This window comes from Raphanus sativus, chromosome 6, assembly GCF_000801105.2.
Source record: "Raphanus sativus cultivar WK10039 chromosome 6, ASM80110v3, whole genome shotgun sequence".
Lineage (NCBI taxonomy): Eukaryota > Viridiplantae > Streptophyta > Magnoliopsida > Brassicales > Brassicaceae > Raphanus > Raphanus sativus.
In genome coordinates, this window is record NC_079516.1 from 18,528,137 (window position 1) to 18,600,225 (window position 72,089).

Consider the following 72,089-nt stretch of genomic DNA (forward strand, 5'->3'; position numbering starts at 1 on the left):
AGAATAATAATCTAATAATAATCTGTAGACTTAATATTATAAATGACAATATATATATATATATATACATCCTAAATCTGTAGGAAGACTTTTCTGAATTTAATATCTAAATTGTTTTAAAATATTATATATGTTTAAATATGTATATAATCCAAGTTCACGAAGATGTCATACATATTTAATAAAACGTTTACGAATATACAAGTTACATTCAAGAAGTTGATTTACACATTTATGAAAGTATTCTTGAATTCGAGATTTTTTTGAAAAAATCAAGAAGATATCATACATATCTTCATATTTTCTAAAGAAATTTTTTTTCTGAATTTTTCAAAAAAAAAATTCAATTTTAGTATTTATTTTATATATTTAAAAATAATTAAATAAATTTAATTGCCACTTATACATTTAATAAACCTAATTTTTCAATTCGATCTTTAGAGATTACATGTGTAACAGAAGCGTCTCGGCCTTACACGCTTAGATGGAAGGATTACTATGGGCAGTTTTATGCTCAGATCTAGTGGATATAATTACTGATTTTGATGCGATTCAGAGTTTGTTGAATAATTTTTAGAGAAATTATTTTGATATCCTCCTTGAAGATATGTGACTCTTCTTTTTTTTTAACGTCTGGATCGATCATTATCGATTAATTATGCTATTACAATGATGAGAATATTACAAAGACGATTATACAGCCGACAATTCTACCATCTTGTGAGAATACACGTCTGACTGCACCTCTCCGAGCCGTCCTATGAGATCCATGTTCGATGGTACGCCATGCACCAAGCTGAAGATCTCCTGTAATCCGTTTCTCCATAAACTGCATAATTTGGTATTTTCTGGGGTTTGAACCCCAGACCTCCGGGTGTAGAAGCATTACATGAACCTTTAGTCAAACCATTGGACCAAGGATGCTTCTACGGATATGTGACTCTTCACATATGTCATTTGGTTGTCTATAAATAAGACACATTGTAAAGAAAAGAGATCAATTGAAATAATAACAAGAATAAATTAAAGAGAGAGTAAAACGTTTTAAAGAGAGAAATCTATAAGGAATCAACTAAAAAGACACTTGAATTGTGACAGGTGGTTGATTTTCGTCTGTGATTTCATCCTCAACTTTTACATCTAATCCCAAATTGTATCAAGTGGTGTTCATCACTAAACCGGGCTAAGTATGTTTTTGATTTAAGTCGTTTCCGCATGTAAATCACTAACAGTTTGAGCACAATTACACAAAGGAGAACACATACTTGATACTTCATGATTGAAGTTTACATGTTTAAAATAGCTAAACGATACTCAAAATACCAAACATATTTAATTTTTTTATAAATTTTCTATCTAAATATCTAAGCTAAACCAATTTTTATGTTCATTTTAAGTATTTTTACATACAATATTAAAATTTATATGTTATATATTATTTTTATTTTTAGATTTTTAGAAATTAAAAGTATATATGAACTTTAATTTTTTTTAAAAAAATAAATGGTTTATCATAACCCAAACCGAACCCGCAAAGATCCAAACTGAACCGAACCGAATCCGCAAAAATCTGAACTAAACATAACCAAACCGAACCAAATGAAACTCGAATGCCTATCTTTAATAAAATGTAAAAAAGTTATCGATAACAAAATGAGTATTATTTATAATATTTAAGTATTATACATTTTATAATAGAATTGAATTGAAGATATGAATAAGAGCTTTAAAGGTATTCTAAAGGATTTGATAAGAATTGTTTTGATTTATATCAATTCCTCTAAATTTATGATCTGATATTTTTACATGTAGAAAAAAAGTTTATAAAATTTTGACAGACAAAAAATTTAATTATTTTTATTTTACATAAAAAGAAAAAATCATTTTCAAAAAAACTGAATTAAAACTTAAGTAATGAAAGATAGTAATAACAGAACTAATCATTTATTACTACTAGATATGAGCCCGTTGCGTTGCAACGGGTTTTGTTTGATGTTTAATTTAATAAAAACATAAAATAATAATTATTTTATTATAATTTATGAATGATTTGCATATATTGTGTGAGATTTATTTTATAATTAAAAAATTATTTTATGTTTTAATAATTATATATTTTTCTTATATGTACAAACACATATTCATCATATTCACAAATACTCATGTACGACGACAACCTCATAATTAAAAAAAAAATTATGTTAGAGATGTAATAATGATAATAAAAAAGATTAGTTGTATCAAGAAATTTAAATAAAATACTCATGTAATATTTTTCACATAAATACTATTGTTTTGTAAAACTAATATATGAAAACTTAAACCTAAATATAGTGTGAAATATTTGTAGCTTCTTTTTCATGATTGCTTAACATACAATTATATATTAAAAAGGAAAGTTAGTTAATTATAAGAAATTAATAAGAATACTTTTCCAATTTTCTTTTGTTTAGGTTTTGAAAAAGGAATATTATTTATTTAGTTAGTTTTTATTAAATAATTTATTGTACTTGTTGGATTTTATAATTCGTTTTTGTTTAATATTTTTTCTTAAAAGATAATATTTATCTTTTATAATTATCTTACTTTAGTATCTTTAAAAACAAAATTATAAAAAAAAAAACTTTTTAAAAAGATAATTAATTTCAAATATCTTTTTACAATTGTTTTTGTTTAGACCTAAAAAAATTACTATCAATCTTTTTAACAATATGTAATTGTAAAAAACTATATGATAGTATTTTTTATAAAATCCTAAAGAGAACCATAAAAGACTATTTTGTAATAAAAATTTTCTTTTCTAAATCTCTTTTATATCATAAACAAAAGAGAATTGTATCATTTTTTACACATGTCACAACTTTTTTAGAAAACAAATTAACAAAGAAATAATTACTTTAAAATAGGATTTTACAATTATTTTCTTGTTTAGAATTAAAAAAAAATGAAAATTACTATCAAATATTTTAACAATATATAGTGTAAAATACTAAAAATGGTAATGTTTTAATTTTCCTTTTCATAAAATACTAAATCCTAAAATATAAATTTTAAAGACTATTTCGTAATTAAAATTTTCATTTTCTTAATCTCTTTTAAATCCTAAAAATGGAGAATTGTATCTTATTTTTAAAAACATGTCGCAATAAAAAAATTCAAATTACTATCAAATATTTTTAACAATATATAATGTAAAATACTAAAAATGTTAATTTGTGATTTTTCTTTTCTAAACATATTAAATCTAAATAGTACTTTAAGAGTATTTTTGTAATGAGAATTTTTATTTTTCTTAATCTATTTTAAATCTTAAAAAAGAGAATTGTATCATATTTTACATATATCACAATCTTAAAAATTTATGACACATGTCGCAAATCATGTTAATTATTATCTTTGAAGAACCAAGTTTTTATATAAACAAAAATTATTATCTAATAATAATATGTACATATTATTTGTGTTAAAACGAAATTAGTATTAAATAAATTATTTGATAAACCTTTTTTCTTTAGGATTATTAAAAAGGGAAAAATTCTCAAAATTCCCTGTTAAATAATTTTAGAAATTAATTTTTACTGATAAATTAATTTTAAAATTATTTATTCGAATTCTTTTTCTATTTTCTTAGTATTTATATATTTTAATATTGAAATATTCTAACACATGTCACAATATTAAAAAGAAAATTAATATTAAATAACCGTTTGTAATTATATTTTTAAGATTTAAAAAAGGAAAATTACTATTGAATAATATTTATAATTTTTTGAAAATACAATATTAAAATTATTATAATTGTCCTAATTTTCCATTTTAACAATTCTAAACAAAAGATTATTTGATTCTAATTTTCTTTTAAAATAATTATAATTATTGTCTAAAATCGAATTTTGAAAAATGTAAATTTAAAAATTTTAATAGTAAAAAGTAACTTTAAAAAGTTCTAATAGTAATTGGTTTAGAAATATTACTTTTTAAAAATCTTGAAAAAGGATTTGAAAAATAATTTGTAAAATATTTAAAAGATATTATTATATAAATTTGTTTTTTAATTAAGTAGATTTTAGTATCATGTTTATCATCAAATTCTTAAAATAAATATTAAATAAAATTTTATTATTCTCTTTCATCAGAATTGTTTTTAAAAAGGAAAAAAAATCTATGTATTTTAGGATTTTAGAAAGTAAAAATAAAAATTAAAAACCTATTTTATTAATTAAGAAAAATAAAATTATTATCACATATCGCTTAAAAGTTTATAATTAACATGATCGTGACACATGACAATTTTATTATATATTTTAAGATTGTGACATGTGCTTCTTCTTTTTTAAATACTGAGGAAAAATTAATTTCATAGTAATTTTTTTTAAAAAGAGTATTTGATGATGAACCTGATACTAAATATTATTTAATTAACAAAAACGAATTGTAAAAACAATAGTGATATGAACTTTAAAATAGTAATTATAAATATATTTAGGAGTAACTTGAAATAATTATTTGATATTAATATAATTTTCTTAAACTCTAAACAGAAAACTATTGTAATAGACTATATGATACAAAACATGATTATATTTCTTTGAAGATTCTGAGGTAATCTTCATATAGTTCAAATACAAATATTGGTATTATTAAAGGAATATTTTACATTATAAGTTATCTATGGAACTTAAGTTGTAAATGTTTTAAATTATTTTATGGCCTTATAACTACACACATAAACTCTGATGCTGGATCTTTTTAAGAGGTACTGACGTAAACAGTTTTCCATGTGCAATTGCAGTGGTTTACCTGGACAAAGATGTTGTTGGCATGCTGTCATCGAACAACACAGTTTCATTCATTGTTGGAATGAGAGGGATCATTCGCTGTTGAGTGCATGCGGATTAGAAGATGATGAGGAAGAAACTCCGGTTATTGAAGGAACAAGCTTTTCTTTTTCTACATCAACTTATCCTGACATATGTATTTTTATTTACTTTGGTTTTGATTGGATCTATGGCCCTTCTAGTAAAAATAGATGAGGCTGAGTGTGGAAATTAATTTTAATTTGACTTCAAATTTTGTATACAAAATAAATGTTTATAGCTCTTTGAATTATTTTAGAATTTAAACTGGATCAACAGAGAAAACTGATCTTTATATATTAAAATTTAAAGTTTTAAATTTGATCATAGAAAATAGTGATATCATTGTTAAGAGAAATTGATGATCTAAGGCTCGATGAACTCTTAGTAGAAATATATGAGGCTGAGTGTGAAAATTAATTTTAATTTAATATCATATTTTTTATACAAAATTAATTTTTACAGCTCTTTGAATGATCTCAGATTTTGATATGGGCGACGGAGAAAATGATCTTTATATAAGAAAATTCAAAGTTTAAAACTAGATAGGAGAAAATAGTGATATAATTATGAAAAGATGTTTATGATCTGAGGCTCAATGGACTCTTATAAAATAACTGCAAACATGATGCGACCATCCTCATGCGAGAGAGACATTGAAAAACAAATTTAGTTTTCAGATCTCTTAAACTGATTGAGCATAGTTTTGAGTATATACACGATAAAGGAAAAAATATTTCTCTGATGATTTTGTGGCATTTTATTTAAAGCATCATATTTATATATTTTTCTCTAAATTTGTTTTTTCTAAAATATGTCAACATTTTTGACTTGGGAGGGGAGGGGAAGGGGTGGAGGGAGAGTGAGAGAGAAATTAGATATTGAAAAACAAATTTGGTTTTATATCTTTGGTTTGAGTGATTTTAAAAATTAATGAATGTAGTTTATGTATATGTTCACAATAAAAAAATATTATTTAACGATTTTGTGTTATTTTATTAAGAGAGAGAGATTAGATTTTTTATTACTTAAAGAGTTGGGTCAAGTGTGCTTCTAATAATGGGCTGATATTGACTTGATCTGAGCTGATTCGGGGATTTTGGGTATACCCAAGGGTTTACAGTTTAGTGTTTACGATTTATCCAAGGGTTTATGGTATATCCAATGATTTACTGTTTAGTGTTTGGATTTTTACCCAAGGGTTTAAGTTTTGTCCAAGGGTTTAGGGTATATTGTTTAGTGTTTATGATTTACTCTTTTGTGACGGTTTTAAAATTGTTAAAAAAAATTCATCTTTTGGCAGCTACTAATGTTTTTCATTTATTTAAAAACTTAACACAAATTATTATTATTTTATTTATTATCTTTAAAAAACTGTATATTAATTGGCAAACTATGATTACTTGGTAATTCAGCCAAGAAAATATTCATGAAAAAATATTAAACTAGGAAATATTCCCATATAAATCAAAATTGTGGTAGTTAAAAGATAATCGGTGAATTAAAAGAATGTTTACATTTTTATATTTCTTAAAAAAAAGGTTTACGATGAGGGGGGAGAGAGAGAGAGAGAGAGAGAGAGAGAGAGAGAGAAAGAGAGAGAAAGAGAGAGAGAGAGAGAGAGAGAGAGAGAGAGAGAGAGAGAGAGAGGAGAGAGAGAGAGAGAGAGAGAGAGAGAGAGAGAGAGAGAGAGAGAGAGAGAGAGAGAGAGAGAGAGAGAGAGATTTAGTGTTTTGAGTATACCCAAGGATTTACAGTTTAGTGTTTATAATTTACCCAATGGTTTAGGGTATATCCAAGGATTTAGGGTTTAGTGTTTGGATTTTTATCCAAGGGTTTAGAGTATAGTATTTAGTGTTTATGATTTACTCTTTTGTAACAGTTTCAAAATTGTTAAAAATTCATCTTTTGGCAGCTACTAATATTTTTCATTTATTATAAAAACTTAATACAAATTTGCCTTTATTTTATATATTATCTTTAAAAAAAACTGTAAACTAATTGGCAAACTATGATTAATTGGTAATTCACCCAAGAAAAAATCATGATAAAATATTTAACTAGGAAACATTCCCATATAAATCAAAATTGTGGTAATTAAAAGATAATCGGTGAATTAAAAGAATGTTTACATTTTCATATTCTTTTAAAAAAAAGGTTCACGATGAGGGGGAGATTTACCCAATGGTTTAGGGTATATCCAAGGATTTAGTGTTTAGTGTTTGGATTTTTATCCAAGGGTTTAGAGTATAGTGTTTAGTGTTTATGATTTACTCTTTTGTGACGGTTTTAAAATTGTTAAAAATTCATCTTATGGCAGCTACTAATATTTTTCATTTATTATAAAAATTTAATACAAATTTGCCTTTATTTTATTTATTATCTTTAAAAAAACTGAAAACTAATTGGCAAACTATGATTAATTGGTAATTCACCCAAGAAAAAATCATGATAAAATATTTAACTAGGAAACATTCCCATTTAAATCAAAATTGTGGTAGTTAAAAGATAATCAGTGAATTAAAAGAATGTTTACATTTTCATATTTTTTTAAAAAAAAGGTTTACGATGAGAGAGAGAGAGAGAGAGAGAGAGAGAGAGAGAGAGAAATTTAGTGTTTTGGGTATACCCAAGGGTTTACAGTTTAGTGTTTAGGATTTATCCAAGGGTTTAGGGTATATTCAAGGATTTAGGGTTTAGTGTTTGGATTTTTACCCAAGGCTTTAAGCTTTGTCCAAGGGTTTAGCGTATAGTGTTTAGTGTTTATGATTTAATCTTTTGTGACAGTTTTTAAATTGTTAAAAAAAATTCATCTTTTGGCAAACTATGATTAGTTGGTAACTCACCTAAGAAAATATTCATGATAAAATATTAAACTAGGAAACATTCCCATATAAATCAAAATTGTCGTAGTTAAAAGATAATCGGTGAATTAAAAGAATGTTTACATTTTTATATTTAAAAAAAAAAGGGTTTACGATGAGGGGGAGAGAGAGAGAGAGAGAGAGAGAGAGATTTAGTGTTTTGGGTATACCCAAGGGTTTACAGTTTAGTGTTTAGGATTTACCCAATGGTTTAGGGTATATCCAAGGATTTAGGGTTTAGTGTTTGGTTTTTTACCCAAGGATTTAAGCTTTGTCCAATGGTTTAGGGTATAGTGTTTATGATTTACTCTTTTGTGACGGTTTTAAAATCGTTAAAAAAAATTTCTCTTTTGGCAGCTACTAATATTTTTCATTTATTTTAAAAACTTAACGCAAATTATTATTATTTTATTTATTATCTTTAAAAAAACTGTACATTAGTTGGCAAACTATGATTAGTTGGTAATTCACCCAAGAAAAATTTATGATAAATATTAAACTAGGCAACATTCCCATATAAATCAAAATTGTGTTAGTGAAAAGATAATCGATGAATTAAAAAATGTTCACATTTTTATATTTTTCAATAAAAAAAGGTTTACGATGAGGGGGAGAGAGAGAGAGAGAGAGAGAGAGAGAGAGAGAGAGAGAGAGAGAGAGAGAGAGAGAGAGAGAAAGAGAGTGAAAGATAACTACGATCCACTTATGCACTTATTTTAGGATGTTGCAATTATACATACAAACGATAACTACCTTACTGAAGTTACTTTGTTTCATCTCGTCCATGTATGTTTTTACCACTGTCAGTCCACCTGACACAAAGTTTCCCTTCAGAATGCGTCGAAGACAGTTTACCGTTACATTAGCTTTCGCGATGACCATCAACAAAAGTCAAGGTCAAACACTAGAAAGTGTTGGTTTGTTTCTGCCTATGCCAGTTTTCTCTCATGGTCAGCTATACGTTGCACTTTCAAAAGTTAAGTCGAGATCTAGATTAAAAATCCTAATAACTAGTAAAGAAAGGAAGCCAGAGACAAAACATTGAATGTTGTCTACAAACAAGTTTTTCAAAATATTCCGTAGGCAGGGTACGTAATTGTTATCTACCTTTTTCCAATGTTTTTTAAAAAATATATAAACTGTTGCAATTATTTATTTTTTGTATTTGCCAGATGGGTGGTGATTAGTATGAAGATCGATACTATTTCATTGTCAAACAGTTTTCTGACTATTTCGATCATGGTATGTCAATTTAATATTGTTTTATGTTTAATAAAATTTACAAATTTCTAAATCTTTCAAATTGTGTTAATCCGTCCAATTTCTTACAAAATGAAATTGATTTTTTTCAGGTATCTCATTGAAGTTGTTTTCTTTATCGAAAATTGTACTTCATACTTTATAGAATTTATGGATAATATTTTCAATTTTATTATCTTTTCTTTTAATATGTCTACATAAATTTTACGAATCAAATTTATGCATAAAATATTTTTCACCTAAAATAAATAATTACAACATATATACCATCCAATTCTAATTAGTGATAATGTAAAATATGTTACTTCTCTAACTATACACTATTAATTCCAGATTTGGAAAAAAAAATATCTTCTTAAACACATAAATTATTTTGGGACGTTGCAATTATACATACACACAATAACTACCTCTTGATACCGAAGTTACTTTGTTCCATCTCGTCTTTTTAAAATATTGACTACCATCATTTTTACTGTGCCTGATGCTTTATCCCAAAGACGGTGGTCTTATGATATAAAATCTGTTACTTCCAAACCTGAGCACTATTTTGTCCATAATTTGAAACTGTACAATGTCCGCACAGGGTGCGGACCGGTCACCTAGTATTTTATAATTATTTTGTCAAGATAATAATATATTGATAATGAAAATTGTGTTTTCAAATCTCTCATATTATAATGGTCATTAATTTTGACGTATATATATGGTATACTAGGTGTCTTCCTGCACCATGTGCAGTAAAAAAAATTTAAAATATATTATAACAGATAAATATAAATTATATTTAAATTTTTTATTAATATTTTAAATTTTCTTTTTTCTTATCAATATTTTAGTATAAATTTGATTTAACTAAATATAAAAGTAAATATAATTTTTTTGTTTTTTTAATTTATTTAAGAATATGTATATATATATATTTAAAATTCTAATCTTAGATAGATTTTTCTATATATTTATTTTAATTAAATATATTAAATAAATATGTAAAAAGTTGCATAATTTTCAAAAATTAAAATTAAACAATACTTATAAAATTTATAGATATATATAAGAAACTAATGATTTACGATTTAATTTTGTAAAAAAATGTTTACATTTTTCGAAAATTTATAATTTTAAAATAAATAATTAAATGATATTTCAAAATTTTAGATATTATTATTGAATATATTTATTTTAATGATGATTTATGTGTTATTACCATATTCTAAAAAAGTTTCCAAAATATAAACCGACAATAAATGTAATATATGAGTTGTTACCATATTTTAAAAAGTTTACAAAAAATATAAATTAACATTAAATGTAATTGTCCATGTCATATTAATTTATAAGTCTTGTCATCAATTTTAGTAGCCATGTCATATTATTAATCTGAAAATGATTTTAGAGATGACATGTAGAAAAATCACTTCTCAAATATAATCTAGGGGATAAACAATATAAAAAATCATCTTCAAATCCCAACCTAAATGCAGAGAATTGATTCTTCACAATTTTATGATATTTTCTATTAAATTTCATTTAAATATAATTACCACACAATCCACCTAAAATTGAATAACACAAACATTTAATGGAATTAGAAAATCACTATATAATAACAAAAAAAATTAAAAAATTGGTGAAATCCATGATTGAATAACATGAGAATTTAATGGAAAATCTGATTCCTTTCAATTCACTTCAATTTCTAAATTCAATACCCACCTTGGTATATTTCAATAAACGAAACATGTGAGTATCACTTATCAGAAGAAGTTACTGATTAATAATTCTTAATAATCCCTTTGTTGCGTGACGTATTTATCGCATGTCACATTACACGCCTTTCAAACAGATGCCACGAATTCTCTCATAATCTAATGCACATAAATTTTGTTACTACGTTGAAGGAGTTGAAATTTCGAGAAAGAAAAATTTAATAAATGAGTTCACTTGTGACACCAACCAAGCAAACATTTACTCAACCTATATACGTCACACTACAGGACTTGACTTACACTCACCAGGACAACCTTCAATTCTCCTACTAATAGAGATAATAATTTATTGCTTCCTTTCTTTTCCGTGCAATATTTTTGATCATGTGATGATTAACAGCGAACAATAAGAACAGTAAAACATTAACCACAAGGTACTCATATAAAGAAAACATATACAATAACAATCTCAACGTAAACTAATTAATTAAGAACTAGAAGCAAGATTTTCAGTAAGGACTTTATTGATGTCGTTGTTACCAGCAGAAGTCTCGACATTGTTATTAACGTTGTTACTCTTCTTGGATAGATTGTATTTGTTGTTATGAATCCAAACTTTAAGAACTCTTCTCCTAACTCCAATCTCTTCACAAAACTGCTGAACAACAGATTCCTCTTGTCTTTGCATCTTCCAACCAATCCTCTCCGCAAAACTCAGCATCTTCTCCTTCTGCTCTGAAGTAAACTTTGTCCTAAACCTCTTCTTTTGATTATGTCTACCGTAGATGTACGGTGGTGGCTGCCGGAATGGTAAGTTTCCTCCACCATCTTCCTCCATTTGATCTTCTGATTCTGAGTTTGATACAGCTGCGGCTGCAACGCCTATTGGCATTATCATTTGCTGTGGTAGTGGTGATTTGGTCATCTTGTGATGGTGATGGAACATGATTTTTCTCTGCGGTTGGTTGTGGAGGTAAGGGGAAAAGTAGGTCTTTTCTTCGCCTTCGATTTCTCTTCTATGGAAGTTTCTATGGCAGTTACAAGCTGAGCAGGTGAGAGCTTCGATGGAACCTTCTTCACCACTTGGCATAAACTCTCCACAACCGTCAATAGCATGGCCTCCCTTGGAAGCTGCATGGTTCTTCAAACATTCCTTGTACTTGTTAACCACAGGCTTCTCCTTGTTCTCCTTGTTGCTGCTGATCATGTTGTAATCCACATGATGATGAGGATGGTCATGGTTTTTGCCAAGACCATTAACATTTGAGGGGACTATTAGTGGGTTTGGATGAGTAGAATTGGCAGGATGATGATGGCGATGATCATGATGACGATGTATCATGTGTCCGTGCCCACCATTATAAGTAGTGCTTATTGGGATAGGCATGTCATGTTCTTCTTGGCTAGCAACTTCCATCCTTATTGATCTTTTCTGCAAAAGATAGCCACTACAGTTAATTAATACTCTTATTTGGGTTTGCAAAGTGTTTATTTGTTTGGGGACAGAGATACTAGTTAGGTAGAGTAAACCAAAGAGTAAAGATAATTAATGAGTAAGAATATCAAATGATTAAGCTACAAAAAGGTAAAAGCTTTCTTCACTACTCATTAAACCCATTTTAAAATAATTTAAAAACTACTAATTTGGAAGATTCAAAAAGATAGAGAACAAAACAAAAATACAAAAGAAAAAACCTTTATTGCAAGCATGCTTAAGCTAAAGCTGACAAACCCACTTGAAAAAAAAAAGTCTTAGTTCAAATTATGATGATAAATTGATAATCAAGAAGACAAATTAACCTAACAAACAATGTATTTTTCAAACACACATATATTCTCTTCAAATCTAACGTCAATTTGAGATAAAGAGACTGAAGAAAGAACACATACCCACACAACCAGCAAAAGCAGCGCAACTTTCTTTTAATTACTATGCTTCGGAGAAACAAAACTCGTCTTCAGGATAAAGTATCTAGACCACAGTGATCTGAGAGTTATATCGAGATTAAGAAGTATTAAAGTTTTATTAGGGTTTGTAAAGTGAAAGAAATCAAGAACGAAGAAGAAAATAAAAGAGAGAAAGAGAGCGAAAGAGATAATCTCAGGTGGGTTTGGGATGTGAAGGAACTGCTTAAACTAAGGGCTTTTAAAAGTTGCAAAAAAAAAAAACTAAGGGCTTTTAAGTATTAGTGAAAGCCTAAAGAGAGAGAGACAAATTCTCGTTTTCTACAGACAAAGAGGAAAAACATCGTTAGTTAATAATTACCTCGTTTTGACCTGGTTTTCGATTATTAAAGGGACTAGAGTCTTTGCCCGGGCTACGCCCGGGTAAATTTCTTCTTATAAATTTAATTTTATAAAAGCATGTATATAATTGATTAAATTGTTTCTTCACTGAACTCTTATTTTATGGGAACTGAGACCAAAATTCTACTACGCAGGATTGTTCAAGACTCATAGCGTAAGTGAACTTACAACATACACAGCATAAGAAAATATCTGCAATCTCTTCTCCTTTTATTTAAATCCAACGAACACTCCAGCTCCGTTGCAACTTCTAACGGCTAACCCTCTCACTCCCTCCGAAGGTTTCCTCTTCTTCATTAAATCTTTCGCGCCCCTACTTCCGGCCACGTCACTCTCCTTGACTTTCTCAACTTCACCTCTTATCTTCCTCACATGCACCTTATGGCATCTATCAATACCTCGTTGAGAGGTTCTTGATGAGAAGGAAGACCTTGGGGCGCCGCTCCTTCTGACTGCATATCTTCCTTCTTCACTGCGCCAAGAATCACCACCAGGTCGCTCACCTCCATTGCCACATTGGTCTCTTTCGACCAGAGGTGCAGCATATGTTGTTAAACTTCAGTGGCTTGGTGGCTAAGCCTGAACTTAGGAATGTATTTTGAAGAAGATTGTGAAGGACCTGCAGCATCTGAAGAATATACTTTAGTGTCACTTCTCAAACAGACGCATCAAACATATATATCTGCAAAATAAATGTAAAAGAGATAACACAGCTTGGTTAAATAATGTATTCCGTTAAAATTAACTTAAATGGCCAAACAGAGAAGAGAAGCAAAGAGCTAACCTCATTGAGCGAGTGACCACAGTGACGTTGTCACTGACAAAGAGCTTCCTCTCCCAAAGATGAAGAGATAGTAACCACAGTGACGTTGCACCTGAATCAACCCTGTAACACAATGAACCACTCTTCTCTCGTACCCGCAAAAACCTGTCGCTGTGGTTCTTGCACGAGATCTCGAAGAAAGATCTGGGAGAGTGGAGATGTCTTCCCAGTGAGAGCTGACGGGATCTCTGAACTGGTGGTTCCTGACGGTATGACATGGATCTCCACCGACGACATCGACAATCACGCCTCGTTTCTTATCTTTCTTAGCGTTACGGACCAAAAGGGTTAAAGCTAGAGGGACAATGACACCAGCAGCATAAGGAATCGTCTCCCACTTCCTGGAAGCAATAGTAAAAGTGTTTATTCACATAATCAATACGGAGAGGAGCTAAAAGAGTACACATTGGTTAAAAGCAGTATACAGTCTCGTCAAGTTAGAATCTTTTTAATATGATTTTGATTTGAGACAGAAAAGAGATAACTGAACAAAAGGAATAAATAAACACAGAGATGTGGATGCTGCACCTTAGATTAAACTATTGTTTTATCGTTCGCCACTATCGAATTCTTATTTTCATGTTTGGTTCTCATTCTGTACCTTGATCTTATATTAATTGAACATCCAATCAAAACTTATATTAATTACACAGAATGAGAACCAAAACTTATATAAAAAAAAACTTGCTTACCTCTCTGCTTGCGAGCTTCTTCCTCTTTCTTATTCTTTCCTCACATTTCAAATAATATATTTGCTTTTTTTTAACATCTCTCTCTTGTTTCCTGACTTGAACATGCTCCTCTTTCTCTCTCTTTTGTCTCTCAAACTCAGCTTCTCGAAGCCTTATCACTCTATTTTGGAATAGTTCCTGGAAATAAAATATTTTGATTTGAGTTACTTGACAATAAGAATAAAACATAAAAAATTAGCATAATGAAGACATCATCACTGACCATGTTCTCAACAAAAGATTCTGAAAACATTCTAGTTTTCTCCTTGAGATCACTCTCATGACGTTCCCTGCTGAGCCCGACCTCACGCTACACAAAACAGAAGAGACTTATAAGGACCTTTGTATGCCTCAAACTTAGAAACCACTGTTAAGAAAAAAAAGTTAACCTTTTGCTCCTGCTCATGAGATTCTATTTACTCTACGAGTCATTGCTGATATGCAGCTTCAATCAAAAGGATAGACTCTTCTCTCTTTGCTCGTTCCAGGTATCCATTCTTTTAGGAAGTTTAAGGAGCTTCCTCTCCATTTCTTCTACCTTTACCTGGTGATTCTCAGTCTTCTCTAGCAAAGCCTGAGCTTTCTCAACCTCCCTAAGGATTCTCTGTCTCCTCCTCTCTTCAACAACTAAGGCAAGTCTCTTTTGTTCCGCCTCTTCAGCTTTAAGCTTTCTATTCTCCTCTTCATGCTCCTTTAAAACAAAAAAAAACACAGCACAGTGAGACTTTGTCTCAAGTATGAATAAGGCCTTAACACGTACGTGAAAGAAACATTACCATCCTCTTTTCAATGATTGATTGCCGAGCAAGCAGTTTTTTATGCTCCTTTTCAACAGTCTCCCCTAGAGTTGGTACTACTACTATGTCACCAAGCTTACTTGAAGCAGGGAATAACATGGCTCTTACTTTGTTCATAGTCTCAGCAAATATGGTCAGAGGATCTCTCAACGCATCAGACTCAATACCCTGAAACATGACACAAGTCAAAATCAATCAATCAAAACTTTCAAAAGTTTTAGTTAAAAAAAAACTACTTAAATGCAGAATTGGCTAACCAGATTTCCAAAGTTACATAACCCTTCACATGATCAACTTTCATGGCCACAAAATTTTGTTTCGCAGCTTCAACTGATATCTTATCAACGTCTGAGAAGTCCAAGAAAGGGACCAGCTGAGCTAGAAACTCAATTCTTATCGTCTGATACATCTTAGACACCTGAAAAAAATTGTAACATTAGATTTGTGGTTAGATGGAGACATATATACACTACGTTTAAAAAAACATGAGTGCAATTTTTTCTTTTTCATGAGTGCAACTTACATGATGAAGTAGGCTCAGAGTAGCAAGCTTCTCCAAAGAAGGAACATATTGAGAGAGTTGTACTTCTGGTAAAGAAGGAGCTGTTATCAGCTTCCCACCTAGCTTCCAGTAGACTATAACACCATCAAGGAGCCCTCATTAGCTACACAAACAAACAACTTTAAGCAAATAAGCCATACTGTGAAAGAAAGAAACAGCTTTTATGATACAAACAGACCAAAAGCATCAAACTTGGCAATGTTTTCATCGTTCTACTGAAGAATCTTATAAACCTGTCCAAAAAGTCTTGTTCAGACAGATCCAAATCATCAGCAGTGATAGTGAAGGGATTGATACAACAAAGATTTAAGATTGAAACAATGTACATGCTGCAATCTCTTACCATAGACAGAATTTAATCATGAGGAAAGAGCACATGAGTGTTGATGATTATAACTTGGTAGTGAGCATCCTACTGGAAGGAAGAACTGATTTTACATATAGCAACTGTGCAGCTCAGTCACCACAATCATTGAAAAGCGAAAGTCTATATCTTCCATATCTAAAGTACTCCAACAGCCATGGGCAAACAAAATTGCCAATCAAAAGAAGAGAAGGAAACACACATTGATCTATCTTTTGATTGAAGAATGAAGCGAAATATAACATGAAGCAGATTCACAAAAATTGAAAGAAACTAATATACAAAATGAACAAAACTATCGGGGTAGAACATGATTTCATACATAAGAAGAATCTCCACACCAATTGAATTCACAGCCGATTGGCTCTGAAACGGAAGGAAGAGGAAGATGAACAGGAGTCGACTCGTCAATCGCACGCGGCGCTTAGGGTTAACGCAAGAGAAGTGATGTGTTTTACCAGAAAAAAAAATGATGTGAGATTGTTCTGGGCTAACGGGCTGTTAGACAGACCGCGAATTCGAAGCCCAGATACCGAGTTCGGTTCAGGCCCATCATAGAGAAAGAAGTGTTGACGTGGATGTATGCAAAGGCTCTCATTGGTTGGAATTAAAAGAGTGACGTGGACACTCTATCTATGAAGCTTATTTAGCTTTTAGTATAGTATTGATGAGGCGAACAATACATCGTTAATTTATACCAAGATTCAAAGCTAGTGCAGTATTCTTTTTTTTTTTGAGAATTAGTGCAGTATTTGTTTTGCTTTCTTTCTTGCAGTATTTGTTTTGCATTTTTGCCGGTGAATGTATACTTGTATAGTATTTAGAATCTCTATAGTTGACAAAAAAAAGAATCTCTATAAAATATAGCAATCACTTCTTTCTAAAGTTAACACTTCATACAATATTCGATAAAAATAATCTGTTGTCAACAATTTTTTTTGTCTGCTGTTGTCAAACATTAATATATATATATCTAAACTATTAAAACTGAAGTACAAATAAGATTTGACCCTTAGTTTTCCTAAATAATTACAATTTAATGCCACTAATTTAAACACATTGTCATTAACCCATTACTTAGCTAAACCATGTGTTTCCTATACCATCATAATAATTAAATTTGACAGCGTACACTTATATTATTCGAGACCAAACCAAGGAAACCAATGATGACAAATTGTTTCATATATTTCCTAGATTTTAGCATTTAAGGCCAGCAAAGATACCGTGATCTTTCTACCTAATTAATGATAAAGCATATATTTTCAAATATATTAGGTTTACATTTTGGTTCAAATAGATTAGGTTCAAAAATCCCCCAATATATTGATATTTTTATAAATCTATCTCAACACGAGTTATTAGTGGGTTTACATATATATTTAAATCCAAAATTTTGTTATGTTTTTTGATACTTTAACATTTTCAAATTATAAACCAAAATAACTAATACTATTAAAACCTGATTTATTAGTGTACATGACTATTTTAGTATTAATTTTTAACCTATATTTAAAACTAAAGTTTTGAAATTTAATATTATTTTTCAAAAAATTTAAACCTCACCTTTAAACTCCCTTAAAATATAAACTACAAGTATATAATATTTAGACTTAGGAGTATAAATGTCATTTTACATTTTTAATTAAAATATTTTGATTATTTTAGCTATATGTATGTTATAATATATAGGCATGAGACTTATTATCCGGGATTCAGATCTGATACTAAAATACTCACAGATATCTATAACCCGAATATCTAGAAGGCATATATCCAAATTAGAATACTAAAATCACTGATCCGTATACCTAAATTTTTTGGATATCTGAATTCGTCCTAGATCTAAAAATATATATCACTGATTAAAAGCTAAATATATTTATAGAAAAATTTAGGACTAACACCCGCTCGGGCGAGCGGGTCAAACTCTAGTATATAGTTAAAGATTAAAATAGTATAAATATATAGTTAATAAGACATCAATATATATATAGTTAAATATTGAAATAATATAAATATATAGTTAATAAATGAACCTTCAAATTCTTTCAAGGAAAAAATATCAAGATAGGGAGGAATAAAGATGAGAATTAAGATTATGGGAGATTGCTTGGCTTGCACTATCAGACATCAAATTTACAACAGTATAGAAACATGTCAGATACTTAGTGGGAAGATTTGAATCATATAGACAAACAGAAAGTCACAATAAATTACAATATCTAATATCGTTTCAAATTATATCTACTAAATGTTGCTATCATAATATGAAACTAGATCATGATCCGCCCGACCGGGCGGGTGTTTATTTAATTTTTTAATTTTTAATTTACACTAAATGATGTATTTGTTAATAGTTACTTGTGATATATTGAGCTTTTTGAATTTTTAAAAAACAATCAAATGTGTGAAAAATATTTTTTATTATAAAGAAAGCTTAAAGTGAACAACGATAGATTATATATGAAATATATAAATCAATTTAGTTAATTTAAAATACGTTGAAATAAATGACTTTGAGTCATATATAAATCAATTTAATCGGCTCATTGTTATTACATTTTTTGTTAGGGCCATAGTGTTTTATATCAAATTAAGTTGGTCTAGTGGCTCATGACTCCCCTCTCTTATTCTAACTGACAATTTTGTTCTGTAACCGTTCGGTGTTTAGAAAAAAATTGTGAAAAATGAAAAAAAGAAATATCTCGACTTTCGGTGTTCTCCCATAGCGATGACGATTTCAAAACTCATTAATCGAGGGTCTAATGTTTTATCTTTGTGAATCTGATGTTTTTTCTTTACGAATCAAGGTATGGAGTAATTAAATCTTTTTGAAATAATTGGTTTATTTTTCATTCTGTTTCAAAGTATATTCTTTGTATGTCTAGTTACACCTAGTTAATTAATAAATGTCCATCTCTATTATTAATATCCTAGATTTTTTTATGATAACAAATATATAATTTCGGAATTTATTTAATACAAGAAAAGTTAAATTTTGTTTACTAAATTGAAAAAGACAAACATTAAAATAGAGACTATCTATAAATAAACAAAGTGATAAAGACACATTTAATAAACTGATTAAGACAAACATTTTTATAGGAAGTTTAATTAATATTTTCAGTGACATGCCATTATAAATAACTTGAAAAATTAAGGGACATTTTTAAAGTGTATTTCTCTTTTAATAATATAGATAGATTATGAATACTAGTTAGTTACAACACTTTGTTGAATAGTTATAACTAATCATTTATTTGTTGTTGAAATCGTGGTAATTTGACAAATGCACATTTAATAGCCAACAAAGTGGCGTGAAAAATGCGTATTTTGGGGAGCTAAACGTTGGCATTATAACTTGAGACCACTCATTTCATAAAATGAATTTGTTAAGGTAGTGAAAACCTTTAAGCAAAAAAAAAAAAGGTTGTGTAGTTACAAAAAAAAAAAGGTTGTGAAAACCAATATTATTATATTGTTCCTTTCTTGTTTAAATATATATATTGTTCCTTTGCACAAATTCACAGCATAATTATATATGGACATTCTTCTCTATTACAAATTAAAATTGTATATTTGGACATTAAATACGTCACGTAGATATTATTAGCTTCCAGAGGTTGTCATGTCATGCATGTGAATTCATATTATTCACTTGAAGTTACTATTAATTATGGTCCTACAAAATATGTGATCTCATATAGTTTAATTATATATATTATGATCTTCTCCTTTTATGGAACATATTAATTTTTTTGGAACATATTAAATTTATAATGTAAAATAACCCCCAATCAATTGATTTGTAGTTACCTTATAGTCTTGTTGATCTTTTCTGTAGCAAGTATTCATGGATATGTGAAATCTCTTGGGTTTATAGGTTAACCAAAAGACTAGCTAGTAGCATGCTTTCATCAAATTGTGATTATATTTCTATTGAATTGGAGGACATTATTCTTATATAACACATAACCCTTATAGCTTATTCTATGGTAACCCACATTATTCTACATGACACACTTTATATGAAATATCTAATTCATCCTTAATGAATTTATTTTTTTTGTTTTATCTTTTTTTACTTCCAGGAATTATTTTTTTTTTAAAAACAAAAAACAGAAAAAGAAATTGGTCTTCTTCAACATTGACGTCGTATCTCCTCCGGTAGCACGCGGCGTCTCCGATCTTTAACTTCAACGACATCATGCGGTGTATCCAGTACTCTCTGTAATCGTGACCATCTTTTCCTCTTCAAACTTCAAACGCATGATGGTTAAATGCTCCAACCTCCAATCAAAGTTGTGTTCGATAACTCGTAGGCAACATTTGTCGACTCCACCAAGTCGCCATCATCGCCGTGATCTTAGATCCTCACCGCCGACTCCGCCAAGCTTTGATTTCAGTCAACCATGGATGACGATGGATTGAGAAAATCTCAATCAACCATGGATGAGCGATTGATTGAATCTGGTGGAAGAAGCAACTTTTCACTATTTGTGTTTTTGGTCCTCAGATTTTTTGTTTCTCTTCATTTTGATCCCAAACTTTCTAATTGACCAGATTTTTTTCTGATTTCAGCTTGAACTTTTCAATTACGCACTTTAACCCTTATTAACTCTACAAATAGACAAATAAATACAATATATACACCTAAAGACAATTTAGAAAGATTAAAATAACCTAAAACTAACTGCATAACAAGTAAAATCATGAAATTGCTAAAGGAGTGGATTATAGAAGATGGTACAAAAAGTAAAACTCATATAACTAGATATATAACTCATATACTATACATGTAATACTGATTTCATTAGTACAACTTCATATTATATATCAGACATGTAATACTGGTACTACTGGTAAAACTTCTTCATTGTAGAAATTTTAAAATTACATTTGATTTTTTCATATGAAGAAAACAATCAACTAACCAAATTGGTGTGTTTATAATGGTCTCTCCTAACTATTGTAATTTTTAAAATTTGTTTTTTTGAAATTATTACACTATCTCATAAGTATTTATGTTCCACCTTATACTTTAAAGATTTGTTTACTTGTTTGTCCACTATATTTTTGAAAAACATACACCGAATGCATTTTAAAGAAATTAATGATTCAATTATATGTGATATCAAATGGATAAACATATAGAAGTAATAAAACTGGGTTATATTTATTTTTTATCTAGTACAACTAATTTTTTCAATTTGACTGCCAAAATATAACTATGTACAAACTTGTACAACTCAAAAGTTGGTACAACTATGTGTTATTACAAGAACATAGTTGTACCAGTTAAACCGATATTACATATTCTTCTCGTAGTTACATTAGTTGTACTATTTATACTGATCATATTAAACTACTTTTCTCTTAATTTTGTGTTTTTAGGCTTTCATTTTCTTGATGGAAGTGTATTTCTATTCACAACATTAAAAATATTTTCCAAGTATGTGTAAGACCTATAGAAAATCATATATAAAATCATTGGTATAATAAAACAACACAAATTAAGTGTTGCCCGTACAATATTAATAATACTACTACCGTAGTCAAACCAGTTGTACTATTATTGTTGTAGTCCAAACATAAAACATAATGTTTATGTATTTTTTGTACTTGTGATGCCATGTGCATCATCTTTTGTTCTCTTGGTGAAGGTATATTGCTATTGATAACATTAACATCCCATAGAAAAACATATATATCATCATCATCACCATCATTCATTGCTATTTATGCAAATATATTTTCGTTAATCAAAGGTGTTATGATAATCTGAGATGGCTTTGCTAATTTGCAAAACATAAGAATAAAAAGCTATTTGAAGTCAAATACGAAACTACAACTAACATTGGTATGCCATTTTTAATATCGAAACATTGGTACTATTACCATAGTTAAAATAGGTGCACAAGTTGGACTATTATTGTCATAGTACAACTAGCATAACTACTTTATATATACCAGACATAAAATACTGGTGCAACTTGTACAACTTCTTCAATCAAAAAATTTTAAAATTTCAATCAGAAAATAACATAAGACTAAACAAGTCGAAAGACCCTTAGAATGGTCCATCCTAATTATTTGAAGTTTAACCAATTTTTTTCCGAAATTATTACACAATCACATAAGTTTCTATGATCTACCTTATACTTTAAAGGTTTGTTTACTTGTTTGATCACTATATTTTTGAAAAACATACAACGACTATTTTTTAACAAATATAACGATTTCATAGTATATGATTCTAGGTATGTAAATATATATACAAGTAGTACAACTGATGTATATTTATTTACTAATTGGTACAACTACATATTTTTATTTCTGGACAAAAATACAACTACGTACAAATTTGTACAACCCAAAACCTAGTACAACTATGTATGCGATTGTACAACTAAAATACTTGTACACCTACATGTTAATAACTAAATACTTTTACAACTACATATAATATATATATATATGTATATATATATATATATATGCAATATAAACATTTAGATTCACCATAAAATACTAAAACAAATGTTAAAACATATTTAATTAATTAGATATCAATATTTCTCGTTTTGAACATGATACTTGCATCATTCATTCGTTTATTGGTAAAATTGATATAAGTTTTCATTTTATTCAAAATTGTATAACCGGTACAATTTTATCATTTCAAAAATTGACAAAAAACAACTTTTTAATTAAGAAATTTAAAACTTCATTTGGCTTTCCTATATTTTTCATGTGGTACAACTAAGGATTTTAATTTTTATAACCAACTATATCAGTCATATAGCCTGTTCAGAAGGCACTAAAGGGGGCGGCGAGTCCGGGTCTAGCGAGTTACCGAAAAATCGGAGAGTAATCGGGGATTACGCAGGGCCTAGATGTAATATGCATGTGTTTTTTATTTGTCAAACATTTTGATTAGGGTGTATTTGATACGAAAAGATCCCTAAATGAAATATGCATGTGTTTGTTTGAGTTTGATAATTAATTGTAACTATTTAGTAATGAATACTTATACAAAATCTGTCACTAATGAGTAAAAATAGTCAATAATATTTCAACTTTACGCGAAGAAAAAAAACTTAGACAATCAACTCGGGAATTAGGCGGAAATTAGGTGGTCAACGTGGGAATTAGGCGGTCAAACGCGGATCAACGCGGGTCAACACCTGAATTCACCGATTTGATCAAACTCGCCGCGGTCAACCTCCAAACAGCAACTAGGCGATCACATTTTCGAACATGGGTCCTATATGATCCATTTTTTCTCTTTGTTCTACTAACTGTACCAATTATATTAGTCATATATGATCTATTTTATAATTTTATGTCTTATATGCCTCATTTCCTTGATGGAAATACAACAAACATATACAAGTTTCACCATATTTTTCTTGTATATGTGTTTACAATTGGTCTATCTTTTATTTTTATTTTCACATCTATATAATGAAATGGATATTGAGGCGAGAAGATTACAACTCAATGTTAACTAACACATTTTGTAAAAAATCATTATCAAAATCAAATATTATTGAAAATAAATTATTTATGTATTTTGACAAATGCAAACGGGAAAAGATTAGGCCAACATGTCTCATTGGTTATATATCATTTTATTGATAGCATCATTCATACAATGAAAACAAAAACCAAATATCACCATATTAATTGCAATGTTGTACTTGTTATACACGTTCTAGTTGTACTAGTTATATTCAACCTAGTTGGACTAGTTATACTGGTTAATGGTTATACTTAATCTAGTTGTACTAGTTAGAGTGGTACTAGTTGTACTAGTTTGCGTTGTACCAGTTGTACTAGTAATATTCTGTGTTCTTCAATGTCGTGATTTTTTCACAGTGAAGCTAAAGTTCGATCCAGATAAGAGGAAATCGATTAAGGACGATAATAAGTTGATCGATTTGGGATAAGAACAAAAAAAACAAGTATAAATCTGGGTTAAGAACAAGAACAACAAAACTGGATTATGTAAGGTGAAGGAGAGATTGTGCTTGATTTGGGGATTTAGGGTTACAAATAGGTTGGATTCTGGGTCAGAAAACGGGTCGGATCTTGGGTGGATATTAGTGGCACGGGTTGTAAATAAGTAAATGTCTTCTGGTTTTTTAGTTATTTACCTTTATTTTATCTTTAAATGTAAATGTAAAATAAATTTTAATCATGGTTGTGTCATTTTAGAATTTTTGAACTTCCTTTGGGTCACGAGAGAATTTGATCCTGAATTGGAGAACTCGTATATTATGGATTCAAATAATTTAATTCGTTAAACTCATAAATTAATCAGGCGTTAAAAAACTCATAAATTATTTTTCTATTTTTGGATACAATTATTGTGTTCCATAAGTTGTTTAAGCTGGTGACCATTCAAGTCGAGAAATTGGTGCAGTTCACTTTCTTCTTTTATCATTCCCCTGTAAGCTTTTTTATGTTATGCTGCATAATTGAAATTGAGAAACTTTTAGCTTCTTTCTTTTGTTTCCTTCTTGTCTCTATTTGTTTTCTGTTCTTCTGGTAAATTCCTTCCAGTATGGCAGCTTTTTTTTGTAATCTTCTTTATTTTTTTCTCTCTACCTTATGTAACGTCTCACTAGAGTCATGGTAACATTTTTGAAACATGTTATTTTACTGACGTCCATACCATGTATTTAGAAATAGTTTGAGTTTTTATAGCCAATAATTTTGTAAAGAAACTCGAGAATATTCTGGTATTTTGATTTGAAAGTAGATAAACAAATTCTAAATGGTCGTGTTACAAAACTAATTTTTCTTGTGCACTTGATGTAAAAGGCTTTTTCGATTGAAGTAAATTTAACATTTCTTAAAATAATGAAATTTTCTTTTGTCAATAACGTGAAAACGTACAAATCCTATTATTCTAACATATCAAATTTATCTCTATGAAAACTGATCAAAACTTATAACTAAACTGATCAAAACTTATAGATCGCGAGTATGATTTTCTGTCGGCGAGATAGTACCAAAATTTTTAAAAGAAAATTCTATCGTAGATGGTCCATAGGTTTTTTTGATATCAATGTAATTTTCTTGGATATGGAACCTTTTATGGTAGGATCATTCACCATAAAAATTTATCCAGAAAAACAGGGTTTGTAATCCAGTGGTAATTAACTTGAGTGCAAAACCAAATATGGTGAAATCACTTGGCTTTGAATCCTGTTCACTGGACAAATTAAAATTTTAGTATCGTCAGAATAGAAAATCGGCACATGGAACGAAACGTATGCTACTAACACTTGGCTATCTAAATCTATTTCGGTGGAGGACAAGTAACCAATGTATAACTAAAAGAAACACATGTCTATAAGAAAATGAAATTTATACCATTTGTGTATAAAAATATGCGATTCATTTTTATATGTATAATATTTTTTGTCATTGTCCTTTGGAAAAATCGATTTTCACCAAATAATTGATTCTTCACCATCAATAGTAACTTAGATAGAAAATGTTTAATTCATTTTACTAGAAACGTTGCAACAAGGGAATAGGGAACCATAGACTCGGTTGCAAGTCATAACCCTTTTGCTTGGGAATAATCTAATTTGAATTTGAAAACAAATTTGACAAATATGCACTGTATATACATATCTTGGGGAATATTTTATTTATTATTTTTATACAAAAAGAAATATATGTTTCTTCTTCTTTATTCTGTTCCCATTAATTATCCACCAAATTTAGACAAGAGCTATTTCAAACGAGTCTGATGGAAACGCATAAGTCTCTTTTATGCATACAAAGATATTCCACGAAGAATCTATATATTCATCCTCCTCATAGATACGATACACCAGGGATAGTTTGTCTTTCAGAGGTTCAATGATCTATACTATTAAAATAAAATACCTAATAGGATTTTACCCTTAATTTTCTTTGATAATTACAATCCATGTCATTCCTATATTAATGCTTAATAATGTTTAATCAATATTTTGTTTTTTGTCGCCTAATTAAAATCGGGTCCACTCAATTAACTTCCACAGATTTTGTTCCTACTTAATAGGTAAGTTTTAATTAATTAGTTAATCACTTGACTGCATCTATTTAATTTATTGGTTACAGTTGGCGTTTACAAATCTAAAACATCAGTGCTTTGATCGTTTGTTTCTTTTTTATATTTTATGAACATAATTTATGTTTCCATCTATTTTTTTGTAAGACATCGCTGAATAAAAGTTTCATGGGTAAGAACAAACTGCTTTAGTTCTCCTAATTTAATTTTTTGTGTAATACTCCCTCTGTTTTCTTTTATAAATCATTTTAGAGGAATTTTTTTTGTTCCAAATTATATGACATTTTCGGTTTTCTATGTAAAATTTATTAACAGTTAATGTTGTATGACCAATGATAATATGTCTTCTATTTTTTCATTAGTTGATTTGTGGTTGTGTAAATAATTAATGATGTTTTTGTCTAGAAAATATAAGAAATTTATGTTTTTTTAATCTATGTGCAAAATTCTAAAACGGCTTATAAAAGAAAACGGAGGGAGTATTATTTATATGAACATAAGATATACCATATATTATAAAATATTATTGATTAACTATATATGATATATATTCAACATAAAAGAATTTTTTAAACTAAACCTTTTAAAACTTAAAATTTAAAGTACTAATTTTTAAATTACATGTATGTTGTATAATATATGTGAGAGCATAATATAACTGATAATATAACTGTATATGTATATTTCATTTTGTGTTAAAATTACTTTTTACGTGTGTAGACAGTGTGTATGTGAAATTTTAAAAAATAATAATAGGTTACCTTATTCACAAACTTAAGATTAAAAAAACTAAACTTTTACCGGAGTAATAAGTTATAACGTGGGTGATTGGTTGTGTTGTATATCTATACTTTTAGCTTTATTTATTTTTAAATTACTAATTTTGTCAGTTATGTTGTAGTTTTATTTTTGAAATTTAAAACTTACAACAAAAATTATATTAATTTTTACCAATCATGATTTAGCTTTATTGTTAAAACTACAGCAGAAAAAAAAAAACTAAATCAAACTTTTTTCTTATGTATTTTAGACAAAAATCTTACATCTTTGTTTATATGATGTAGAAACTATTAAATGAAAAAAATTATCTATAATATCAAATAAATTAGATAATCATAGTATAAACATCTATAAATATTTTAAATTAATTCTATGTGTTTTAAAAATTATTGAAATATTTTAGATAACATAAATATTATTTATATCACATCTTAAATAGCAGTAAATTTTGATAATTTATAAAAATCATAAATAATAATTATTTTTGTTGATAAATAATAATTATTTTATATATACATCACATATTTTATTTTGAAATATCTATAGCATATAGCTTACAGCTACAACAAATTTAACTACAGCAAAAGTCTCTGCAAAAAAATCTACAGTAACAACTATACAATTACAACTAACTTACCTACAACTAAATTTTTACAGTTAAATTTTTACAGCCACAGTCGAACCAATCATCACATTTCTCATAAATTATTTCTCATCAGAATATTCTCTTCAAAGCTCAAATTTCCATATACTTTCAGATTTATAAGTAAAATAAATTATATGCAAAAATTAAATATAAATAATAGACAAAAAGTTTAAATAGGAGAAATTAAAAAATAAAAAAATATTGTGTGATAAGAAACTTAATACGAGACGTCAAAAGATAAAAAAAATTCAACTATAGATGCAAAGCTCAAATATTAAAATTAAAATGTTAACTATAGTGACATTTTATGAAACATAAGTTTTATATTCAAAAAGTTATCCCGCGCTTTTAAAGCGCGGATCAAATTCTAGTAACATCTTATATGACATACTAATATATATAGATTACAATAAAAAAGAAATTTTCCATTAATGGGAACATTCTGAATATAATAAGACATATTTTCAACGTTTTTCAGTGTAAAATGAATGAACATAAAACTCGAGTCCAAAAATAGACAATCTCGTTATTTTCTACCAAATTATACTCTTAATAGTTTGGTGATGCTGTATGGTTATGGTTGCGGTGGGGTGCATATATCAGCGTATCACTATCACACAAACTTCCATTCTAAACTGGTAGTGAGATAAAGCCATTAAATATTAATATATAAAAAGTGATCCACAATTTTATAAAAATAAAACAATTTAGAGTATCACAAATCTATAGAAGAGAATAGACTAATTTCGAAAGGAAGTATAACTGATGGATAGATTTTTTCTTGGATATTTAAATAAGGTCGAAAACATGATTCTATATCCACACAAGTACACATGTTTAATATCATAGCATTAGTTCGAATCCAAATAGCTTAGTTTCCTAAAATCTACCTATCACTAAACTATTCATGTATTGTTTGTTAAAATGTTCATAGTTACCAAACAAATAACTAAAGAACAAAGGGGACGATGTGTATTTTTTTTAGCTAAACTGTAAATTTCATATTAATTAAGGTTAAATGTACAAAAGCAATCTAAAATCTGTTCTACCAAGACAAAGAAAGAAAAAAACAAGGTAGAACAAAACATGGGTTGACACCCTTGTAAAAACTAGATCCAAAGAGACATGAGAGATTGGAATTTCTTCCTATATCTCTCCTAGCTGTGCTGATGTTGCGGACCTCTCTCTGGATCACCTTAGCAGTAGATACAGGCAAGACAGAGATGGTGTTGTGGCTACCACATTATTTCTCTGTTTACACAAGTTGAAGATCATTGCTTGGGCTACCAGAGACATGTGCATTTGAAGTTTCATTAACATAACAAGTAACGGAAACAACGTACATAATATATTTGAAGTCTTTTTTTATAAGAATAATACATTTGAAGTTTTTTTCTATAAGAATAATACATTTGAAGTTGCATTTGCAAAACAAGTAAAAGAAACAAGCGTACAAAAAACGTACATTTGAAGTTGCATTTGTAAAGCAAGTGTGCCTTTTACTTTTAGTGACCCCATGAACAATAAAAGCTAAATGGTGCATGCTTAAGATAAAGCCGATATTGTTCTCCAGTTTAATTTGTTTTATGAAAAGGTTTAGTACAATCGTTGTTATTTCATGCATGCTTCGATATTGTTCTAAAGTTATTGTTTAATTTCCCACTTTTTTCTTATAACCTTAATGTTGATTCAGATTCAGAGTACGTAACATTCTTTGTTTTTCATAAAAGAAAAAAATTCTGAACTCTTTCACAAAAGAAAAATAAAAAAATTCTGAACTTGGATTTCTTACAATAATGGGTTCTTACGTGCAAATCAATTTACTGACAGCAGTTTCCTCTCATTTTATATAATGTGTAAATAATATAGCAGAGTGGAAATGAAAAAAATAATAGTACGGCAGTGAATAGACGGCGTAGAGTGTAAGAAAATACAATCGGTACTTTTCTATATTTTAAAGTTTAAACTAAGAACCAAAACAAAATGGGTCGGCAAAAAATAAATCGTAATGTAAGAGCCAAAATAATTTTTTATAAAGATATTATATCTTTGGTTATACGGCAACGATCCATCCATCACTCAGTTTACATGTGATTTTTGACAGTAATAAATGTTACGTACGCATGTATTTGTCGAAATACATATTGTCAAACCTTTAGCAAAGAAACAAAATACACTTACGGGGTGTATTCAATTAAATGTTTGTAGTGATTTGTATTAAAATGACAAATCAACTGTTATTCAAACGTGAATTTTAAAAAATACTTTAAAATCTAGTGTTATTGAACTTGACATTTTATAAAACACTCTAAAATCCATGGATTTTAAAACTTTGGGTGGATTTGAAAAAAAATTGGAGTTTGAAGAGATTTGGACAAAATCTCATTTATATGGATGAGATTTTAAAAAAGGAAAAAAACTTTGGGGGTGATTTTTTCTTAAATTTCAGAATACTTGAGATCATTTGATCTTTAAATTTTAGAGTGCTTTTCAAAGTCAAATTATTTTATAACGTGAGCAATCACTCTTTCCAACAGAGTAAGAACATGAAATGAGAACAAAATATTCAAGAAACGTGATTATCTTTCAATTCACTTTCAATTTACGAGTTCTAAAAGCACACTGTTGACCAGATTCAAGAAAGCTCAAAAACTTATAAAAGCAAATATAATAGATCAAAATTGTTTATCAAAAACCCAAATTCATAAATAAAATCATGAAAGATAAATTTAAAAACAGAGTGGCAAAAGAAAACTTCTAAAAGCAACGTAACTATTGCTGCATCAAGATCCCATATGCATAGCATCTGTCCACATGGCTGCTGCTATATTTGCTCTCAATTATTAGCATTCACTTTTTACTTGTGATGCTACGTAATGGTTTCTTTGCATCTTGACAGTTCAAGACTATTTCACAAAGAAGAGACATTAAAGTCTCAAGGGCCATCATGGTCAAAAGGTCAACATCAAAGATTGCTGAAAAGGAAGCTGAGCGAGGTCATAGTTTCTGCATCTGAGAGAACCATCTTCAACTCACTATCTCCTGTAACAACACCATTGAAAACATGTGGAAGTTTTGGAAAGAGAACAAGCTCCAAAGAGGAGAAATCAAGTTTATAATATCACAAAGAAACCAGCTTTATTGGAGTATAACCAACGTCAAGGTTTTTCTTTCAATTCAGTCACAATAGGAAGAAATTTTCCGCTTCGGTTTCGTTTGTTATTAATTGCCACAACGATTGAAAAAGAAGCCGATGATGCTTCACCAGCGTCCGTTTCGTTTGTGTGTAAGGCGTAATTATCGGACGTTGACGCTGGACGCAGCGGTGATGAAAAGAACAGAGCTATTGTCGAAATTTGATTATGGAGAGATGTACAAAAATGAATTTGGTGGTGTAGATTCTGGTTTTGAGAGACATTGGTGGGCTCGTACAATTTGGGGATTTGGATTATAGTTTTTTTTTTCTGCTTAATTTTGTTAATATTAATTCTGGCTCCTTTCAAATAACAGCTATAGAGGTGTGATTTCTATAACAAAGATTTTGACTCTGAAATGATCGAAAGCTTGCATCAAATCCTTTTTCTGGATTTTTCTTTTCAAAATTGTTTTCTTTTGAATAACAGTGGATTTGATTTGGTTTTTATAAATTGGTCATTGAATAACAGTGGATTATAAGTCATTTCTAGTGACTTTACACAAATGTTATATTTAATAACACTGGATTTGAGAATTATTTTATAAATCATTGGTTGAATAACAAGGGATTTTGAAACAAAATCAGAACACTTTAAAATCCATGATTCAATACATCCCCCTTAATGTTTCCAGAATGTTTGAGGAGAATTCTTTAATTATAAAAATAAAAATACAAATCCCACTGTTTTAGATGAGATTCTAAAATGTTTTAACAAAAATCACACCAAATTCTCTAATTCTCCTGCAATCATCTGAAAACTCATTAAAAATCAAATCATCTCAAAGTTTCTTTTTCTTTTCTTACCTCGAATCTCAAAGTTTCTTTAGCGAATAGATTTTTGTTTTCTTTAGTATTGATTGAAAATATTTTCTTTAGTATTGATTGAAAATATAAAATTACTTCGACCCAAATACTAATCCTAAGAACATCTCCAACCTTTTCTTTTTTTTTTGCAATCTCTAACTCTTTTCTGTAATAGAAATCTCTAGAATAAAAAGAAAGAGATTAAACTTTTTTTCCTATAATATGTTCCTCTATCATAGAACACATTGAAACAAAAACCTATAGATATTTTTTTCTCTATTTTAGAGATCTCAATTTATTATAGAGATTGTCAATAGGCCCATTTTCAGAGAAAACTCCATATTCGATCTAATCGACGTAGTTTGTTTAGACTTTAGATGAATACAGACCTGTCCTTGGATGTCTAAGAGTCATTCTTTATTCCTCAATGTCATTTTAGAACTGTTATTAACCAAAAGGACAATACATAGCAAGACCACACAGCAGAATGTCATACAAGTCTTCTGTCTTTCATCAACATCTTATTGAGATAAACCAAGAAAAATGGCAAATTCTGAATCCCACAACTCTTAATCTGCTGCAAGTTTCATCATGATCGAAACAATCTGCAACAAGATGAGAAAATCTCCTTTAGTTTACAATCCTTTTACTCGAAAAGATTCAGAGCCAAACACAAAATGTCAATACATAAGAAGATGATATCAAAAGACAAACGCTGGAAAAGAAAAAAAACTACATACAAGATTTTAACAGAGAAACCTAAGCCTAGCTATTTGTATTGATCTGAATTCCGAAAGTGTTGTTCAGATTTGATTATACACTGCAAACACTAACGAAAGTAATGAAAGAGATGAATGCTTTCAAAGAATCAATCGTTCTATTGATAATCTACTAACTGTTGAGTTTGAGTTTTTTAATAACTAAACAAAGGTACTGAAACTTTGGACAAAACATATGAAACCAAACTCAGGATTCTAATATTTGCATTTCACTACTTAATTCCTCATAACCATTTCTTGTATTAGTCCGTCTGAAAGTGTTTTACTCAGCTTTGGTTCTTACACACCAAGAAATGGATCCATCTCTCAGACCAATCCCTAATTAGCAAATTGCACAATAAAAGATAATAACTTTCAAAAAAGTTTCATAAATATAATTAAATCACAACTGAAACTGAACAAAAACATGTAACTAACAGAGAAGTCATACAGACATATCATCTAGATAAGAAAGGATCGAATTTACCAGTCTCAGTGAGAAGAGGGAGCTGGTTGTTTGTGGTGAGATGATTGAGAAGGAGCCATGAGTTTGGTATAGATCTGCTCGCCGACAAGGTAAACGCAGAAGGCGCCGACGCCGATACCGAGACCAGGAAGGGCGTGTCTCATTTGATTAGAAAGCATCGGGTGCTTCCTCCACTCATCCCTTCTCCTGAAAAACTCTCCCGTAGTTCCCAACGGTTTCGCCATTTTCGCCCTTCTTCTTCTTCTTCTTCCTCAGACAGATCGATCTCCTCCTCCACCAAACTTTAGCCTTCGATGTTGGATTGACTTTATGATAAGCCCATTAAACTCAATGATGGGCCTATGGTGAACGGAATCTCCTTTTGATTTTGTGATGTTCTGTTTTGTATGTATTTTGACTATATGGGCCTAATTGTAAGCCCATTATATTCAAAGCTAAGCCAATGGGCCGTTCATCTGGCCTTCCTATTTATTAAACTTTCGCCGGTGAACGGAGTATCTATCTATCTATCTCTCTCACTAGTTAATTTTATCTCCGGCGAGAGAATGGCGATGATGCAAGCGAATCTTGGTTTCCTTAAATCTCCGACATTTCCGTTTCCTTCGTCGAATTTGTATCCGAAGCTTTCAGTCAAGTCGACATCACTCTGTCTGGGCTTCAGCTGTCGTCCCTCTGGTAAATCTCTTATAGGCTTTTTGTTTTGTGTGTGTTTCAGACCAAAACAGAAGTGGTCGTTTTTGATTGTTTTCGAATGTTGTTTCAGTTCAAAAAATGGATTTTTCGAAAAGGGCTAGCAGAAGAGAACAGTCAGTCAAATGTTCTTCATCGTCTGAGTTTGATAATGTATGTTTCTTTTTTTTTTTTTTTAATTCAAATTAAAGATTTTTAATTACATCAAGTGCATCATATTTTGAAGTGTTTAAAATAGTAAAATCATCCTAAAAACCTGTGTTGTATTGGTGTTCCTGTCCTTGTGGAATCAACTCAGTTGTGAAGATGTTTTCTATAGTTTAATTTGAGTTTCTTACCTTTTTGTTGTTATGTATCAGAGTAAAACAGTTGTGAAGGAGAAGAGTGTCTCAGTGATTCTCTTAGCTGGTGGTCAAGGGAAGAGAATGAAAGTATTGCTAATTTTTCAAACTTTGATTGTTTCTTCTGTTGAGTTTCTTCAAGCTTGAGCTGGTTGTTAATCTGCGTTTTTTTCTGTATGTATCAATGTGAATAGATGACCATTCCAAAACAGTATATACCACTCCTTGGTCAGCCCATTGCTCTCTACAGGTATATCAAAGCTTTACTTCAACACTACTTATGTTTTGAATCTGTGTTGTGGAAATGATCCGTCTGAGAGCTAATGTCACTCTTAATGTGTTAGATAGAGGAAAAGTTTTGTTTGGTTGTTTTCATGGCATAATAAATATTGGATAATTTGTAAAAGGAATTCACTTTTAGCTTTGTAATTGTTGATTTTCTAATGCCTTATTGTTTGCAGCTTTTTCACGTTTTCACGTATGCCTGAAATGAAGGAGATTATAGTTGTGTGCGATCCATTTTTCCGAGATATTTTTGAAGGTTTAGTCCCTCTCTATCTAATCTCTTTCACTAGTTATTACTTCTGGTTGAGAGATTTTACTGAGCATTTTTGGGTTGTGGTTTTCTTATAGAATATGAAGAATCAATAGATGTTGATCTTAAATTCGCTCTTCCTGGTAAAGAAAGGCAAGACTCTGTTCTCAGTGGACTTCAGGTTCATCCCTCTTTCTTTCTTGAGACCCAGAATGAACTATTCTGAATACTGTGTTCATATGGAGCTTATATGTTTGTTTTTAAACAGGAAATAGATGCGAACGCTGAACTTGTTTGCATCCACGACTCAGCCAGACCGTTGGTGGACACTGAAGATGTCGAGAAGGTATGCAACAATTGACAAAGATTAGGGGAAAGGGAAATTAAACAAAACTTCTCCAAGTCAGATTAAGAGTTTCCTGTCATTGTTTTGTTTCTTTAAGGTACTTAAAGATGGTTGGGCGGTTGGAGCAGCCGTTCTTGGTGTTCCAGCGAAAGCTACTATCAAAGAGGTACAGTTTCTTCAGTTTTAAAGTTAGTGGTCATCATCTTGTTTTTTGTTTGGTTAATAGACTTGTTTCATTGATCTATGCAGGTCAATTCAGATTCACTCGTGGTGAAAACTCTTGACAGGAAAACCCTTTGGGAAATGCAGACACCACAGGTTTTTTATTTCATTTTCATGGTTCACTTGAAGATAAATGTTTTGTTAGACTAGACAACTTCAGTGTATGCTTTCTCTTTAAAGGTGATCAAACCCGAGCTGTTGAAGAGAGGTTTCGAGCTTGTGAAAAGGTTTGTGAGCCTTGAAATGATGAGATGGTGATTAAAAAATCAAACACTGATTGTTGTTTTGTGTACTACATATCTGAAACAGAGAAGGTCTAGAGGTAACAGATGATGTTTCAATTGTTGAATACCTCAAGCACCCTGTTTATGTCACTCAAGGATCTTACACAAACATCAAGGTAAATGAAACAATAACTTTACCCTTTTTACCGTGGTGACAGAATCAAATTTGTCTTTTTTTCTTTTTCCTTTTGAAGGTTACAACACCTGATGATTTACTGCTTGCTGAGAGAATCTTGAGCATGGACTCATGAGGTATCATTATAAGTTTTTCTTTTTCTTTTTATTTAATCAAGTTTATGACATGAAAATGTGTCACAGCATCTTCCAGATTGTGAATACTGTTTTGTATCTGTGTGTGTGCAGGATGTAGTACGACTTGGTACTTTGATTTATTTTTCAGCCTTGCTGTATTGGTAGACAATAATGTTCTAAGATTTTACAAAAAAGTGTTGAAACATTTGGAAAAGAAGAATCAAAAGAATCATCTACATTTATCAAAAAGGGAGAAGAGTCTCATCAAGTCACATTTATTGATAGGATATTTACAAATTGGACGTTTGTTTGACGAGATTACACAACTTGTGGAACACAACATATTTTCTGGTCTGTGTCAATTTTTTTTCTGGGTGAAAAACTAGCAGTGACATAACAGAAGAGACAGAGATCACAGATTCACATATGTGACATAACATGTTAGTTATACTTATTCGATACAAAATAGTAATTTTCATAAAAATTGCTACCACTTTAACATTTGATTATTTGTTTCACATAAAAAACATTGCTCAGGTCTCAAGTAACATTTCTGAAGTTTCATAAAAAGAAAACAAAAATGGACTCAACAGGATTGGAACTTTACAGTGAATTAACTAAAAGCTATCCTTTGGCATATCAATAATCAAAAAGAATTAAGGAAAACTATATGGAAGTGGAAGAACATAAGAGAAATTAGATCTTGAGTGAACAAATATTGTTTTCACGACTTTGAAACTAAAGTTTCATCTTCTCAAGTTACTTGCTGGTTTCCTTGGCTTAGCACATCCATTAAATAGAGAGAACCTTCTCTTCCCACTTCTTCGGGGACGAACTGGAGTTCCCTTACCATTGTTTCGACTAATCAAATCAGCAAAAAAAAAAAAAAAACAAAACAAAATGAGAAAAAACAAACCGAATTAAGAAGGAAGAGTCTTGACTAAATTAGGACATACCTTGCTACTTCTTTGAGTCTTGTGTGTGTTCCAACAAAGTAACATATTACAACCGACTCTCCCTGTTGTTCCTGATTCGTATCCTCCTCTACACAACCAAAGCCAAAAATGTTCATACACAACCAACTTCATGTGGCGGAATGAATCAACAAGGACAATGAGGGGAACTTACAGATTGTCTTTGTTGTGTCCGAACTTAGAATCATAAAGAGGACAATGCTCTCCTCTCCTACCGGTTAGATTCTCTTGAAGCTCACCATTTTCACCGATTCTCAAAATCTTAACGTCATTGTTTAGTTCATCTCCCCAATGATGAGAAACTATTAGGAGGGAATATCCAAGTATTGTTAGGATATCCTATAGATAAGTCCTATTGTCGATATACTTGAATCTTGTAGATAGACTTCACAAGTTATATGTCGGTGACGTCTATGTATATATATCGTTGTACACATTCTCATCAATACAAGTTAACAGTTTATGTGATTATATCAACCTTATATGGTAACAGAGCGGTCGATCTTTGTGGATCAAAGTTAAATTAAAAAGAGCCACCCGATGTTGGGCCACTCCGTGGATGGTATTCTGACAGTTATCCACGCATGTGCGTGAGAGAGAGTGTTAATGAATAAAGTCCACATCGGTAGTTAAAGAAATAATTATATAATATATAAAGGGTTAGGGTCAATCCACTAATAGCCAATTGATTTTAAGTTGGAAACTCATAATTAACCCGAATCTAATATGGTATCAGAGCTGAGTACCGCGCAATGGCTGCCGCTACTAAGGAGTTGAAATGGATCGTTCCATTGATGAAAGAACTTGGCATTGAAGTTAACAAGCCGGTTGCGTTTTACTGTGACAACAAGGCAACTATCCATATTGCAGCTAATCCTGTCTTTCACGAACGCACTAAACATATTGAACGTGACTATCATTGTGTTCGTGATGCAGTTAAAGCCGGTCTTATATCTACTACACATGTTCGAACCAAGGAGCAGCGAGCTGACATTCTAACGAAAGCTTTGGGTCGAGCACAGTTCGAGTTTCTATCTTCCAAGTTGGGAGTTTGTGATCTTCACTCTCCAACTTGAGGGGGAGTATTAGGAGGGAATATCCTAGTATTGTTAGGATATCCTATAGATAAGTCCTATTGTTGATATACGACTTCACAAGTTATATGTCGGTGACGTCTATGTATATATATCGTTGTACACATTCTCATCAATACAAGTTAACAGTTTATGTGATTATATCAACCTTATAGAAACAGTAGATACTAAGTTAGGTTGAGGTAGAATCTGATTCCTCTCAGGTTTTATCCTTGTTAGTGATCCAGGTGTGTCTTTATCAGCTGTTTGTAACCATGCAGTCTCTAATCTTTGTTCTCGAATTATAGATTCTATCCTTTGCATTGGGAGTTTTAATCTGCCTTTTTCGCTGCTACCAACTCCAAGGCCTGGTGCAGCATTTAGATCTCCACCTTTGTTTGTCATATCTGGTTTCCCGGTTTGGTAAGGGATGACCAGTAACTCGGTTTCAGGCAAGAGTAGTATCCTGACCTCTACGCTTCTCCTTAGTAGCATTTCCATCGAGTTAGTGATACTGCTTACAAACCTTTCAGCTCTTTTTTTGATATCAGTTTCTTCAAACGCTATATAGGCAACTAGAATACCTGCAAATCATATACAACCTCTCGACATTGCAGAGATTTTAAACAATGTTCTAAAAATTGGAAATAACCGAAATGATTTTCTCAAAATCTGAATTATATGATTCAACTTGGTTTACACATTTCTAAATCTAATTCTATTAAATCTCAATAATGTTAGTAAAATCAATAAACTCGTCTTAAATTTCTTTTTTTTTCTATAATTTTTTTTACAATTCATCAAAACTGTTTTATAAATCAATAAACCAAAACAGAAATATCTAATATAAATGAATAAAATATAAAAAAATAAATCAAAGTTAACATATACAGTCCCCTTTCTAGGCCCTGAATAACCCGCATACTCGCTAGTCTTCTATAATGCGCATAGTTAGAGCTTAACTATTTCTTAAACATTCCTTTTAAATGAGAGAAACATTTAGGATTGTTAGAGCATTAATATCGCTGAACCTGTTTTTGGGTTTCTTATTTTTTTTTTTTTAGTTTTCTCTGATTCAAAAAAAAAATTAAAAAAAAATCAATAGCAGGTCGTCATGTTTCAGTGGGACCCGCAAACAGTCCCAGAAAGATACCAAGATCGTTTCTTCTTTCGCAACTTTTGTCACAGTTTTTACTGATTTTGTGGGCCTCTCAATACTACTTTTTTTAAAGAAACCCCTAAAAGATCTGCAATATTAGTGCTCTTACCTTCAACTTCACTGATAGATATAAGTTTCCCATGAGTATAGAGCAGCTGCCTCAATGTTTTGGAATTGCATCTTTCTACACATTTTCTCCATATCTTGTTCAGTTTCTCTGAACTTCTCTGAGTAAGCATCATGGTGCTTGCGGTACTATTATCATGCGAGGCAATGTATTACGATCGGCTTTGATCACTGGGAGAAAAATAAACCACTACTATGTATTACGATCGGCTTGGTTAGTTGGTTTGGCGAAGTTTGTATTTTTGGACTGATGATGTGGTCTAGTCAATGGACTAAAAATAAAACATGTCATTCAAATAATAAAAAAAATATACAAGCACGGTTATTTCAAGTTTTTTTATTAATAAGAGGTATCTAGATCGAAAATCTAACAAATCTATACTATAACGAGGCACTTGAATCATTCCTGATGCGACATGTCAGTGTTTTCGTGAGATCCACTTTTAAAAAATGTTAAAAAATGTCAAATCTATGGTTTGAACCCAGATTACTAAGATACAACCTCCACCATTTATACCACTGAACTAATGGATAATTTATTCATTGATGGCCGAAACTAATATATATTTATGAAGGTTGGAAGCCATTACTTCATAGCTTTCTCTCAGAACGGGTCTGCAAATGTATTATGGGATTCATTTTTAAATGAGCTTCACCAAATTATATTAAGAAATAGCTTAAGTTTGCAACAATTATAGTTTTCTCATAGCTTTCTCATATTGTTTTCTCATGTTGTTCGTAACAAAAAAAAAAATCATCATTGTTTAACATGAGTTAGAATTCTTTTCATCATTGTATCGGACTGAGTTATAGAGTTGCGCTGTTTTTCTGTTCTTAATTTTTTTTACCGGTAAACTATTCATCTCCCCATCTTAAATCGATTGATCATAAATATTTCTGATTTGTAGCCCCTCTGTAAACCACATATATATACTCGATCGGGTCTCGGTTCGGGTCCGGGTCCTACCCGATACCCGCGGGTCTAAAAAAAGACCCATATAAGTACTTATAATTTTTCGGATCGGTTCCGGGTCGGATATTTTCGGGTCAGTTCCGGGTCGGATCCTCGGATCTGGGTAAAATGCCCATGCCTACCACGATTACTAAACTTTACAATAAAACATTAGGGAAAACAGTTTCAATATTATGATCAACAATTCAAATAATTAGAAAGACAACAAAAACAAAACTCTACAGCTCAAATAAACTACTAAAATAAATATTTATATAACAATATGAATAGAATCCTCATTTCGTATTGAAGATATTTCTTCGATAAATTTGAAAATAAAGATATACGTTAAGCAATTGTGAAGGTCAACATTTTATGCAAATAAAAAATATTAATATTTTTTATGGATGATTAATGTTAGGAGAAAAATTTACAATTATTCTTATTTGACCATTTTAAATATCATAACAAACAAAGAGAAAATTAGTCTTCATAACAAGAAGAATTCAATTAATCACCGTAATTAAATACTAAAACATTAATTTCAATATTTAACATCATAGTAAATGCACTATATAAACAAACGTAAAAATAAATAGGCAAAAATAACATCAATTCCTAACAACCTATAAACATATCTACAATGTGATAAATTTTCACAACCAAACACAAACATGAATAACAATTCACTTCTTACCCATCGACTCTCACACCAAACAACATCAACAGGAGCAAATCCTAGACAATTACTCCAGGTCTATATACAAAGACCAAACACACAACAATCATCGATTTCCAGGTACCATCAATTTTTGACAATCAAGGTAATTACAATAACTCAGTCGCCGAATCATTAGATTTCATGTTATCATATCATGACATTCATCATCACTACTCTACATTCTTTATTGAGGAGACTAACCAATATGTGATGAATTTAATGAGGGAAAACCATAATATTATATTCCAACATCTTCAAGTTACTCTCGCCATTAGAGACTACAATCTAAATGCAACCGCAAGACTTGACGTTGATCTAATCATCACGGACCTAAAATTAACCCGACAACCGAAGAGGAAAACCATATATGCACCATCTGCTTTGAGAATTATATCAATGTAATCAATATTTCGACACTCGCCTGCGGCCATAAATTTCATTGTCTTTGCATTAATCATTGGCAACGTACAAATATAAGTTTTCCAATGTATCGAAAAAGTAATTTATGAGCCAAAACAAACTAATAATAAAAAACAATTTCATGTTTCAAACTCAAAATTCATTGTCTCATTCCTTAGTATTCCTGGTATAATCATCAAACAACATTCGGTAGATATTCAAGGGCATAATCAATGGATAAAATCACATACACAAAATCACTCGATACATCAACAACGTCACCAGCTCCGCGCCTGCGCGGGGGCTATGCAACTAGTTCTTTTAGAGGGATACTACCGACATTTGCATATTGCTTCAAGCTCTCTTTATACCACCGGACTATAGCCCTGTTCGTTTGGTTGCCGCCGGTTTCAGCGTCGGCGTCAGCGACTGCGTCAAACTCGTTTATCTGATGTTCGTTTCATAGACGCCGACGCCGACGCTGATTGTTGTTCGTTTCGAAGACGCATGAAGTTGACTCTGACGCCGACGCCAACGCAGGAAGCAGAATTAAGTGATGTTCGTTTGATAGACGCTGCGGCAATTATCATTTTATTCATATTTTATTTTTAAAAATTTATAACATTATCTTTTAAATAAATAAAATATAGTTTAAATATATTTACATCCATAAAATTATTATGTTTACTTGGTAATATTTTTTTGGTCAAATATACAAATATAACAATGTTTTTATCATAAAACTAAATCATACATTTAATTTTCCTTTTTCCTTTGGAAAAAATGTATATCAACATTTTCCTTCTCACAAGCTCAAAACATTTCTTTTAAATATCAGAGCAATTATATTTTCCAAAATGACATATTTTCTAAAAAACATAGAAAATAATGACATTTTAGTATCAGCGCAATTATATTTTCACAAGATGTGATCCTTTTTTCATAATGGTAACAAATATAATTTTTATAATGACACAGACAGAGAGATGTGAAATAATGACAAAACAACTCTGTTCCAGCACAAGATATATGTCTTGTGGTTCTATTCAATGGCTGCTTCCTCTGAGACGGAGGTGACATCAGACAAGATGTCTGCGTCATTGTCTTCTTCGATGGTTAGACTCGACACTTCTTCGTTTAAGGAAGAGACATCGTCTTCCCCAGTGACAGATGGAGCTGGTGAAGCATCAGTGCTCGTGCACGTCGTGGTTGTGCTATGCGTCGATGATGTATCAGAACTTGAACTCTCTGACGATGATGACTTTTGCTGAAGACTCCAATACATTATACTTGCCGTTAAGATCAACATCATCTTTTGATTTACCTGCATTGCAACAACGAGTCCCTCACAAATTAGAGACATAACAAAACCTCAGATTTGCATGCTGTTTTTTTCATAAGGTTTAGAAGATGTTTCTTACGTCCACGATATCTTCTGGTAACAAGAAAACAGAGCAACCGAGCTTTCTTGCTACACTGACGATGTATGTAGCATTCAATCTCATCTCTTTCCCAATCCTCACAACTTGATTGCAGTTCTCTACTTTCTTAAACGGCATCTTAATTGGTGGTTTTGAAGCATGCTTCCAGTTAACTGAGCCTGGATAGACCTTGTCAAGAACTTCAAGAAGAATCCATCTGCATCAAAAAAAATATATAAGAAACCTTTCCTTTCCTATAAACTTCCGGAACAGAACATCACTCTTGTCTTCACAGAAAGCTTACCCGTTTCTGACATCTTCAAACACATTATTGACATAACTATCAATCCCCAGGCTATTAATCCATAGCCGGTAACATCTTTCATCTCTGCAACTCTGTGTATCCTCAGTCATCATCTCCGCAAAGGAGAACCTGCCATCAGTGCTAAGGCCATTCCTGCAGCAAGGTACATAGAAGCTAGTGAAAAGATCAAGTGAGTTAAGACCAAACCTATTATCTTCTGTGATCTTTTACAAACCTTTCGTGAAAAATCTGTGCCACAAATGCGAGATTCAAATACGAAGACCCTTCAACTATCTCTTCCATAGTCAAGTACCGATTGCAGTTCATTCTCTCTGCGTGTTCAAGGACCATGTTAGCCCTTTCGAGATCATCCTCGGCGTTTAGAGTAGCTGGATCACAGTGCTCGGGTGCAAGAACATTGAGAAGGAATGCATAGGCTCTTGTTTCAAATATCTTTTACTAATGAGTTTCGTATAATCAAAATCATTAGCCATCTTCAGCAGGACCCATATACACAGACGCACAAAAAAAAACTTCGTGAGGCTATAATCTCATTCAAGTTCTGCAACAGCAACAAACCCATATACACAGACGCATCAAAATCTCAAACACACACACACAACACATTCATCAACACGCAGAGATGGAAGAGAGTCTCACCTGGATTTGAGATCGAGAGAGAGAGCTCTGGAGATGGTGTGAGAGACGAGACGAAGCTTGATGGAGAGAGGGTCGAGAGGTGGAGAGCGAGCTTGAGATGCGTTGGAGATGGAGAGCTCGAGTGAGCTTGAGATGCGTTGGAGATGGAGAGCGAGCTTGAGAGAGGTTGGAGATGGAGAGCTCGAGATCGTGCGAGATGGAGAGAGGGTCGAGAGTTTGAGAGAGATGGAGAGCGAGCTTGAGAGAGGTTGGAGATGGAGAGAGCTCCAGATGCGTCTGTAGAGGAGAAGAGAAAGCTCAAAGGAGAAGAGAAGAGAGCGGCGTCGATGGAGAAAAAGAAGCGGAGTCAATAGATCTATGTAATGGCAAATTTTTTGTAAATATTAAATTAGGTTAGGGGTAAAATAGTAACTGAAGTAAATAGACGCGGATTTACGTCGCGGACGCCGGATTTTATGGCGTCAGACGTAGGCCTGCTGCGTTCGGCCGCAGACGCAGACGCCGATACTCGCGTCAATGAAACGAACAAGCGTCTAAAGAAAACATTGATGCAGCCGCAGCCGCAGGTACGTGCGGCGACCAAACGAACAACACTTATAGAAATATTTAGTTTATTATAGGATATCTTGTTTCAATGCTATTCGATGGAGTTCAATTCAAATTTACTATTATATGCTTTTTGATGAACTACCTGCTATATATACTTTAAATGTCAAAAAAAAAATATATATATATATAACTATGTACTTAAACATTTGTTATATATAAATATTTGAATAAACCAAGGGTGAATTGACTGAAAACATAAAAATAATGTAGTAATTAGGAAAATACCTAAATATTGTGAGGAAAGGGTGATGAAGAAGAGAAAAAATTTGGGGAAAAATAAGGTAGAAAATACAAATATGATAAAAATTGTAGGCATTAAGTGCAAATATTCTAAAACTAAAGGTGAATTGGCTGAAAACATAAAAAGAATGTAATAATTAGAAAAATGCCTAAATATTCTGGAAAAAGAGTGATGAAGGAAGAAAAAAACTTGAGAGGAAATAAAGTAAAGAATGCAAATATGATAAAAGTTATAGGCATTGAATGCAAATATAGTAAAAATTGTATTATCGACGTTTTTTTGGCGTGACCAAAATATGATAATGTATCAACGTTTTTTCTTAATTAAAATACACATGACATATTTGTCCAAGGGCTAAGCAAACTAAAATACGTTCACCTTTAAATTTTGAACTGACACTCGTGTTGATCCAAATTTGTGGAAAAGCTAAACATAGTTGTCATTTAAAACGTACGTTTCTTTTTCCTTACATTGGAGTTCCTAGGTTTCTTTTTTTTTTGTCAAACCCTAATTGTTACACTTACCTACAGACAAAACTAGCTAGCGTTTTCATAGTCTTGTCACCATGTTACTGAATTTTTTTTAATGTAAGAATTAGCAAGAGTTAATAGATTATTTATCTGTAGAGTCGCACTGATCAGGTTTGACAACTTGGATATAGCCTAAACGATATATATTTTTTTGATAATTCAAGATATTCGGCGGACCGAGACCCAACCGACTAATCTCCTGAAAGTTTGATCATCAGAGCCAGTCAGATCCGGTTGCTCGCAATGGAAATTAGATACTCTTGTCGCTTGACCATATAGATGGTAAACATGAGTTGACATGTATTCGAATCCAGGTCTCTTAGAAACACTGAGACGTCATGCGCCACCCGACCACACCGGTATAGTTAATAGACATATATATTGCCAAAGCATAGTTAAAAATTTGTGATTTTAATTAGTCTACTTTGTGTTGCTTAACTGTAGTCTATTGGTTAAGGTTTAAAGGTTTCTACATCCAAATCTGAGATTTGAATCCGAGACTATACAATTTTTTTGCAGATTACAAAAAAATCTATGCAGACTACGGAAGAAGGACGTACAAACAAACTTCAACATGGTGTAAGTAAATCTGGTCAGGAATATATCTTCATAGGACGCCTCAGATGATGCAGTTAAACGTAGATCTCATAAAATAGATAGTATTATCGTTGTCGAATCGTCTATGTAATATTTTTTATAGTTGCAATATAAACTTTATTTGTTAGTTTTTTTTGTTCTATTATTGGATCAAAATATTTATCATTACCTCCGTTCAGTTACATACTTACGTACGGTGTTGAATCGGATAGAATAAGTCGTAGTTCATATATAAATAGCTCATAAATTGGATACATGTAGGAATCAGTTCCATTACATAACTGCAGCCAGTAAGCAATCATATAGTCTAGCTACTACTAACTTGTTTCAAATACATAATGCGTATACATAATATCTATTAATAATGAAGCAGCGTTATTTAAGGAATTGGTAATATTCAAAATCTGATTAATTTATTTGAAAGGATTACTAGTATAATGATCTTTGTTTCCGTCAGGTACTAGTGGATTCCACATCTCCCACAAAGCATTGTTTGGAATCGTCCCTGTAGGGATCATGTTCATAGCTAACGCCGCCTGCGTTTGAGGCGTTAACGTTGCTGTAGTATCTGCTGTCACCAATTGCAACGCATTTGCGTTTGCGTTTAGTTGTTGTTGATTATGAAACTGTTCAGCAATTTGATAGTACTGGTGATTGATGTTACTACCTCCATCAGTTATTTGGTAGTTAACAAGTCTTTGAAGATCATCAACAATTGCGGTTTCATCATCTTCTTGATTAGAGATTATTGTTGTGTTGCTTGCACCATAAGGCATTGGACGGTAGATGTTCTGATTGGCTAAAGCTATGGTGACGTCAGAATTACTGTTTGTGGTGGTTATGGTGCTACCGTCGCCGGAATATTCAGTTGAGTGCTTCTCGAGGTTGTTGTTGTTGTTAAGATTGTTGTCGGAATGATTAGAAGAGGATGGAAGGTATTGTTGTTGTTGTCTTACGGCTAAGCGGGATGATGATGATGAGTTATGGTTATGTTGTCTTGTGGATGTAGAACGTGGCAAGGATGGATGATCTTCCACTCCTGGCCTTTTGTACACTCGGCACAATGATGTTTCAGCCTAAATATATATACATAAAAACATTGATCAGAGACATGAGATACTTATCAGCTATATATGAACTTACAAGTTATAGCGTATATCTATGAAGATTAGAAACTATGATTTCAACTATATTAAGATTTCCTTTTTTCTGAATGAATACTATATTTAGATTTCATTGGTAGATTACTCTCATTTGACGTACATATATATTTATATATATATAAGATTCTGATACATAAATCAGATAGATCACATTTCATTTTTGGTATTTAAGACTAATGAATTATACATTTCTAGCTCCTTAGTCATGTTTTTCAGTAGTACAGTAATTTGATGTGTAAAATATATTTAGATTTGTAAACTTATAATTTGATGTGTAAAACATATTTAGAACACTAACTAAGCCTCTGCAAAAATTAAGGTATATATACATCTAGTAGATGTGTGAATTTTGAATGAGATATTTGTGTGTATATATAAGCATGTAGCTATCTTATTAATGCCGTCTACTATACATATGGGCCATGGCTAGTAATTTAAAGAGTTCATGCGTATGACATGAACATTTTCAGGATTTAAGCGCAAACGCCGCCTTACAATTAATAGATCCTTCACAAGCGTTTTGGATCTTATCGTGTCAATTTCAAACAAGAAAAAACAATAAATGTACATCAAATCAAGATATGAAATTCAAACAATCTAGGGATTTCATTTCAAATTTGTAAGGCTGATACCTAGTTAGGGTTCTATACAATTTTTACAAATTCAAACAAACTAAGCTACATACCTAGTTATTTACAATTTTTCTTTCTATATGTGTGTTTATCAAGAGTTTTTTTATCAAGAGTTGACTGATGAATTAATACCTTTTGGTATTTCTCAGTGTCGTGGTGAGGGAGGCGATACTCATTCATAATCCAACTGCTTCGAGTGCCTTTAGGGGCTTTACCAGAGTAGAAAATTAGGGTTTTCTTCAATCCGATCTGCCGATAAGTCTCCGATCTGATCATCCGGTCAGCTCCGGTGGCTTTCCAATACCCAGAAGTCGTTACTCGGTTTGGTCTATCTCCATTTCTATACTTCCGATCTCTTGGCACATAGAAGTACCACTCTTTCTCTCCTATTGCCGCCAACGCTGCATATAGTTACACATATATATCATCAAATATACATATATAATCTTATGATAACACAAAATATATATATCTTATGAAGTTGTGATTGAGATAAATATTTTCATAGGTTTAAGAAAGAAATAAATGGTTGATTCTTCTTAGTTTCATTGTTATAAACAAAGACACCACTATTTTTGGGGTTTAAGAAAAAGCAGATCCGTTATTCTAAAATCTGAAAATAGAAAGAAGGAAGTGCGAAAGAAAATGAGAATTCGCAGATCAACAACATATATATTATAAGAAGGCTATATATGTTTAATAAATTCTATATCATGTGTATGTATTAGTGTATATAATAAAAGTTTCAAGTAGTCTGACGGTATCTCTGTGTATATATACATGTGGAATGTTATATTTACCCGGAAGTTCCCAAGGATCATAGCGATAAAGATCGAGGAAAGTGATCAGCTCTACATTGAAGCGCTTGCCTTCAACTTTACGGCGAAGATAAAACTCTATGAGTTCTTCTTCGGTGGGATGAAATCTGAATCCAGGCATGACCATGTCCTGATCATGATCATCAGCTTCATCATCATTTTGAACACGACTTTCGTGGCCGCCTCTGTGAGCATCTTCTTCTATACCTTTTTCAGTGTTGTTGTTGACTTGGTTGCTCATCATGGTGATGATGCTTGTTGTGGATGATACAATCGTCATGTAAAAACACACTAAATATGCATGTGTTTTAAGATGAAGATGAAAAGGAGATTAAGGGTTTGCTGGTTTTTATACTAAACAAGGGAAGGGAATAAGAGAGATTAAATTGAGTGGTGTTGGGTAGAGATAAGAGGAGGAGAAGAAGATTATATAGGAATGAAACGTCGTCGTTTCTGGAAGTTGAGACCTAACTAGAATAAGACAGAGTGAGTTAAGGAGGAGACAAAGACTTGTCAAGTTGAGGACATGGTGTACACGGTTTTGTTTTCTTAGCCGTGCCTTTGGAGTTTTGACCTTTCTCTCACTCTCCATATCTAGCTAGTTCTTAATTTGTTGTCACAATAACAAATATCTAATAGTTTAACAAGTCTTGTATAATGATGTGTTTAAGAAAATAATCCCATAAAAAAAAGATTAATCCCATGCATACGCACGTATAGGGTTTTTTGGTAGATCATATAATCTTGATTAGCTCTGTTTAACTACTATGTATTAAGACACTGTAAAATTCACAAGATTATATAGTAAGATTCCAGTTATACACGATATAGCCTATTAATTTCTTTTTGATCCAATTGAAATGTAATGTACATTGTTAAATTAAAAAAGCAGGGACATAAAAAGCCTCCTCATTGTGGTAAAACCGTAAAGGATGTATAATAACATAGTTAATTTGTGGGGAGTTTTTTTTTTTTTTTTTTTTGGTAAAATTAAAAAAGCAGGGACATAAAAAGCCTCCTCATTGTGGTAAAACCGTAAAGGATGTATAATAACATAGTTAATTTGTGGGGAGTTATGGTTCAAATGCCATACATTTTCTCCTCGGAATCTAAGCTTTTGTTAACTTTTTCTAAGTGGAATTGTGCTAAGAGTCATGAGAAGCGATAATATGTCACTGTCATAGCTTAGACTAATCAGATCTCGAATATCAAAATAATCCTCCTACTAAATTTTGGAATATTCTTGTTAAATTATTCATTAAACCGACCAAAGAATTCTGATTGGTGGCCTATAACACTCATATAATAATATGTATTATGAATGCTCACTATTTCACTCGTCATAAATATATTTACGTGTTTTTCATTTGCTTCGTGAACGTTCTTTTATTGTTTTCATTTTATTTTAAATGAAATGAAATAAGTGTCGTTTATTTTTCTATTGGTTAATATATGGTTAGGTGTACTGGTAATAGTATTTTTATTTTGAAAATATGTAAAATTAAATTTTTTCTTAATCTGTGTGCATAAACCTAGAACGACAAGTAATATGAAACGGAGGGAGTATATAATTATTTAAATAAAAATAATTCAAATAAGTATTTATTGGTTAGTTAAAAGGATAAAAAGAGTTTATGTGTAAAATTTCATTGAAAAATATAGAGTGACACTTATTTTGAAACAATAAAAAACTATAATAATACTTATTGAAAAACAGAAGGAGTAATGTTTTTTTAACTCATTATAAATTATTATTTTTTAAAATGTGAATGCGAAACAAATCTCCATGTGGCTTTTTTATTGCTAACATTCTCTATTTTAAGTTTCCAAAATAATTTTTTTGGTAACAATGTTAAAACTTTATTATCATTTTAGACAGAAATACACAAGATACAAAAAGCAGAAAATAAAAGAAGTTAAGCTAAACTACAACACAATCTAAGCTAAACAAGGTCAGCAATAACTACAAGCAAAGGAACATGAAGACCATAGGCTACACCAAACTCAACACATACTCTTGCCACAAAATTGGAACCACAATTAATTCGAAAAAACCCGTTAGATTTGTCAGTACCCGATGATCAGTTCATAATGATTAGATCCTTAAGAACAGCTCGAGATCGACCTCCTTATCGGCAGCAACTATGTACAGTGAGCAAACACCCGAGCAAGCTCACCCGTGTACACAAAGATGAGCTTTATTTGGAGAGAAAGACCGCTCGAGATCGCCACACGCCATGGACCTACACCAAGAGACAGAGAAAACTAGCACTACATCAGAGAAGTGGACAGTAGACAGCCCTAGATCATGCTCCTGAAATATAACTGGCTCAGCACGAGACGCCACCAAAACGGAGAGTAACGGTTGACAGGACCAGCAACAAACCGCCACTCTTGCACCCACCACAGAGAGCCCGCATTGGAACCTCCTATCTTGGGACCATAGCACCCCCGGAGCACCTTCGAGAGCTTGACTGACCAGCCTCAAAACACACACCATTGGGATCTAAGAAAAACAAGCGGAAGAACACCGAACCTCCACCGTTGAACACGACCCAACACCGGTGCAAGCCAAGCGAGCTAGCTCACCCACCATGAGAAGGAGGAGCAAGGCGGCGAGAAATGAGAACAATTCAATTCGAACGGCCAGATCTGACACCAAACCTAGACCGCCGTTGTCCAACTCAACCAAAATAACCACTCATCAAACCCGTCTCCATGCTTCAACCAAACTCCAAACTATGCATCACCAGATCTGAAACTGCGGTGGCGAAGGAGTTTAGAGCACCGAAATTGTGCTCCAAAAGTTTTTAAGAAGCTGAACTTTAGAAGCCGACATCAATTCTTCAAAAATTAATTGTATAGTTTATCTATGAATATTAAATAACCATCGCTGCGCTACCATCTTTTAATTATATTATTTTTTAATGTTGGACTGTATTATTGAGTTTTCTAGGCAAATAGTTCTAAACAATGAGAACTATCAAAACAAAAGTAAAAAAGAGATACACCAATAGAGATCCAAAGTAAACAAACACACATCTTGCGTATGGATGGCTAATTCATATAAAAACTCCATAGTTGCTTTTAGAATAACTGAATCTCAAGGGAGATAATATTCATATTAATCCAAAGCATCACGCTTCAGACTGAATTGAGAACGATGATCACTCTCTTTTTAATACTCCAGTAGGAGCCATTGAGACAATAAAACTCTTTATATTTCTCTATTGGTAATAACAGAGTCAAAGAAGTTACCGTTCCATAGGATTTGATGCTACTTATTGAAGTAACTATAGTTTGCATCAAGAACTCCATCACCATCACATGATGAACCATCAACGATTGAATTTGGTAAGACTCGTCGCTACCATCTGCATTATATCTGTCAGTTATTTTTTCTAAACAATTCAACTGAACCTAAGCTTTTGTCTTTCAAAATCCATTAGAAGAAGTATACAAAAGAACAATTAAAAAATTTGTCTGATTTAAATTGGCAATCAAACAAACTAAATAACCAGAAATAAATCAGATCAAAGAAAAAGAAGTAAAACTAATCAAAACAAGTCAGCCGATAACGGAGCTATAAAAGTCTCCGGCCATAGGTTTGAAATTATAAGAAAAACTCTCTTTTTATTATATTCTAGCTTATGCCTTTTCTAAGTTGTTTCATATTAATTACTAGTGTAGAAATTGTTATCGTTAAGTTCAGTATGGAAAAACTAATGAAATAATATATATTTGCTCCAAAAAAAACTAATGAAAAATATCAAGTTAAAAGGGAGCTTAGGGAGGTGGTACTGTGGTAGTGGGGCTTGCGGAACCTTACTCTAAGTTTTACTGACTTTATATCACTTTTTTTTTTTTGAGAAAACTTTATATCACTTTCTTGTTTAAATTATAAAATGTTATCAGTTCAAAAGAAATCGATGAATGTACAACAATTAACATAAGCTGAGTGCAAATAGATTTTACGATATGTATGTCGCAGACCAAAACTTACGGAATTTAGAAACAAAAAGAAAAAATCCATTAGGCCACCATGATATCAAAACCGGCTTTAATTTATTAGCTTAAGACGTATAGGATAAGAAATCGCGTGCATGACTTGGAGTTGGAGCCACGGACATGGGTGTATAGGATAGGAAATCGCGTGCGTGACTTGGAGTTAGAAATTAGAATCATGGACATGGACCCTTCTACAACATATATTTTCTACATGTTCCAATAAGATTTTATACCATATAAATTAAGGAAAAATGATAAATATGGATGGAAATAAGTTAAGATTTAATGCATACGAGTCTTCCATTGGCTTTTAGCTAGCATAGGGTGGCGAGAATTATAAGTACCACTGGAGGTTAAAACTAATAGGTATATATTGCAAATACATTTAAGTCGAATATAAATTAAAATTGGTCAAGTTTTTCATATTCATCCAAAAAAATATCATGGATTTATATGACTGGTTCGATCATTTCTGAATTAAATTCTTTCTATATAGAACTTAATTTTGAATATAATAAGAAGATGAAAATTTTGCCAAGAATACGATATATTTTAGGAGAATTGGTCGAGTTGTAGATAATTCTTTAACCTTTAACTCTTATATACAATCTTTAAAATTATCAACCATACTTCAAGTCAGTCTAAAGCTATAAAATGTAAAAATAAAAAATGGTTGTAAAATTTTAATATACAAAGCAATATTTTATGTACAGAATAAAAATATACAACTACTTTTTTCTTCTAACTAGCTATACAACTACAATAGAAACATCTACAACAAAAATAATAGAGATAAAATTTTAAAGCACAAAACTTAAAACTAGATCCCAACCAATCATCCCTTTTGCGTCTACCATGCATTTTGATGCACCTTTTTTTAGGAATTAGCCTTGACCTTTCTATGGATCTGGGATACCTCCAGGTTAATCAAAAAAAAATATTTCATATTCTGCTGAAAAATGAAAAAAATTGCAAATTATTAAAAAGAGATAAAAATAGAAAATTTAAAAATGTTATTTGTTATTTTATGTAACTAATGATAAAATATGTGGTTTTATTGTCTATTGGTTGCATTATCTTATACTATAAAACACCTCTAGCTTCACAAAACAAAGAGTCTATACAGAGCCGTGCTTGTAGTGTTAATGAAAAGGCATTTGCCTTAGGCCCCCTAAAGATTATGATTTTTTAGGGCCTCCTATAATACTCAATCACTTCTGGTATAATAGTTTTAGTGTCTTTGTAGATGTGTTTTCACATCAGTTTAATCCTCTCTTTTACTCAAATTTTTCTAATTATTTTTTTATCTTAACAAATATTCTAAATAATTTAAATTTTTGTTTTTGAGTGTAACTATATTTGTTTCTTATACCACAAAATTTAGTTGTTTGTAAGAAAAAGAGAACATTTATATAAGAAATCTTTTAAATATTTTAACTTTTCTCTGTAGTTCTTTTAAAAACTATGTATAATTAAAAAAATATATATAACCACTATTTAGATTTTGTAAAAAAAAACAAATTTGCCTTAGGCCTCAAAATTCCTTCGCACGGCACTGAGTCTATATAATCATCAACTAAGAGTGCAGGATTGTGGTTTTTATGTGTTGCAAAATTTGGTTAAAACTTCTTATATGTAGAGAATCTAAAACCCCACGATTTTACATAGATTACAAGTGATTTAGAAAAATAAATCAAACATAAATAATTCTTTCACTAAATCTGCAAAATGAAAACGCACCATTAGTTGTGCTTCTGTAATTGACTAAACCAAGTTTTTTTTTTTTTTGAAAAAGATGACTAAACCAAGTTGCAAACTTTAGGTTAAATATTCAGTCAAAATATGAAAAGAAAAAAAAAGATTCAAGCATGTTCGAATAGAAGATATTTAAGGATTTGAAAGAGAATTAAGAAAGATGATACTAGAATTGGTTAACTAATCTAAAACCTAAAAGTCTTATGAACTTACTATCAAAAGTCTTGTCCTAACTAAAACGAAAATTAAGAAACTTAACCAATAATCGTATTTGTTTTCCCAGTAGAATTTCTTTGGATTTGGTTACCTATCAATCAATGCAATGTTAATAGTCATCCGTTTTGTAGTTATGTGCACATAATTTACTTTACTATAAATAATAGAAATTTTAGATCTCCAACTTTAATTTCATATATCAGTATATAATAGACTAATAGTCACACTTTTATAATCATGGACCCTTCATTCACCGCAATTATTCTAATGCTTAAATATATATTTTGCTCTGTAAATCAAGATTCGGATTGTATCTTTCAAATTCTTGTGTTCTAGACTTTCGTTCACGGACGAAAACCTAATGGTACTCATCATAATGAATTGGACATTTTATCCTTTAAATTTATTTTGGTTTATTATTCATTTTTTATTTGATCCGAAAAATTCGGATATTCGTAAATTTTTGAAGTAAAACAAATATTAAAAATTAATATCCGGTAAGAACGAAACAAATCACAAATACTAAAAAAAATTAGAGACGGATATCCGATCCGCTCCGGCTTTTTATATGCATATTCATAATTAAATATAAATTTCTAAATATATACTTACATAATTAACATATAATTTTATTGACTTTATTTATAGGAAATATTTATAATATCAATTTAAGAAAGGAATAAAAAATCTGAATAGAAAACTGTTATTTTTCTAAAACTTCAGTTTAGTTGTAAGAAAATTTTATTAATTTAAAAATATATTAGACAAATAGTTTCATTAATTTTTACTTGATATTTTTTTATTATGTAAAAGTACTACAAAAATATATTCATATATTTTTCTACATTTATTTGTATTGAATAAAGTAGATAAGATATCCGTAAATATCCATGAATATCCGCAAATATCTATAATTTTTTGGATATATGGTTTTCCTGTTATCCGTATTTTTACAAAACAAAGCAAATCGAAAAATCAAATATCCATGAAATACAAAACAAATCATAAATACCGAAAATGTGGTACTAGTCATAAAATTTGTATAGTTAGGTATCTATACTATTAAAGCAGAATCTATTATAGGATTCTGCCATTCATTGTTGAGCTATTTACAAGCCATGCCACTCTTTAATTTTAGTAAACTATTAAATAATTAAAAAAATAAATTCGTAAAAATATGTTTAAGGAATATTTCAAAAAATTACCAAACTTATTTGAACCATTCATGAATGAGTCATGATACACAGTTGATACAACTTAATTGTTTTTCTTTTACTACATGTATCGTATCATCTTTACGTATACTAAATTATTTTCTCTTTACTTAGGTATATTTAGGTTAATGAATCAAAATGTGAATAAAAACTATGAGATTCCAAAATTATTTGTGAGATTGAATAATGTAGTTACATTTATGAATATGAACTTTTGTGACCCTATAATTGTCACAGTTTACAAATTTAAAGAAAAATACCATATACAAATCATACATTTATGATGTGTTATATATAGATCTTTTTTTGAAAATGAAAAATATTCATGAATAGTATATGATCAATATTTTTACGGGTTTCAAATTGATAATATTATAAAATGTAAGATAAAATAAATTATAGTATAAATAAGTTGTATCTGATATAGTTTTAATCTCCTAAATATATGCGGTTACGAAACTATAATTTTACATAAATCACAATCAAATAAAACTAAATTATTTTTAAAATTAATATTTAAAAACTTAAAATAAAATTTTCCTTTCTCAATCAATATACGAGTAATGAATAGACAACACTACAATTACTATCTTTCAGGTTATTTTATCGAACATAAAAAATATTTTATCATGTAGAAACAGATTGAAAAAATACTTTTTTTATTTCTATTATGAACTAACAAATATTAATAATTTTATCAAAGAAAAATAATCCCGTGCTTTGAAAACGCGGATCAAAATCTAGCATTCTATTAAAACAGCATTATGAAAATTAAAATAAAATTTGAACAATATGAAAATTAAAATAAATTTGTACTATAATTAAAAGTTTTAAAATATAAGTAATATTGATATCAGGCGGGTTATATAAATGAATTATCTCATTTTCATAAAATTATATTAATGTAAATTTTAATGTTTAATTATTTTAAATAAAAATTTGTATAGCTAAGTTTGATAAAATTGGAGCATGACATTCATAATATATCCACCATTCATCTAAACATTCATGAATTAGAATACTTTAAATATGACAATTTAAGTGGGTCATCCATCAGTTCAACCATTTGCCGAATCCCGTGTTGTAGCATTTTTTAGCGGGCCTTATAGAACGTTATAAATAACAACTTAAAAAATCAAACCAGAATATATATAGGGTTACCGGTTTTGCCGGTTAACCGCGGGTTAATTTTAAGTTTTAGAATACTAAATATAATGTTTCATGTGTAATATTTAAATGTAGATACATAATCGAAAATACAATTTATTTGTTTCGAATATATCCGTCAAAATCTAGTAATTTATTATAATAATTATAATTGTGTACCTTTTTCTAACATTGAGTCTTGAACGTTTAGTTTTATTTGTTTCACCAACTTCATTCTTAATTAGTATATTATTAGTCAAAGTTTTATAATGGACCCTTCCCTTGCAATTATTTATCAGCGATGATGTATCAAGTCACATGGATGGACCGACCTCTGTATCTAGTATCCTTCACATTCAAGTTCTCTCCTACTAGAATGTTGTAGTAATAGAAACAGTTCTTTTTTTTTTTTTGAAAAAAATAGAAACAGTTCTTCTAACGTCAACTTAATATAAGAATTAATTATAACAATATCTTACGTAGTTGGAAAATATCTAGAACAGTAACTATTATACATAAAATAATGCATTTGTTAACAAGGGAGCCACGGGCATTTCGTGGCCTGGGCCTTCTTGGCGGTTGTCAACCCTTTTTTTCTTGGCTCTTTTTGCATTTATTTAATTGTTTGTATTCTTATGTACTAATTGATATCTTATGTATGTTTCTTTCATATTTTTGCATATCTTACATTTTGACTTTCCATATCCGAGTATATATAATATTTTAATACTGATTTATTATAATATTGTATAAAAAAATTATATAGACGATTCGATAACCAATAATACTATATGTCTTATGAATATTTATGTTTATCTGCTTTATCTGAGTCATTTTATGAAAATCAATATCTGAATATGTTTATTTGTACCATGTGGAAAGAATTTTGGAAGCATATTTTTAATAGTTTATATAATTATTTAATAAAATCATTTTCTTCTGTAATTGAAACTTAGAACTTATGATGAATAAGTATTAATGGACCATCAGCCAAATCTAGTATATGGGTTACGAACAGTAACGTCACATACAAGATTTACCCTATGTTTTTTTTTGAACTTAAGATTTACCCTATGTACTTTGAAAGTTTAACAAACGACGAAATGCTTCCATAAATTCCGTCTTCTCTTCGCAAGCGAAATCATTTTGTCGTGAAATTTACAACCATAAAAAGCTTATATGCATATATAATAGATATATACATGCAAACCGACAAAAATAAATTCTACAGTAAAAATGGAATAAATATGATTCAACATCTTATATCATGATGAGCCGGCCAATTACTAAGGCTTTGAACATGATTGATAAGATATTTACAAGTTGATAGAAACTGAGAGTCATATATAGAATGAAAGGTTAAGGTATAACTTGAGTCGACACGTACAAAATAGCAATAATATAAAGTATAAACTATTTTCACCCTTAAACCAAAAAAAAAAATATTTTCACCCTAGGTTTCGCCGATAAAATATATTCGAAGCTTTAAAAGCTTGGTGATTTATGTTTGGTTGCCTCTCTGATATTATTGACCAAGCTCCTAAAATATGCTTTTGTTCTACTAGCTTCAAAATGAAGAAAAGTTTTCCTCTGCGTTGTTATTATTTTGGGTCTAAATTTTTGTATGTTGAGAGGAACACAAATTTGGAAGTAAGCATTCTTCTAAAATGTTATTCTTTAGATTGAATAAATTAATGGTAAGCATTTCTATAAAACTTCACTATTTCATTAAAAAGTTTAAAAAATGGAATTCAAACTAGTACCACGGAAAACTGCAATTATAAACGAATTTTAAAGAATTTTTTTTATATATTATTCTGCAAAGGAATTGAATAAGTGAATTTATTGGACTAAGAGACTATTTCTAGTTTAAAATTTATTTTAGTAATTATCGTTTACACAAAATTTTTATTTAATCTAATACTTGTCTATATAAAATCATAACAATGAGCAGTTTTTCGCGAATGATATTGATGAAAACTGAGAATTGCATGATGCTGGTAAAATTTTAGTTTTAACCCAAAATATGCGGTTTTGAAGGATGGCCGCATAAGAAAACCGACCAAATCGCATGGAAGAATGAGACCGGTATTCAGTTTTGTGTTCATCTTGTGTGTGTTGTATTGACCGCCCAACCAATAATGCAGCCACAAGTCTACCGCAGAATTATTTGCCTTTGTATTTTACACAAAATTACAGATTCCAACTTTTTAATTTCAGTTGTGGGGACAAAACTTAATGCATGAATATGACCCTTGCCAACCGCTCCTTCTATGGCTTTGATTAGTAACCTACAAAAATTTTACTAATCAAAAAAATCTACGGAATACAACATAAACACACAAAAACATAGGTTTTGCATTTTCTCTGAAAAAATACAAAAAAACTCATTAAATGAAAAAGTGAACTTTTAGTAGATTATTTGTGAAATCAACCTTTTCATATTTAACTATATGAAAATAATATTTTAATATATTAACTAAATATTCGTTAATTATAAATAATTATGGAATAAATAATATTAATCTTTTTCGGCAAAAATAATATTAATCTATAACTAGTTATAAGTTATATCTTAATATATTATAATTAATTTACTTAGAATAAAAGAAATCATTATGAAAAAATAAATGTTTTGATTATATTTAATTGATATTTTTATTATAATAGTCTATTTAGTTATTCACAGTTACTAATTTAAAGTAGATAAATTATATGTTAAAACTAAAAGTTTTTTTTAAATAATTTATAATTCTTCATTCCATAAAATTTATCCATTTGTTTTAAAATCTGTTCTACAATTGTTTTTCAATATATTTCAAAATCTTCAACAACAAATAGAATTTAGGGTTTATGGTTTAGGATTTAGGGTTTAAGGTTTAATGTTTTGCTAACTATGTTAAAAATATATTTAAAAAAAAAGATTTATGATTTATTCAAAGGTTTAAGGTTTATCCAAGAGTTTAGGATTTAGGGTTTAAGATTTAGAGTTTAGAGTTTAATGCTTTGCTGACAGTAATCGATGTAGCTTAAAAAATTTGATGTAGAAAAAAAATCCGTAAACTTTTTAGCGTGACTTTAGATTTTATTATTGTAGAATTTTTTAGAAAACTCCAAAAAAATTGTTGTAGGTATTTGACTCTACAAAACATTTGTAGAGCTGAAGGTTTTATTCAAACAGCTGTGATTTTTTTTTAAAAAAATATTAAAGCTTATAAGCTTTAAAAATAAATGAGACTGTGGACAGTACGCAACTAACAATCACACCCTAAACACCCAATCACCACTTATGTTTTTGATTTGTACTGATACTGTAACTTTATGCATCTCGATCTGTACTGTATATATATAACTCAATATGCATACAACTTTTAAAATGTTGATACTGAAATGGTAAGGTAAATGCCATAGAAGAAAATAATATTCAACAGACTAGCATATAAGAAAAAAAGTCTGTAAATAATATTAATTAATTAAAAATGACTAAATTATTATGAACTTTACATCTTTACCCTAATTCTATCCTGAAATATTAAACTTTAGTAACTAAATCCAAATTTTTATATTCTCAATAATTTTGTTTCAATTTTTTTCTTATGTGTTACTTTTAGAATAAAAAGGTGTTTAATGCCATTTTAGAGCATTATCATGTTATCTCTATATTATTTCTATATTATAGAAAGCTATAATACATTTACTCTCCTCCAATGAATGTAATATAATTCATCTATTTCGAAGAAAATATAGAAATACTATTCTAGTTTATATTTTTAGACAAACAATAAATTTCTATTTTTAAAAAAAAAATAGAGAAGTTTTATTATAGAAACATATATTGTAGTGAATCCAACTCTATCATAAAGATTTTTATTAGAAGAATAAATATAGAGGTGAGTTGAAAACATAGCCGGTCTAACTTTTAGAATAAAACTTATAATGCCCTACTCATAAATAAAAATTTATGCTTTCATTCTTCACATAATTGTTTTTTATAATGCCCAATATAGAACTAAAACTTTTGTAAAAAATGAGATGTCCTAAGTGGCTGGTTCCTTTGCTTGTGCCCCGGACAGTGCCTGGTTGAAAATGATGAATTTTTCAAGATAGTAATAATAATCTTTGAGGTAAAAAAAGTGCGAGTCTAAAAGAATAAAAGACAAAAACGAGAATGTATGTATGACGTTGTGGAAAATGATAAATGACGTGGGAGGATCCGATCGGGCGACAGAGAAGACAAGAGCCCCACTAGGCACCGTCGGATTAATGAGAATGGGTCAAAATGCTTGACTCCCTGACTAGACGGACCCGAAACAGGACTCTGACAGTCAGTTCACTCTCTGACTTTCTTAAGATACACATATGACATATCTACTCAGAACGTGTTTTTGCTCTTTTCTTTCCTTTGAGAGCACGGATCCGATACTCATATAATTTTCAGTATTTATGATTTGAATCATATTTTACAAACATTTAATTTTTTATTTGTTTTGTTTCAAAAAACAGGGAAATTTTGTTTTAGATATCCTTAAATTTATATATATTTATAAATTTCACAGATATTTCATCTATTTTATTTAATATGAGTGAATCTAGAAAATATTATATAAGTTTGTTTTCAAAAATATTTTTATATAATAAAAATTAAAAAATACAGATTATTTAAAGTATATCGTCCATAAATTTTTAAAATTAATTAACCCTTTTTAACAAAATACAAAACTTCAGAAAATTTTAGGTTTATAAAGATTCTATATTATTTTCTTAATTTAATATTTTACAAGTAATTTTATAAATAAAATTAAGAAAAATAAATGTTAAAATAATAATTAAATAAAATTATATATTATATATATATATATATATAATTATAGATAGATATCTTTTGTATAAAAATTAGAGCGGATATCTTACTCTAATTTTGTTTTTTCTGTATTTTTTGTTTTATTTTTAACAGATATTGACTTTTAATATTTGTTTTACTCCAAAACTTTATGGATATCCAATTTTTAATCGAATTGAAAGAAATACGAATCAAATCAAAATTAACAGAATATATCTGGTCCTAACTACAAGAAAGAAGAAACCAACTCCTCATTGAGTTTTATTTTTCTTTTAATTTCATTTTATTTAGTTTCATTTCATCTATATATTCTTATTCTCTAATAAGCAAGCAGTTTGGGATCTCGTGATCTCTAATGCTACAAAAATAATGTCTATATAAATTTCATGAAAAGGCATCAGAGTTTTGTGCAAGCAAAGATAATATTGCTGAAACTAGGCCTAGGCATTTGATTTTTTTGTATTAGATTTGGGTTGGTTCCTTTCAGATCTGGTTTTCCAGGATCTTAAATATTTGGACCTAACTAAATATTTGATTTTTTTATTTGGATTCGAGTTGGTTCTTGTCGAATCTGGACCAATTTGGTTCTACAATTAAAATATATATATATATATATGTAATTCTTTAAATTTTGAGTTCAAGTCGGTTCAGGTAGCAAAAAGAACCTGAAATACCTAAATTGGATTCCAAAGACCCGAAAAATACACAAAATGAAAATACTGAAGACTCAAAAATACCCAACAAATATTTAAATACAGAAAATATTTAAATTTTTATCCAAAATCTTACTGGAATACCCGAATACCCGAATTATATTCCTAAAGTTCTAAAATTTTACTCAAAACCCGCAACTATATCTAAAAACCCAAACCCAAAAGTTAAGAAAAATATTTGGAATACCAAAATATCCCGTAACACCTAAATATATCTAATATATACAAAATAAATTGGGTAGGACTCGCAGCCAAATCTAGACACACATGTCCAGAAAAAGAAGACCCAACAAGTATTTTGGAATGAATAACTACAATACTAAATTACAATCCACGTAGATCTTTTTTCTCTCTAGAGGCGATTTCCGGTGATTCACTTTCCTTTTGAAAGTTTTTATTTTTTCTTCCCTCACCGTGAGTGGACAATATTACCGGCTTTGTGCAACGGTATCTCTTTTGGAAAGTTATTATTTTCTTTTCCTATTATTTCGGCCCTTTCCTTTCTTAGACCCCAAGAAACCCTCCTTTTTCCTATTCCTCTTCATTCTTGACGAGTTAATTGATCCTATTTCCATTTAGGATGCAATCATTGAAGATTTGTGTTCAGTTTTGCGCGATTAAGGGCAAATTCTTTCTAAACTGCTCTGACTTGCTCCCAAAGAACGACGGTGTTTGGATCCTCAATCTCCACCGCTGTTGCTCTTTGACATCAAGTATGGCAGATCTTCTACACCAGAGTCTGTATGCTATGTCGATTGAAGAAGAAGAGGAACCGCTCACGCTACCGGATAGTCCACGTTTTCGAGTTTTTGATGGGAACTCAACCAGCTTGCTAGGGAGACTGCTGAACCCAGAGTGCCAGCCTATGGCTAAGATGATGGATTACATGCCAACGGCGTGGCGTGTCTATGGAAGAGTTAGGGGAATTGCTCTCTCCAGAGATAGGTTTCAGTTCATCTTCCAGCGTGAAGAAGATCTACAGACTGTGCTCAACGACCGCCCTTGGTCCTACAACCATTGGGCAATGGTTCTCGAGAGATGGACTGCAGACCCGGGACCTGATTTCCTGAGATTCACGCCGATCTGGATCCGCATAAAGAACATTCCGAGCAAATTCTTTACTGGAGATACGATGTACAAACTAGCCTCTGAAATAGGGCATGTGGAGGAAATAGCGTATGATCCTAAAGTCTCACACACCAAGGACTATATAAGAGCGCTGATTACGTTTGATACTGAGAAGCCTGCAAAGGAATCTCGAAAGCTTACTGTGAGCAAGGATGCAACTGTGACTATCAAGTTTGAGTATGAAAGGATCCATAAGAAATGCTACCATTGTTTCCATCTCACTCATGAGAAGTTCAGATGTCCCATGCTCAGAAAGGGTCCGAAACCAACTCCTCCGACAGTAGCCACTCCATCGTGTAGTGAGAAATCTTCATCGGAGGTCAACCCACTTGTGACAAGGAAATCGACGATGGAAGGGCCTCCTGGCTTCCCTCCCCTGTTCCCTGAGCTACCTCCGCAGGAACGTAAAGCAGCGCTCCTTTACATCTCTCACTCGGACACTACAGAGAGACAGGCAAGGATTATGCGTGTGCAACAAGCTATTGAAGATCAAGGTCAAACTCATGTGGCTACGCTTACGAGATTCACTGCGGATCTTGATAAAGGGAAAGGCCACGTGTTTCATTACCCAGAGATTGATCAAAGCCCACGGCCTCTGCAGCGACTGAGACCTACGGAGCCTCTTCCTATTGCCAATGTGCTACCTGATCAGGACGATGTTTCAGAAACAGAGAGCTCTGAGGCTTCCGCTCATTTGGTTCCACCTATCTCTACGGGTTTTCAGATTGGCTCGTCTGCAAAGACTTCATCTGCCGGGGATAGTAGTGGTTCTAAGAGCGCTCGTCGTCGCCTTCCATCTTGGAAACGAAAAGCTCAAGGTAGCAGAGGCTCAGCTAGGAACACCTCAGCCGTAGTGCTTACAACACCACCAATGGAGTCTGGTGGCAAGCGTAAGCCGGACACGGTTCCATTGTCCCCTTCCAAGAAACTTTTGACTCCCACATCTATTTCGGTGGCTTCCAATTTGAAGCCGCTGCTACCCCAATGAGCGTGTGGAGCTGGAACTGCCGAGGTGCAGGAAGCACTGAGGCAGTTCAAACCATCCGGGAAGTTCGTCGTCGTTTCTTTCCGGATATCATGTTCTTGATGGAGACGAAGCAAAAGTTTGGTTACATGGAAAGTTTACAGAAAAGTTTGGGTTACGATAAGATTTTCACTGTTGAGCCTCGTGGATTAAGTGGGGGCTTGGCGGTTTTCTGGAAGAATAGCTACAATATCGAGATTCTTTCGGGAGATAGTAGAATTATTGACATGAAAGTGATATGTCAATCGATGTCTTTTTTCCTATATTGTGTTTATGGAGACCCAGTAAGAGGAAGAAGACATGAAGTTTGGGATAGATTGGTAGCCATCGGTGTGATACGAGATGAGGCTTGGCTACTAACTGGTGACTTTAACGAGCTAATGTCAAATGAAGACAAGCTTGGTGGTGTGGTAAGGGAGGATTCTACATTCTGGGGCTTCAGGAATATGGCTCTGTTCTGCAAGATTAGAGAACTGAGAAGCTCTGGCAATGTCCTCTCCTGGCATGGATGGCGTGAAGGTGTGTGGGTTCAGTGTAGACTTGACAGATGTTTTGGTAATGACCAATGGTTTAACTTGTTCCCAAGATCGAGTGTTGACTATGGTGGAATGTGGGGCTCTGATCATCGCGACCTACTGATTGGTTTCGCTCTGGAACAACGAGAGATCAATAGGGGCAGATTCTACCTTGACAACAGGATGTTCTCGAAACCGGGATTTGAAGAAGCTATAATTGGTGGTTGGGGTGACAGAGAAGGGCAGATACCATTGATGGATCGTATAACGAACTGCAGACGAGAGATATCCAAATGGAGAAAGGCCTCTGACCTGAACTCCCATGAGAGAATCATTCGTTTGAAAGCAGCCTATGAAGTGGAAATCACAAAGCTCCATCCTGCTAGGGTGATCATGTTAAGCCTTAAACGACAACTTGCTGAAGCTTATAGGGATGAGGAGCTTTTCTAGAGACAAAAATGCAGAGAAGAGTGGCTAAGAGATGGAGATCGAAACACTAAGTATTTCCATAATGTGGTGAAGGGCAGGAAGGTAAAGAACAGAATCATTATGTTACTCGATGAGTGGGGCAATGAGCATTTCTCGGAGGGATCCAAAGGAGAAATTGCTACTAACTACTTTCGGGAACTGTTCTTGAGCTCTAACCCGTATGATCTTGAGTCCCTCTTCTCGGACTTCCCATCTCGCATCACAGAAGAGATGAATGTGAGTTTGACTGCGACAGTTTCACCTGAGGAGATTAAAAAAGCAGCTATGAGTATTGATGGTGGTAGTGCTCCGGGAGAAGATGGGCTTACAGGCTCCTTTTATCAGAAGTATTGGCACATTGTTGGGCCGGCGATCACGAAAGAGATCTTATACTTCTTTGAGACAACCATCATACCAGAAGGATGGAACCACACACAGCTGAGCCTCATCCCAAAGATCTCAAACCCGTCTCGTATGAAGGACATGAGGCCTATCAGCTTATGCTCGGTGCAATATAAAATCATCTCCAAGGTTTTATGTAACCGTTTGGAGCGTTTCTTGCCAGACGTGGTCTCTGAGACTCAAGGAGCCTTTGTATCAGGGCGCTTAATCTCAGATAATATCATCATTGCCCACGAGATGATTCATTCGCTTAGAACGAACGATAGAGTGTCGGAGGGGTTTATGGCCATTAAAACTGATATGTCGAAAGCGTATGATCGGGTTGAATGGTGCTTTCTAGAGACTTTATTGGAAAGGATGGGCTTTGATCGTGTCTGGGTACGTTGGATTATGGCCTGCGTGAGTACTGTCTCTTATTCAGTTTTACTTAATGGAAGTTCCCATGGCTTTATCAAACCAGAGCGTGGCTTACGGCAGGGAGATCCCCTCTCTCCTTTCTTGTTTATATTATGTGCGGAGGCTCTAGTGGGATGTTTGAACAGAGCAGCTGATAAGGGGAACCTCCATGGCATTCAGATTGGTTCACAAGGTCCTTCAGTGCACCACCTTCTCTTCGCGGATGACAGTTTGTTGATTTGCAAAGCTGATGTCATGGAGGCTACTGAGATTCTAAATTGCCTCAAGATGTATGGTGATGCCTCGGGCCAGCTTATCAACCCGGAGAAATCCTCTATCATCTTTGGAAGCAAGGTTAATGGTGTAACTAAAACAGAGGTTAAAGAGGTGTTAGGAATTGAAGCGGAGGGGGGTGATGGCATGTATCTGGGTCTCCCAGAATGTTTTAGCGGTTCTAAGATGCAACTTCTCAGTTTCTTGCGAGGGAAGCTTCAAGGTCGCCTGAGTGGATGGTTTGCAAAATCATTATCACAGGGAGGCAAAGAGATCCTGCTCAAATCTATATGTCTAGCGCTTCCCATCTACGCAATGTCATGTTTCCGTCTACCAAAAGATACGTGCGCCCGCTTGAGAAGTGCCATGATTGAGTTTTGGTGGAGTAGTGGTAACAATAGGAAAAATATTGCGTGGGTTGCATGGGAGAAGCTCTGTAAATCGAAAGATAAAAGAGGGTTGGGATTCAAAGATTTGGAGAAGTTTAACCAAGCCTTGCTAGCAAAGCAAGCGGCAAGAATTTTGAATAATCCGGATTCACTCTTAGCGCAAGTGCTAAAGCAACGGTACTTTAAAAACTCCTCCTTCCTTGAAGCTGGCCTGGGCTCAAGACCTTCTTTTGCTTGGCGAAGCATTGTTCATGGACGAGGACTCTTGCAGCAAGGATTAATGACCAGAGTTGGCTCGGGTACCAACACGAAAGTATGGTGGGATCGTTGGGTTTTGGACAAAGTTCCTCGTGTTCCAGAGTATAGGCAAGATTCTGTGATTGATCTAACACTGACAGTTGCAGATTTGGTTGACCACAACTCGGGAGCTTGGAACAGAGCACTTATTTATGATACTTTTGTACAAAAAGATGCAGAGTTGATCTTGGATATGAAGAGATCAGTTAATCGTCCTGATGAGATCGTATGGGGCTTATTGAAGAACGGTTTATATTCTTCAAAGAGTGGATATGCTCTTTTGGACACGTTAGAAGATATAAACTCTCCTCCTTTGACGCAGACTCCACCGGTAGAAACCCAACTTTGGCAAGCAATATGGAAAACGAAGACGACTCCTAAGCTTCGTCACTTCCTGTGGCGAATTCGAGCTGGAGCTTTAGCAGTCAAGGAGAGGTTGAGTTCAAGAGGCATTCAGCTGGATACAACCTGTTCATCGTGTAATGATGGTCCCGAAGATATTGGACACGTTCTCTTCCAATGCAAATTTGCCCAGGAGGTTTGGGCTTTAGCAGCGGTTCCTATGCCTCCTTCTGGTAGGTGGTCCCGATCTGTTTTCCTCAACCTTCATCATCTGATAGCCTGCAGTAAGAAGCATAGTCTCCAACCGGAAGCTGGAGCAATCTTCCCATGGCTTTTGTGGCACATATGGAAAGCTAGAAATAGCTTCTGTTTCGAATTCACGAGGTTAGATCCTGCTATGGTATGGGAGAAAGCGAAGATGGAAGCTGAAGTGTGGAGAAACTTACAAACTGCTCCTCATGATAGAACTCCCTCTGCAGTACCGACAAGGGTAATTTCAAACAAGTGGACTAAGCCGATGTCTAATTGGGTTAAATGCAATATATCCTCTTCTTGGGTATCTCAGAACCCGCTCAGTGGAGGTGCTTGGATTGTTAGAGATTCGACTGGTAAGGTCGTCTTCCACAGCAGAAGGTCTTTTAGTAATCTGGAGAATTCCCTGATAACTGATCTCACCTCTCTTCAATGGGCAGTAGAATCTATGAAAAGCCTGAGAATTGATAAGGTGATGTTTGAAACTTCGTCACTTGCGCTCAGGGATGCTTTCTATCATCGTTCATTAGACCCTCAAGTTGGTCAGAAGGTAAATGAGATCCTCCAAGGTCTAAACACCTTTATGGAATGGAGACTAGACCATGTGGAAAGTAGTGGAAACAGAGCAGCGAAGTTGATAGCTCAAAGCGTCACCGACGACCATCGTTTCAACTCTTACGTTGCTACGGGCGGTCCTTCCTGGCTCCAGATCCTGTTACATCAGGAATCTTCGGTGTCTGGCTCCTAAGATAACCTCTATGGTTTCTGTCTTGCGAGCGCTTACTGTAATGCTGCCTACTGGTGGTTCTCTTCTTCTTCTTTATGTCTTTCTTAGTTATTTTCTTTCTGGCTTGTTGAATTGGCTTTGCCTTTGTTTTGTTTGCTACCTTGTTCGATTCAGGCTTTGCCCTGTCTGGGGTTTTCACCCTCTTTAATGATAATGCAGTGTTAAAAAAAAAAAAGACCCGAACCGAATCATGTATCTTGGGTCGGGCCCGGTTCGAATTTTTAGATCGGGTAATGGTAAAGCCTAGCTGAAACTGATATTCTGTGTTTTTTGTATGCATCAACCCGTAGAATATCAAAAATATGTACTAATACAGTGAATTATTTTTTTAAAAAATTCCACATCGTATTTTCAGGATGAAACAAAAAAAGTCATTCGTATTTTCTTTTATTTTGTTCCACATTCTAAATATTCATGAATGAATGAAATTCATTACTATTGAGAAGTTGCTTAAAGTTCCCAATAAATTACCACTTTTCAAAATATATTCAATTAGAAAAATACTCTAACATTTGAATTTATAATTTAGTAATTATTGTTTAGGGTTTAATATTAATTGGATGGTGTTGAGTTTATAAACTTCTATAAGCGCTTTATAAATTATTTTAAACATTTATAAATGCTTTAAGAGGTTTAGTTTAACCTTATCAAAATTTTAAAATATTTATGAAAATTGTTATCCTTTAAAAATATAAAATTGGTATCAAATTTTGTAGTGAAATTCAGATTCGCCATTCGTTATTTTATTAAAAATCAGTTTTAGTTCCTTTCTAGTTTCCATTTCTTTTCTATTACATAAATATTTTTTTCGGGAATAACCAGCTGAATGAAATAAGAATGTGTAACAAAATACTTATTAAAAATGAACAAAATAAATACAATTACAGTCATCGTATAATTAGAATGTTGAACAAAATGAATAAAATGGAATGATGAATAGAAATGGAATCAGTATTATTTTTTGGAACTTAAAATGGAATAAGTATTTGCTAATTGGTTATTTCTCAATCTAGTTTTGAAACGTATCCCTCTCGACTCAAAAAATTGTTGGTATTAATTGTAAACTTGCTCAATTGTTTTGTATTTTTTTTTTTTTAAATTGAACGGAGCATTAGGGTTCGTCAGAACAAGTAAGATAGATAAAACGTATTAGAAAAAAAAATAAACGTATAATAGGACATATTGGTCGGCGAAGTCGCCGGGCCATGTAGTATACTGAATTAAAGAAATGTCTCTTCCTACGACAAAACAAGATTAAATGAGAAGGCCGACATCTCGTGAATATCTTCGTCTGTTTCTTGCGTTGACTTAATTTATTTTCACCAGAATAATTATACTCTCTCTTTATGTTTGTATTTTGAAATTGAAATTTTTTTTAATTGTTTTCATGTTCTTTTTGGATCTATTATTCCTGTTTATCATCGTCACTTCTCTAGTACATCCATCTTCTGTTCTGTCATATTTATACTCGTGTGTGTAACTTTGTATATACACGTGTTTTATGAAAGATTCTTAATAGAAAGTCAACGAGTTCTAAACGTCAATTGCAGTTTTGTCTGTGTTACTCTGTATAGCTTATATATGTATTATGTATTTTGTGTATTATTAAAATCTATCACGGATCTTTTTATCTTCTTCTGAAGGTCAACGACGGTTGGAGATAATGGGAGCAAATGAAAACTTAATATATAGCTAGGAATATTATTTTGATTTTCAGTTCAAAAAGTTATTTTGATTTTAATGTATTTTTTATTTACTATGTTAAGGATTATAAACGTAAAAAGATTAGTGAAACGTATGATCCTAAGTTATCCTTCATAGAGAGGTGACTTTTAGTTTTAGTGTTTTGAGAAAAAAGAGAGGTTACTCATTAGTGAGTAGTATTTTGCAGGGGCAGAAGAAATATCTAATATTACAGTATTAACAATTTTTTGACTTATGAATGCACAGTGAAATTCATTTACCCTCAAACAAAGTAACCAATAATGTATTTAAATTGAAAGTTCCAGAAAAATGAGTAAAAATTTATCTGAAATCTTTTATTCGTGTAGTATATGGAATATATATAGGATTTGAAACCAGATTTGTGTAGTTATATGAAATTGATTTTTTAAATATTTCACATATGCCAGTGAATATGTTGGGATTGTCCAGAAATAGCTTGTCCGGACCATCAAATGTTAGTGGGACTTTTGCTGCAACCCATCGTGTTACACAAGGAACTTTTAATAACTATTAGTAGTTCCATGACGAACTAAGACATGCGACGGCTTTGAATAGTCTTTCAACAAGTTTGTTCTCAAACAAGAGATCCTTTAGATCGAGATCTCAAAGTTACCAACTGAAGAAGGAAGCTTTCTGGAAGAAGAAATATGTTTTCTTTTGTCTGTGAAAAAGGTTATGTTTGATATAAATTTCAGAAATTTGATTTCACATATTATCCGTGCACCTCAGAAAATGAATCTACGGTTTAGCTCAACCAAATTCAGATAAACGACGCAACATCATGGAGTGACTGGGCCGAGTTATTGTCCAGATTGGTCACTGTCATCTCTTTGTTTAGGTTTCTGATAATTTGTCTCTTAGATTATCAGAATCAAGATTGTGTTTCAACCATCTTATTCATTGATTTGATCTACAAAACAACGATTCACAAGATCACATGAAAAGCCGAAAGCGTGACACAAAAACATAGAGAAAAGCAATTCCTTTACGAGTCTTACTTCAGAGAAAACATTACCTTGCTGCAGCAAACATAAGCTAACTGTCATGAATCAGTCACCAAAATCACGAACAAGATATGAGCATAACAATCTTATAACATCGATATGATGCTCAACACCGCTCCATCCTCCATGTGTTGCTACTTGCTTGTTGATGACAAATATCAGATGTTACAACCCCAAACATTAGGGAGACAAGACATGATAAAATCAAACATAACCACTACCTTAACCTCTAGACCAGTAACTCCAAATCAAACATTCACATAGAGAAATGAACGAATGATCAAACATTCAATTGGAATGCACCTAAATGAACATATCTTGTTTGTGGACAACTAATACTATATCCATTAACGACTGCGCTCATTAAAGACTATGTCCCCATTTACAGTTTTGACAGAAAAAACAATTTTACGATTTTGATGGAAAAATCGATTTTGCGATTCTGGAAAAAAAATCGATTTTGCAAATTTGATGAATTTATTTTTACTATTTAAGCGAAAAACATGGGTTTTGAAGTTTTAGCAGGAGCATCTATCTATACTATTAAAGATCTATACTATTAAAGATGAAGTACAAAATTAAAATGTTTGGAAACAAGGATAGGAGATTAAATGAAGATTGTTTGGAAACATAGATAGTAGATTAAATACTTCTTTTTATTTGTACATTTAGCATTTACATTTATAATAAATTAATTAGTTTTTTGTATTTCTTTGTTATTTGTAGATTTTGCCACTAAAATCAAACTAGATTAGGACCCGCCCTAAAGGGCGGAAATTGATTTGTCAAATTTCAATTAATAATATATGGTATATATAATATGTGTATATAATATTATATATATTTTGTGTAACATTTTATATATATATATATATATATACATATTAGACATATATATAATATTTTAGTAAATATATATAGAATTTAATAGTGTTATAATTTGTGTTGTATTTGTTATTAGTTTTGTATTTAATCTTCTTTCATTTTTAGTATAATAATTTGCCTTGTCACACTTTTTACCTTTTAACTTATACACATAGTTATGCATTTTTTCAAAAAAAAACTTATACACATAGTCTCGTAAAATTTAATATATAAAAAACATATTTAAAAAATCTACTGAC

General features: G+C 31.5%; 7 protein-coding genes and 1 pseudogene across 8 annotated transcripts; 3 read left to right on the forward strand and 5 right to left on the reverse strand.

Annotated features, from left to right (window-relative positions):
• Positions 1–11,015: 11,015 nt before the first annotated feature.
• Positions 11,016–12,829, reverse strand: LOC108809756 (zinc-finger homeodomain protein 3). The gene is made up of 2 exons (XM_018581904.2): positions 12,580–12,829; positions 11,016–12,121 (listed from the first exon to the last, which is right to left on the reverse strand). Exon 2 carries the CDS (start codon positions 12,104–12,106, stop codon positions 11,177–11,179), a length of 930 nt encoding a protein of 309 aa, XP_018437406.1. The 5' UTR covers positions 12,107–12,121; positions 12,580–12,829; the 3' UTR covers positions 11,016–11,176.
• A 377-nt stretch (positions 12,830–13,206) lies between these two features.
• Positions 13,207–16,117, reverse strand: LOC108807985 (eukaryotic translation initiation factor 3 subunit A-like; annotated as a pseudogene).
• A 16,055-nt stretch (positions 16,118–32,172) lies between these two features.
• LOC108810014 (NADH dehydrogenase [ubiquinone] 1 beta subcomplex subunit 3-A) lies at positions 32,173–33,307 on the reverse strand. Its single transcript, XM_018582142.2, has 2 exons — positions 33,023–33,307; positions 32,173–32,382 (listed from the first exon to the last, which is right to left on the reverse strand). Exon 1 carries the CDS (start codon positions 33,244–33,246, stop codon positions 33,028–33,030), a length of 219 nt encoding a protein of 72 aa, XP_018437644.1. The 5' UTR covers positions 33,247–33,307; the 3' UTR covers positions 32,173–32,382; positions 33,023–33,027.
• Positions 33,308–33,528: 221 nt separating this feature from the next.
• LOC108809336 (2-C-methyl-D-erythritol 4-phosphate cytidylyltransferase, chloroplastic) lies at positions 33,529–36,034 on the forward strand. Its single transcript, XM_018581484.2, has 13 exons — positions 33,529–33,697; positions 33,786–33,865; positions 34,072–34,143; positions 34,248–34,303; positions 34,515–34,594; positions 34,687–34,769; positions 34,857–34,934; positions 35,032–35,100; positions 35,184–35,252; positions 35,337–35,383; positions 35,466–35,556; positions 35,635–35,692; positions 35,804–36,034. The coding sequence occupies exons 1-12, from the start codon at positions 33,568–33,570 to the stop codon at positions 35,689–35,691; spliced, it is 912 nt and encodes a 303-aa protein (XP_018436986.1). The 5' UTR covers positions 33,529–33,567; the 3' UTR covers position 35,692; positions 35,804–36,034.
• A 5,964-nt stretch (positions 36,035–41,998) lies between these two features.
• Positions 41,999–45,161, reverse strand: LOC108807986 (fimbrin-3-like). The gene is made up of 6 exons (XM_056987041.1): positions 45,039–45,161; positions 43,482–43,757; positions 43,057–43,274; positions 42,822–42,974; positions 42,518–42,734; positions 41,999–42,420 (listed from the first exon to the last, which is right to left on the reverse strand). Exons 1-6 carry the CDS (start codon positions 45,159–45,161, stop codon positions 42,139–42,141), a joined length of 1,269 nt encoding a protein of 422 aa, XP_056843021.1. The 3' UTR covers positions 41,999–42,138.
• Positions 45,162–45,686: 525 nt separating this feature from the next.
• LOC108807407 (NAC domain-containing protein 35) lies at positions 45,687–48,774 on the reverse strand. 2 transcript variants are annotated; one of them, XM_056988064.1, is made up of 4 exons: positions 48,054–48,774; positions 47,386–47,654; positions 46,126–46,534; positions 45,687–46,026 (listed from the first exon to the last, which is right to left on the reverse strand). In XM_056988064.1, exons 1-4 carry the CDS (start codon positions 48,349–48,351, stop codon positions 45,872–45,874), a joined length of 1,131 nt encoding a protein of 376 aa, XP_056844044.1. In that variant the 5' UTR covers positions 48,352–48,774; the 3' UTR covers positions 45,687–45,871. The 2 variants fall into 2 exon arrangements, with proteins under 2 accessions (XP_056844044.1, XP_018435193.1); XM_018579691.2 differs by having other exon boundaries at positions 45,687–46,534; positions 48,054–48,771.
• Positions 48,775–62,678: 13,904 nt separating this feature from the next.
• On the forward strand, positions 62,679–64,079 carry LOC108807987 (uncharacterized). The gene has a single exon (XM_018580199.1). The coding sequence runs from the start codon at positions 62,679–62,681 to the stop codon at positions 64,077–64,079; it is 1,401 nt and encodes a 466-aa protein (XP_018435701.1).
• A 1,100-nt stretch (positions 64,080–65,179) lies between these two features.
• On the forward strand, positions 65,180–68,197 carry LOC108807989 (uncharacterized). The gene has a single exon (XM_018580200.1). The coding sequence runs from the start codon at positions 65,180–65,182 to the stop codon at positions 68,195–68,197; it is 3,018 nt and encodes a 1,005-aa protein (XP_018435702.1).
• Positions 68,198–72,089: the final 3,892 nt, after the last annotated feature.

Excerpts from the sequence above, each read along its gene's own strand:
- LOC108810014 (XM_018582142.2), bottom strand. The coding sequence starts at position 33,246 with ATGGCGAAACCGTTGGGAACTACGGGAGAGTTTTTCAGGAGAAGGGAT.
- LOC108807987 (XM_018580199.1), top strand. The coding sequence starts at position 62,679 with ATGGCAGATCTTCTACACCAGAGTCTGTATGCTATGTCGATTGAAGAA.
- LOC108809336 (XM_018581484.2), top strand. The coding sequence starts at position 33,568 with ATGGCGATGATGCAAGCGAATCTTGGTTTCCTTAAATCTCCGACATTT. Across the intron at positions 34,595-34,686 it reads TTTCCGAGATATTTTTGAAG|AATATGAAGAATCAATAGAT; the intron begins GTTTAGTCCCTC and ends GTTTTCTTATAG. Across the intron at positions 34,770-34,856 it reads CTGTTCTCAGTGGACTTCAG|GAAATAGATGCGAACGCTGA; the intron begins GTTCATCCCTCT and ends GTTTTTAAACAG.
- LOC108807989 (XM_018580200.1), top strand. The coding sequence starts at position 65,180 with ATGTTACTCGATGAGTGGGGCAATGAGCATTTCTCGGAGGGATCCAAA.
- LOC108809756 (XM_018581904.2), bottom strand. The coding sequence starts at position 12,106 with ATGGAAGTTGCTAGCCAAGAAGAACATGACATGCCTATCCCAATAAGC.
- LOC108807407 (XM_018579691.2), bottom strand. The coding sequence starts at position 48,351 with ATGACGATTGTATCATCCACAACAAGCATCATCACCATGATGAGCAAC. Across the intron at positions 47,655-48,053 it reads TGATCCTTGGGAACTTCCGG|CGTTGGCGGCAATAGGAGAG; the intron begins GTAAATATAACA and ends AACTATATGCAG. Across the intron at positions 46,535-47,385 it reads ACACTGAGAAATACCAAAAG|GCTGAAACATCATTGTGCCG; the intron begins GTATTAATTCAT and ends ATATATATTTAG.
- LOC108807986 (XM_056987041.1), bottom strand. The coding sequence starts at position 45,161 with ATGTCAACTCATGTTTACCATCTATATGGTCAAGCGACAAGAGTATCT. Across the intron at positions 43,275-43,481 it reads TCTCTCGATCTCAAATCCAG|ATATTTGAAACAAGAGCCTA; the intron begins GTGAGACTCTCT and ends CATTAGTAAAAG. Across the intron at positions 42,735-42,821 it reads TTTGAAGATGTCAGAAACGG|ATGGATTCTTCTTGAAGTTC; the intron begins GTAAGCTTTCTG and ends TTTTTGATGCAG.